The sequence below is a fragment of the Sinohyriopsis cumingii genome, chromosome 19 (assembly GCF_028554795.1).
Source record: "Sinohyriopsis cumingii isolate HCF-2022 chromosome 19, ASM2855479v2, whole genome shotgun sequence".
Lineage (NCBI taxonomy): Eukaryota > Metazoa > Mollusca > Bivalvia > Unionida > Unionidae > Sinohyriopsis > Sinohyriopsis cumingii.
Window position 1 is genome coordinate 34,214,347 of NC_142979.1, and position 72,089 is coordinate 34,286,435.

General features: G+C 33.9%; 2 protein-coding genes, 1 long non-coding RNA gene and 1 pseudogene across 4 annotated transcripts; 1 reads left to right on the plus strand and 3 right to left on the minus strand.

Annotated features, from left to right (window-relative positions):
- The first annotated feature begins 1,294 nt into the window (after positions 1-1,294).
- LOC149775416 (P2X purinoceptor 7-like) lies at positions 1,295-3,868 on the plus strand. 2 transcript variants are annotated; one of them, XM_089943561.1, is made up of 3 exons: positions 1,295-1,543; positions 2,404-2,619; positions 3,391-3,868. In XM_089943561.1, exons 1-3 carry the CDS (start codon positions 1,368-1,370, stop codon positions 3,545-3,547), a joined length of 549 nt encoding a protein of 182 aa, XP_089799687.1. In that variant the 5' UTR covers positions 1,295-1,367; the 3' UTR covers positions 3,548-3,868. The 2 variants fall into 2 exon arrangements, 1 of the variants encoding a protein (XP_089799687.1); XR_016416512.1 differs by lacking the exon at positions 1,295-1,543 and having other exon boundaries at positions 2,393-2,470; positions 3,391-3,515.
- On the minus strand, positions 3,553-5,223 carry LOC149775417 (uncharacterized). Its single transcript, XR_016416513.1, has 3 exons — positions 5,065-5,223; positions 4,326-4,477; positions 3,553-3,734 (listed from the first exon to the last, which is right to left on the minus strand). It is a non-coding gene; the product is annotated as an uncharacterized LOC149775417 (long non-coding RNA).
- Positions 5,224-5,300: 77 nt separating this feature from the next.
- Positions 5,301-34,134, minus strand: LOC149775418 (uncharacterized; annotated as a pseudogene).
- A 1,146-nt stretch (positions 34,135-35,280) lies between these two features.
- Positions 35,281-36,244, minus strand: LOC149775419 (uncharacterized). The gene is made up of 2 exons (XM_089943476.1): positions 36,047-36,244; positions 35,281-35,454 (listed from the first exon to the last, which is right to left on the minus strand). The coding sequence occupies exons 1-2, from the start codon at positions 36,242-36,244 to the stop codon at positions 35,281-35,283; spliced, it is 372 nt and encodes a 123-aa protein (XP_089799602.1).
- Positions 36,245-72,089: the final 35,845 nt, after the last annotated feature.

Here is a 72,089-nt window from a genome sequence, read left to right on the forward strand (position 1 = left end):
ATCATATTACCTGGACAAGGGATACTCATAATGCGATCGTCCTTAAATTCTGTGAAGGTTTTATGATCCGTTTGGGATTAACAAATGTAACAAGATACCCTGACTGCAATAACTCATTTGCAGGAGTGAGTCATCGTTGTCTTTGATATCACTGTCTATATTGTCTGTTTCTTTGTTCTAATTAATACTTTAAATTCTGTACGTATGCCCGTCCCATCATCTCCATGATATCCCACTTTACGCCGTCTGCATGATTTCTGTCAATATTTACCTTCCGCCATTGTTTTAAATCATAGTTCAAACTATCTGTGTTGATACGTTTTGATTGTCTGATTTTGTACCATTTTATTCAGCATTCTAGTTTTGGTTAAACGGAGCGTCCAGCTGTTTAATTGATTGTTGAAACTAATTGTGTAGACATGACCTGATTGCCACATCTCCATGTTTCTGTAAAATTAATAAGTGCTTCTTTTGTTCTTCATGATACTCTAGACCATCAATGTAAATATGCATATTCAATAATCATGTAGAATTTCAAAATAACATTGTTAATACATATAATTTAAAATGAATACAATCCAAATCGAATAAATACAATAAAAATAATAAAAACGAATCAGCCTGAAGTGCCATAAAATGATATTATGATTTCATTTGTTTGTGGAATAGGTTGAAAGTGCACATTTAAATTCAGACCTAAAATATCGTAAAGGACGTGGCTACATGAGCTTATTTTTGCACTCCATATACGTAAAAGTATAGAACCACCAGGATGTTGCTTTACCTTGCTGTATGAATTAGCAATTAACAATTGAGGTTTTACTGGCAAGGTGTAATGAGAATATGATCACTACTGGTTTCTGGAAAGTACGTAGGATCCGTCCAGTATTCAGGTACGAACCAGTAATACATTTGTTTCCACTATCTAAATCACAAGTTAATGCGTGTTCCAATTCTACATGATATTCAGTTGTCCATTGTCTACACGTTTTTGTCAATATTGTGTGTCCTAAGTTTGTATTGATAATTCAGCTTAGCTGTGTGTTCATGTCCTAGTTGTCACTGATGTACCAATGTCCAGAGTCTTCATCTTTTTCTTAAAGGAATAGGGAACGCACATGTTGGTTTTATATTATTTGATTGCCTGTAGTGCAAAATTATATTTTATCTTATTCCGGTACACCGTTCTCAGGCCCTTTAGTTAATACAAGGAAATATTTCGGTTATCCGCGCAAGTGCCTTGAAAGATAATTAGATACGTATCACGTGGCCAGTAGTGACATCATAGGATCTATTGCTACCACCCAACCGAGCTAACTACGAAGATTGCTAGCGTGATTCAGATAATTTCTTTTCCCTTTTGCGTCATGGAAAATTGCGAGAACGTCTTCCCCGACTTCTCAGTAAGCGTGGACATTTTACCGCATCAGTTTGAGCCACTTTTGAAGACTAACAAGGAAGAGGGTAGTGATGACACGTCATGTTCTTCGAATGATGAGGATACTTTGCCGAGTGAAGAAGGACGACTCGAGAACACACAGTGGTTTGTACCGATTTATAGCATGCATTTCATATTTTAAAAAATGAGCAGAACGCACGTTACATTTCATTAAAAGAAACTGGAACTTTGTCAACTCCTGTGTGTATATTTCTGTAAGTTTTGGTGGACCCAAATTTCGATAATCCTCCCTCGATTGCCTGAAACTTTTAAATTATACCGATAGTGCGAGTTATCAAAGTAGATGCTTGTAAAGCTGTATTCTAGTGTTTATGTCTTGCTAAATAAAACATTTTCGATATTAAGTAGCAAAGTTTTCATAATTTTTAAAGCAATGAAAGCCATATGTAGATTTTGTAAATTTATAATTGCTGCATTGTTTCAGAGCAGATTCTAGTGGAAATAATGACGTGCTGTACACTGTAAACAGATTTTTTTGTTGTTCATTATTTTAAGCTTCAACTACATTTACTCCTTCACACAGTGAAGTATATGTTTTCTTTTTCAAATAAAGAACAAAAGCCCACACAGAATACATGACTATGATAAAGAATGTCAGTACACACCAAAGATTAACTCCTTCTGTAATCTATAAACACTAAAATCACAAGTCAAACGATATCATAAGTTGCACTGAATATTAACCTATTAAATACAATTCGACTCATAATGTCACATTGACTTGATAATGCTTACTCTAAATTTTGAAAGGCAACATACTGAGAACTAATGTTGTTTTGTCAAACTTTATTTCAAATGCAGAATCAACATGCTATTTCTAATCTGCATCTTTCCTTTTCACTATTTCCAATCCGCATCTTTCCTTTTCAATGCTTATAAAACGTTGAAAGTGATTTTTAAACATTCTTGAATGGTCAAAATTATGTTGTGCTCTTTCCTTACAGGTGTGATTGTGGATATTGCCAAATGATGAACTCAGCAATTGAGTGCTTATGCTGTGAAGAGGTAAAGGTAATTGAGAAAAAGAAGGGTGACCTGACATGTATAACCCTCCATGAAAGTTTTATTGCAAAATGCTTAAAAAGACATGTGCTGGAAGTATCCCTGTATGAATACTTGGAACATCATGGACCTTTGGATGATAATGAACCCATGCATGAGTAATTTTTCCAATCTTATACAAATTTCTTCAAAGTTCCTGTTTAATCAGATTTTCCTACACTTGTGACAATGATTGGGACACATTTTACAAAACAAACTATTTGCAAGATTTTCTTACTTCAAAGTGTTTTCATCTTACAGCGCATGGAGGCAACATTTATTGCAGAGGAATGCATTCCATTATGATGTTCAAGCTGTGATGGTCTTGAACTTTTGAAAAGAATGCAGATTTTAAGAACAAAATGTAGCTTTCTCTTTTAAAGACTTTACCCTTTTCTCTTGTCTTTTCTTTGGAATGATATCTGAACATTTTTTACATTATACAGCCTGGATTGTGCTCATGTGCCATTAAGATTATATATATATATATATATATATATATATATATATATATATATATATATATATATATATATATGTTCGCTTGTTTTGAGAAAAGAATAGCAGGTTTTTTATAAATTCTAATAAAAATCATGACGACAACATATTTTTTGCTTATCAACTAGGTTTAATGAGTCTTCAAGAACACAGTAAACAAACAACAAATAAATAGAACAATTTTATAAGGATATGGGTCATTTCACGTGTATGATGTCTTGTATCAAATCTATATGTATTCAAAGAAGAATAATAATTTGAGAAAAAAAATAAACATATCAAACATAATTCACCTGAAGTACTAAAATTACAATTCAGCATGATTTACCAAAGAAGAAATATCTAACTCTTGTATGAATTTACTCTTACAGGCATTCTATATTTATTTTCAGAACATACAGGCATATAGCATATCGGCGTTTTGTCACATGGATTTGGCATCGACTAGGTAGACACAGCCGTAAAGTGCTTCCATCCTGTGTTGTTTCAAAAATCAGAGAAACTTTTCCCTCAGAGGAATATGTTGGCTTCAGATATGCTGCACCATAAAAATTCTAGGATTTCATAAAGCGTGATTTGTGCTTCATGATGAGTTCATCTTTTGAAAATTGTTTGTATGATGCTGTGAGTGGTGGTGGATACTGAGATGCCCCTTTCATGAACATGTATGCTTCTGTGTATGTAGGCAAGTCCTGCCTCAAGTCCAGCAATGCCTGCTTCAGGAGTACAATGTAACCTTAAAGAATAAAAATGCACCAAGATATGAAATCAATAAACTTTTTTAATTTTGAACTGTTATATTTTCCTAACGATAGAATAACCTGTGTCCCAACATAATAAACTTTAATAAAATTTATTCCATGAACTATACATGTATTTAATTATTTTATTTACATTTCAGATTTTACTAGAGATTACTTTATTTCTTCTAATTACTTGCAGTGCTGGATTGCACATTAAGCACACTAAGGGCATGCTTAAGGCACCAGCCCAACAAGGGCACCAGAAAAAATTCAAATTAAGTGTTGATGATGAAATTATTGAATTATATATGACCATTTCGATCTCCATGTATTTTGATTTACTTTTCTTTTTAGCTTTTAGTGTTTTTTTTTTTTTTTGTTTCACATTTTGTAAGCGTGGGGGTACCATCATATTTTCAGTGCTTACAACACCTTAATCCAGCACTGATTACCTGTTTACACTGGACATTACATTTATACATTAAAATTGGCTATTGTCAATCTATACACAATGGCTTTGGTGTAGAAAAGGAGGATACAGCACATAACATATATATCACCAACATATTTAGTCAAAATCTTACCAAAGGTTGGGTCTACTTTGCAGGGTTTTACAACAGCCTCCATCCCTTTCTTGCCTTTTGGATAGACAACTCTCCACCGCTCCTGGCCAGTCTTGGTCACTGCATGTGCATTGTTTGAATTTTCATTATAGTGCAGGGCAGCTAGATGTAACCTGAAGAAATAAAAGCAACACAAAAAACCCAATCAGAATTAAATGGTCAGTGATTCTTGCTACTTACTGAGCTAGTTTTACAATTAAGGTAGGCAGGTAGGGGTTTTTCAATTTAGTTTTTAAACATTATATATACAATACAATGATTAATATCTAAGCGTTTCAAAGTAGTGGCAAAACTGGCTCAATTTCATGCAATAATTAATTTCTGCAAGTTTTTTTATCACCATGGAGTAACCTAACAATCACTTAACATTTAATTGATCTAACTGCATTATCTTGAGGTAGCTCAACTTGATAAAATTTGATACAGCTATGTCATCTAAGTACAGACTATAATACAAAAGTATAATATTCTGGTAAAACATAACCAACCAACCCAATCAACATTTAGTGCTAGCTATACATAATTGAAATTTGGTAATCTAGTGGAATAACCAATGTTAAAAAGACCTTGACAATTGAGTAATTCTACTCAAAGTTAAATGCTGTCTTTCTGCCTCCCTCTTTCGTGTGCCAATTTAAAAGTTGTATACAATATAATAATGACATTCACATAACGCTCTAATGACAACCATATATTGTACCTGCACTAGCTGGATGTCAAGTACTTTCTTGGCCTCCAAATCCATCAAAGTATAAGCCCCATATTTGGCTGAAAACCCAGGGGAATCGCAACGAGCATCACCTCCACATATTATTTGCTTTCCAGTGCGCTCTTCAATTAAGGAAGCTTGTTGTTTCTTCCATACCACTTCAACTGCAGGTACAATATAAGATGTTTGTAGCTTTGCAAATGTACGTTTACTGAAACTTTGCATATTCATTCCCTCAGATAGGAGCAAAGCTTTTGCACAGTTGATACCTGAGAAGAATATTGCTCCTGCAGTAAACATATTACTCCATGGCATTCTTCCATCACAGGGCTGACTTTTCCATTCCCATTGACACAAACTGAATTTGTTGTGATCATTGTTCCTCGAGAAAATTTCACAAACGTCTGGGAAGGCAAACAACATGATCTACACACACTCGTCAATTCTGCCAAAGCAGACTCAGACACCAGAAACTGTTGCTGATCTTCTGGTTTTGCATCTTTATCAAGCTTATAGATCATGTGCATATCTTCAAAGTCACTGTTATCATCACTGTCCTCTCCATCATCAGTATCTGAATGTGGTTCATATTCTGAATCGTGGTATGTATCAGGGTCAGTGTCGTCTTCACTGCTTGGTTCAGTTTCATTATCTGAATCCACTGTTGGTTTTAGGAGCTCACAGTGAATTGCTATTGATCTTGTTGCAGTTCGAACCTGAATTCTTCGAGTCCTCCTTGTGGGATCTAATTTAGCCTGAACTTTCACACTTCGTGTTAGTTTTTGTGGTTGGGCCTGAGGACTTGGTACAAAAGCTGGTATGCTGAGTTCAGCATCATCTACCTCTACCAGAGCACATGCACTTGCAGGTGTATCAAGCACATAAGTTGCATTGTAACTTTGCATTGCTTGATGCAGAACCTGAAGGAAAAAAAACTATTATTGACAAGAAAATGCATTTGTAGTATGTATGTAGTATCTTTGAAACATTTGAGTAGTCACATGGCAACAACTGATTCATTATATTTATGGCCGCACAAAAGGGGAAAAGAAAGTGGGGGGGGGGCACAAAGAAGTTTATCCTATGTCATAGCCTAAGGCTCATATTTCTTAGGTGATAGTGAAAAACATTAAATTATGCATTCCACTATATTTTAAATACAGCTTACTGTTACTCTAACGTTAGCGTCATAAACAACTCTTTCCTATGTAAATATGTTCCAGGAATATATAGTGTACGGAATAATTCAATCTCCGCAGCACATGGGGTGTGGGTGTGGTGATAATGTTGGAGAAGCATGGGAATCTGAGATGAACAAAGCTCTATATTACGCAGATATTATTGTTTAAATACTTCAATTACATTATGGTCACGACATTGATGGAAATTAGAGTGCATACAACATATTTATTTACCTCTGCATTCCGCCGTTTGTGATAGGCTCCTCTTACTCGTTTCGGTTTGACAGTTGTGGTGCTGCTGCCACTCGGATCTGTCGGTAGATTTTCCCCAGGCCTAGGGTTAGAATAATGTCTGGTACTGCTGTCGGCTTCAGTCTTGCCCTGACATTTAAATATCCCAATTCTGCACGTCTTTCTGGATCAACTTCATATTGATCTTTTGAAAAATGAAGGCTGCAAAGTCTATGAGTTACCGGCTAAAAGTTCTCACGGCGACAGTAGTGAATCCAAGCCTTTCGTCGGATTTTGTCTTTCGGAGATCGGAAAAAATTACCAGCCGAATTGTTGTTGCATCCAAACGCTGCACAGTGAGGCATTTTGGAAGATTCTTGGAAAATAAACTCGAAAACAAACACTAATAAGCTGCCTACTCTCAAGCACAGTGGATCAACAGGATGCTGAGCAATGGCCGACAGCTGCAAAAGATCCTGTGACGTCACGTTTATTGAGCCTCGTTTCTACTCGACAAATATGCATATCGGAACGCTCGCGCAATTCATTCCCTATAATGTACTGTAAATATTTTTCAGTGTAACTGGGTCGCTCCAAACTATTATTTATCTTGGGCAACACATGAGTAATATAACCACGACTTTAATTGTATGTTCCCTATTCCTTTAATGATTGCGTACGTCCTTAGTTTATGTGCATAGTTTATTTTGTCTTTTTTGTCTATGATGTCCACAATCTCTGTTTTCGTCAACAGTCACGTGCAACTTTTGTCTGCTTGATTGTAACAAATTATTACTGCATTTTGTTTAAAGTGCTCGTTTTTGCCCTGTGCTCTAACATATTAGTAAAATATAGTGTTAATGTTCAACTATTGCAATGGTTTTTTAATAATATTGTCCAAACTAAAAACGACATGTTCTTAAAAAGTCATGTTAAATTAATATTATTTTAAACTATCATTTTGCAGATGTTGGTTTTTCATAGTTAAGACATTTGAGCTGACATTCAAAGCTGTAAGGGAAGAGACATATTTTATGACGTTAAGTCAAGTTCTCACCATATTTTATGTGCACAGCACCTCATCCACACAAGGTTTACAAAACTAGCGGTAATAACAATCTAATGAAAATAAAAACTTGATAAGAATTCATATATATTAAACGCAGTGGATGTTACCGTATAGTGATTCCCATAATTTTATAATTATTTTAAAATTTGTTTTGCCATTTGTTTATTTTTCAGCCTCTGGCATAACAAATATTCTCATGTTCTATCAAGTACAACTCAGAACAGAAGGATTTCCAGCTTTATATAAGTTGAAACACCAGTGAAAACCACACCAAACCCCATTTATCGAGATTTACCATTTGTTAGATATCATCATGAGTTTTGGAGCACAAATTATAATTGGACAGCATCATGAAGTAGACCATTCCTTAACACCGTTGTGATAGAGGATCCGAAGCTCTAACAGCAGCAACCATTTACTTATCGTGAAACATTAAGTCATGGTCTGTCGTTAATACTTTGATTATATTCACAAAATAGAGGGTCGACTTTAAGATGAAGTAGCATTCAGCCAAATGAACATGGTGAATCACTCATAAGACGTTCAAGCAACCGTGCTTAACTCAAGAGTGAGTACAATGGCTGTTTTTCTTTATCAACAAAGGAAATAAAACATGCGGGCATTTATCTATTAGAAATCGTAAAAAAAAACAGATTACGATGGCATTTTCAGGGAATATTTGACCATATTTCTTATAATTTACATATCGCTGCAATAAGAAAGACATAAATTTAATCTACTTTCAGGGGTCGTAAAACGATATATTTTCTCTACATTCGACGAATAGTTTTGGAACCTTTTGTTTCTAGTTTGATACGCATCAATACATTTATTTAATTATACACTGTATGTGTAATCATATAATCCAGTGTATAACGTTTGTGTGCTTGAATGCATTTTCAAACAATACTCTACAAGCTTTTTCTGTATTCTATTTTTGGATGGAGAAGGAATTTGTTTTCTTTTTCTCAAAGCTATTTCATAGTCATCACTAAAGCAACCCGACTTCAATATGCAGTAAAGAACCAATCACCTCCAAGCGTGTCTTTCCGCTGATTAGCGTATGAAATTATTGCATGATCTTTTAGTGTTCTGCTGGTTTCGGGTATCCAATTGCGGCACCAAAAATACAGTTTACATGATTATGATTAAGAGGCGACGGATAAGAATCGATTTTCCGAAAAGGACTGTCACGTATTCACCAAAGTAACATATTCCATAAATATTGCTTGCTAGACTAATTAAACTGAGTGTATGATCTATGATACCTAGTATATGTACGCAGTTGCTCATCATCCAAAGTACTTAGTCTATAAGTCAAAATTTGCCAATTTTGTTTACTTTTCACAAGGCTTACATTCAACGAAATCAACATTAAAATCGATGCCTTTCAAAATTTGAACAGATGGAATTGATATGATAAAATATACCAACACTGCTAAATATAGTAAAACATTGCAAACGTATTATTCAGCAGATTTCTCTTTAAAACAGTAAATGCATTATACAGTATCTCCTGCATCTTTAAAATCTTGCCATGTGTGCAATGTATTAGCCACGAATTTCTAGAGGGTATCCATGACAGCAAGGGGATTTGTTAAAGCCTATAGTGATTACACTTGACATACACGCAACATATGGACTGAAACGAAATCTAATAAATGAAGCAGAATATTAATTCACTTACGATTGCAAACTAGAAAATTATTTGTCAGAAACGTGTTTTTAACGATAAGCTATTTTACAACGCGTCGGGGTCAAGTTGTGACCAATGCTTATAACAAATGCTGTCATTTATAATTACCAAATGGAATGGGCGATATCCATTCGACTCAAGCAGCTATTTACATATTCATCAATAATTGTATATCATATTTAAATTTGGGTCATGAAATAATACATAATCAAGAAGTACAGACGGAGCAATTATAATTACTTTCCAAAGTCTTCTTTTAAACGAAATCAAGAGTTTTCAAGAACCAACATTATATAAAACGCTAATACACAATAATAGAGTAAGGATGTAGAACAGCCTCCTCTCTAAAACATTCCTGTTAACAAATTTAGTAATTTCGAAGTGAACTCTTTGTCATAGTCTCAGATTGAAATAAACATGCTTACCTCCAGATTAAATGATCTGAATACTTAATTCACAATCAGTAAAAATGGTAGATACGTATTGTGTTGTTTACAAGATAAATATCCCTGGTCAGTTATACGGTGAACTTAAATCCTTATAAAGGCAAGTACAAAATACAAATGTTCATAACATCTAATTATTAAGAAAAGTAAACAAACCAAGCAAGTTAGATACACATAACACCATCTCTAAAAAACAAACAATTATGCAACTAAAAAGGGGAGACTGTTATCACTGAATACAATAATTGGAGAAAGAATGGAACTTTTATAAACTCCAAAGTGTTACAAGGCCAGTAGCAAAGCAAAACATTCCTTCTCCATTGTGAAATAATTTATCTGCTGCTTGTTTAAAGTTTTGGAAAGTTAACACTTTAAATGATCTACACCGATTTTGTCTTCCTGAATCAGTACTCCATCAACCCAAATATCACATGCATCAACATACATTTTAAATGGTTGACTTAAATTTAGACCTGACATAACTGCTGCACTATTAAGCATGGCCGTTAACTTATCAAAACCCTACTGTTATTTTCAGAGCAGTAAAATTTGGGTTTCTTACTCAACAAATTGGTCAGATATTCAGTACGTATGAACTAATTCGAGCATAATTTCCTAGTATCTCCAATCATACCAAAACATCGCATCAGCTGCCATTTAGCGATAGGAACAAGGAATTCAGAGGTAGCCTGAACCTTAAGATCTGTTGGTTTGATATGACTGTCTCAGGATCTGATCTAGAAATGTAACACGAGCACAGAAAATTTCAATTTTACTTAAATGAATAATCCTATTTGGATCACAGAATCTATCAACAAATTTCTAGATGGTTTCTAAGCGACATTTCCCGGTGTCTTTGTAGATTATGGCGTACTAGATATCAGCATGACAATTATCTAGACCAGATGTAATTATGTTCATTAAACCTTGAAAAGTACAAGCCAAACTTTGCATCCCAAGTGTCATTACTTTATGTTGATGAAGTCCATCTGAAGTAACGATTGCCGAACATTTCTTGGTTTTTTCCGTGAGAGATATCTGCCAGAATTCCTTCGAAAAGTCAAACTTAGTGACATATTTTGTATTTCCATTCTGATAAATGCATCCATTGATTCTTGGCAATGGAAATTAATATGTTTTATTCTCTTTGTCCACTTTTCTATGCGTAGTGCGCGTGCGTAAAGTACTATCTATTTCCTGTACAATACTGTACGGTGAACTACGATCACTTTAACTTGGTCTTTGAAATCATTCTCCAGATAATACTGAATTTCTTTTTTCAAACAAATTATGTTTGAGAAGGTCTATACCAGAGGATTCACACTCGTGGCCCACCAAGCCAAATCATGTGTCCCGCAAAATCATTGGAGTCACAAGGTGTCATGAGAGATAACAAAGGTCGTGCGGCCCTTGGGCAATCGAAAATGCCCCATGCGACCCTCAGGGAAGATTAAGTTTCAGACCTCTGGTTTATACTGTACAGATGCTGTTCCGCATATGTTGAATTTGCAATTTCAACGTCATTGCAGATTTTACTGGATCGTATCGGAACATCTGGAAACATGTTTGCATATTCAGATTATAGCAGTTTTAACACGCTCGATTTTATAGTTGTAGATGTGAAGTTTCGGGTCCAGACTATTCAATATTTCTCATGTCCGAAGATTGGTTACACCAAAGTCACCACAGAATGATTCCATTCCATAGCTTAAACGCGCACGATGTATGACAGGTACAAATAAATTAACGGCACGATAGACAGGGCTATATCAATCAACATGATCCCTTAACATATTTTTATGCAACATTTTTGTTTCACTTCACAGGAGTGTTAATCACATTATTTAGGGCACTTACTGAGCCTTACTGAACTCATCCAAGGGAGTTTCATGGTATAAACAAAAATGTTCTGTCTTATAGACTTAGGAGCAAAACGTTGCAAGTTCTGTGACCACTCATCACCAGCGGGAAATTCAGGTGATCTCCATTTCCTGATAAGAACCCCATTTTTGACAAAATAATAAATAGATACATGTCACTTCAGTGTCGCTAGTAGCCCTCTTAACCTAACGGATATCAGTATCTTGTTCCTGCTCGATGACACGTGATTGCCGTTAGTCATTCTGATTAAAATAAAGAAAATGAGTATGCATCAAAACAAGAGAAAAAGAGACTTCATAAAAACTGACGAATAAATGTTTCAGCTAACGGTTTGATTTTTTGATCAACATCATTATCAAGATCTTTCTTTGACATAGCTTTTGTAACTGCAAATGGAATATATAATCGAGGATTTCATTTTCAATAGGACTGACTTTGTCATCTAAACAAGGCTTATCAGTTACAAGTGGATTAATCAGAACCTTATCTTGAGCTAGGTCATTCCAAAGTAATAAATGATTACACTCAATGGGCGAAGACGGCAACTATTCCGACTGTCAAAAATCCTATAACTAAGGCTGATGACAAATTTACACAATGGAGAATAACATTAGCAAAGCCGAAATCTACTCTATATAAAAGTATACTCATTAAAAGAAAACTTCACAGAAAAGAAAAAGGCAAAGCACCTGATAATAAAATACTCAGAGAAGCTGTTTGGTGTCTTAAACTTTTAATAATGATATAATTAGCAGAATAGCTATTAGGTGATATTCTTCTCCATTATAAAATCAGACTGGGATTAAATTGCCCAACAAATGTGCATCTTTCAATATATGACTGTTACTTTGACCTCTTAGAATTAAGAGCACCTCGAATAATTATCACTTGATGATGTTGATTATTATTCTAATTGTAGTACTCAGAAATAACGCGTCTTAGAGGTTTGCAATATGGCACATAGGAAGTGATAACAATTTCTGGTCAGTCCTGTTAGAAACTTGATTCTTTAAAGTTCTGCAACGTTGAGATTTGAAAGTGTTCTCAAGAGGCTGAAGTGGCTTCTTACCACAAAACCTGGATGAGTGTCAAATATACTGCCAAAGGCATCTTTGTGAATAAAGGAATAATCGTCAGTTGGTAGACCAAGATTTTCTTTAAAGTTTCGACCTTTTGCACATCTATAATATAATCAACAATGTTAATTTTTGAATTCACCAAACTTTCAAATTAATGTTTCTGTCTAAGAATTTTATAGAGCTCTTTATAATTCTAGTGAATCATAACGTAAATAAACCTTTCCACAAAGATGCAAAACTCAACACAGCAATAAGACTGATTCTGCTAAGGCAAGAATTAGAAATTTCCCAAGTTAACAGCATTATTAAAAACTAACACATGCAGGTCAGCCTCCTCTCTATAACACTCACGTTTATAAATTTCCAAGTGAAAACCTACCCGCTTTCTTCTAAGTAAAATAATCTGAATGTTTAATAAACAATCATGTCTGATTTTGCTTGCAAAATATGACCCAGCTAATGCCCATAATCAACCTGATTTCGGACACTGTCATGTATGCGACATAAAATCATTAGAAAAACCTATGCGTAATACAAATTAAATATACATAGCAGTGTGGATGAATTTATTTGACCATCTTACAGTAAATACGTATATGATGCATAGCAAAAGAGTAGATAGATAGATAATGGTACAAAATAAGAAGCAAAGTTTCAATCATAAAATGTAATTTTCACAATAATTTTATTGACGACACAAACATAAGACAATTTTGTTTTGAAATAACGTATTGACATGCAAAATGAAATGTAAATTGATTGATAAGGAAATATTAGAAGCTGAAAGAGGATATATACTTTCTGAAATATTAGGGCATACTGTGAAATCCTGAAACTTAATAAGGTTTTGGTATAATCGCACAAGTTGCGACTATACCTAAAATTAATTGGGATTGCGACACTTGCATGAATTGCCAAGGAAACAGACCCATGAGTACTTCAATATTAGCACAAAATCTACATAGTCTAGAAAAACCAAACCAAACAAACCAAGAAAATAGATTACCTTTTCGATAGGCATATGGTATTTGTGTTTCTCCGACTGAATAAGAAATCAACTTTATTTACGAACGAAACCGAAACCGAAGCTAGTATTACATACAAGCTACAAAATTCTTTTAATAAATGTTTACATAAATAAAGATTTGAGTACCATGCTTTCAAATGATTCCGTATTTAGCCGCTGGGAAATTCAGAACTACTAAAACACAACTTTTCCATTCAATAGTTAAAATAAAAATTTCTTTCATTTGATTGTCTGGTATTTTTTAAAAAAGTAGTTGAACCTTACTTACAATTAAAACTGAATACCTTATATAATTGGGTTCAGCAAAAGTCAGGCTAAGTTGAATAAATGATAGCGACAAATTATGCAGTTGAATGAAATGTGTATTAATGTATAGTTCACAACTATCAAGAAACATATCGAACACAAAAGAAATGGAAGGCCAATTAGAACAAATATATGATGAGATAAAAATAAAATTAGAGAATAAAGTCACTGAAGAGGCAAAATGATTGCTTGATGAAAGAAAATAAGACAACTTGAGAAAGTTATTAACAAAACGTCATACATAGATTTGCCAATTAGATACATTATTAAGGTTTATGGCCTTAAACCAAGTAATAGAAAAGAGTGAGAAGCAACATACTTTGTAAAATTCAACAAATAATTAACTTCCCTAGAATACAAATTTATAAGTGCAAATATAACCCACTGTGTTATGAAACAAATCTAGCATAATTTTATTATTTCTAGCACAGATTATAATGACAAAGTTCTGAAAACACGTTAGTGGTATTCCAAAATAAATCCGACGCTGAAATTGTTGATGTGACTGTGGTGGCCCGTGTCGTGGTGAAATGCAAACAACCTTTTGTTGCGTGACAATAATACGATCTTAGAATACATCCATATTTGTATTTCACTATAAATCCTCGTCACTATTTCCAAGAATGTTAATTTAAGCACTTGTATTTCCAGCGAGGAATAAGTTGAATTAAGTCATTTGAATAAATAAATACCAGTCCAAATTAAATGCAAGTCTGAACAATCATACAACTGATTCTTGGCTGATCACAGAGCATCAATAAAAAGACTAATTTCAAGATAAAAAATATTACATAGTCCTCTTCCTAACCTCGCGTCACAATTAGCCTTACATTAAAAAACACAACTATTATTCATTGGAATATTTCATTCCAGAAGATTTAAAATGTGTACAAGATATAATGGGTTATTAACCAAAATTATAACATGAAACGTGGCAAACCACCGATAGACCCAAGATTTAATTGGAAACATACAGTGTTCTGAATACAGTTGAATTAAGTATATTGTTTGCATTTTGCAATGTTTCGCAAGTCAATGATTTCAGTCATGAGAAAATGAACTTGATTTTAGATAAGATAAAGCCCAAACTATAATTATGCATTGCATATAATACAAATACAAACAATCCAAACCAAATATACATAACAACATAATAAAAATAAAAAGGTATCAATGTACGAAATGCTGGCAATATTCTGTATGTAGGAAAATAAACAAAAAAGAGAATGCAACTGGAAAAATAACACAGTAAAGATAATGCCAGGAAAGGGTTAAATGTTCAAGGTATCACAAGTTTTATTGAGGCGATGAGTAATTATAAAACAGTCTAAGTGAAATATTGTCATCCCGTTCTTTAAAACATTATAAACAATATAGGTAGCAAAGTATGCAAATTCAGAATTATGTTTTCATTTTAAATTGCCACACAAGGACTGTGAGTCTATAATTCATTTAGAGGACTCCGTAACTAAAGTTTACGAACATTTGCAGTCAGTTTCAGAACTGCGAATGGGGAATCATGGAAATGATATAGTACAACAATGTTATTTACGAAAGAAGACGAAGGATAGTTTAATTCGGCTAATTGTTGTTACATTTACGAAGAGAATATTAGTGCGTACGAAGAAGAAACAATATGTGACCTGAATCACTTGACGGGAACGAACAAAAGGTCCTTGATATCATGGATTTAATTTTAATTATGAATACTCAAAATATAGTGCATTGCTTGTACATAATATACCTGGATATGACTCTTACTTTTTAACCAAGAATAAAGTAGATATATACCCTAACGAAGTATCAACAAAACGAAATAATGCCGAAACATATTTTTTGTTTAGTAGGATTTCACAGTGCTCAGATTTGAAAAAGATGGAAAGGAATATATCACATTAGAAACAAAAAGATTTCTAAATAGTTATTAGTTTATGGACCAATCACTATATTAATTTTCAGAAAAATATAAACAATGCCAAATTTACAGAAACAGATACAATTGACATATTGGGGAATTTAAGAAAGAAAATGTATACAGATTTATTCCTACATATACACAATGGCTCATACAAATGGTTAAATGATACTGAAATGCCACCAATAGACAAACGCATATTCAAAACAAATCAGGTCAAGCATTAGTAAAGATGATGGCTGGTATTTTAAAGATACTATACCACACGTAAGTTGAATCTTATCATCGATCTTAAGGACTACTACAAGTGAAATAAACGCTGATGTTATGTGATGTTCTATTCTAAGCATTTTGTTCCGTGTGCATGAATATTTATTAAACTGAAAGCTTTTGAATTTCTTGAACCAGCCAAGTTAATGATATCAGTGTGAATGCGGCCTGGCAAAATTAGAATTGATTGCAATATAGAATATGTACTTTTTCACAGACTCGGGAATTAGAAGAGGAATAAGCATGATCCAAAATAAATATGACAACTCAAGTCACATGGAAAATATGTATAAGTACATACATACATACGCAAACACACACACACACACACACACACACACATGCATACATACATACATACAGACATACATACATACATACAGTATTTCCTGTATCGGAAATGTATAGATCAATCTATTGCAATCACATATAAAATGTACTAAAATCATTGCAATTACTATTTAGATTATCTCTTTACCTGTCCAAGCTGTGTATTTCCATTTATCCTTCTCATAACATGTCTGATTATTGTTTTCTTTACATTTGTAAAAATATACATTTTGACAATTGGAACGTTTTTGCCATTATCTTTTATTTTGTATCGTTTAACACTTACTTGGTTGTTTTCTTTCAGAAATATTTTGTGCAATTCTCACTTGGTTACGTTTCTAAATCTATAATTCTAACCCGCATCAAATATTCATTATTGTGATGAGGTGGCCTTAAAAATGGTGATACATGTATGTTTTCTTCTATTAAAAAATCTTTAGCTCATATGTCGGAAAAAGGTAATATATTTGCCTTTCCGTGTTTGTTAACGAAACACCTCCAAAAATGTATGGTAACTTCACTGCAATTATTAAATAACAACTCTGTATCGGTATGAAAATTTCATAGCGACGTCTAAAACGGTAATTGATCCCTAAGGTTCTTTAATTTCCGTATATTATGTTCTAAGTGAACTGTCAGCTAATGGAAATTTGGACCAAATTTTCTGGAGCTTATATTCGTTGCTGCAAGAACTAATATTCCAACCAATTATTGTTAACTAAGTCACACATACATACATACATACATACATACATACATACATATATACATACATACATACATACATACATACATACATACATACATGCATACACACACACACACACACATACATACATACATAATAAATACATCCAGTATTTCACTGTGTATGATAATTGATGAATCTATTACTATCACATATAAAATTATACTGAAAAAATTGATATAAGTGTTTAAGATCAATTCTGTTTCATTAGCAACCCGTGTTTCCACATAGGTCCTTCCTAAATATGTATGTTTATGGTTTTCTTTAAATTTACAAGATACGTTTTGCACAATTGCAACGTTTCACCATTTATCATTTTTTGTAATATTTAATACTTACCTGGGAGGGTGTATCTTCATAGAACTAATGCGCAATTATCAATTGTTACATGTGTTTTAATTTACTACGAAGCAGCATTGAATAGTTATTATTGTAATGGGGCGGCATTGAACGAAAATGCACCCATAAATACGTTATTGATTAGTACTTATATACAGACAGTCTTACCTACTTAGATTCGTGTGTGTGCATACATTTGTACACAATACTTGTTGGTAAAATACGATCTATAGATGATATGTCAGAGAAGACATGGAACATGATTACTTTCCGTGATTGTTAACGAAACACTTCAAAACAATATCTGCTAGCTTTATTGCGGAAATTAAATGACTTATCTTTATCGATTAGAACAATTCACATCAACACTTACAATACAAAATCAAAGCGAAGGGCTGTTTAAGATGCATAAATTATGTTTTCACTGAACTGTCGGCAAAGGGAATTTGGACCCACTTTATAGTACTTTTATTGGTCATTAGTACAAGCGTTGATATTCGTACCAATTTTAGTTCGTTTGAAACGAAACTATTTACTGGTTTCCTTGTTTCGAATAAGACATTACAGTCCTTATTTTGCTCTCCATTTAAGATGTAAGTCATATATGCATTGTGGTATCTACATTTTTGAGCGTGGTACGGCACAAGAACAATAAAAACGTATGGATTGGTGTCCTGTGCATGTTGGCAAAAGTTATATCTGATAACACAACATGAAAGAAAGTAAATACCGGTAATAAGGTAGGCACAAAAGATCTAGACACACATCATTTAAAGTCTTTTTTACATACGACAAAAACCTTCTCTAAGCTCGGCGTCTCACCGTTTTTCAACATTAATCGCTTGCACAACAATTTTAGCATTGGCTTGCATAAAAATATTGCGTTGCAGACAGAAGTTCACATCGAGTTGAAAACGCAATTAACATTGAATTTTCATAACCTTCAGTAATCTCTTTTACCGAAACTTTAATCGTGAGTTTTGCACAAGTTTTAACATTTTTCATAGAAACATTAAAACTGAGCTCTGCAAAATGTTCATTAACATTGAATTGCACATAAACTTTAACACTGACTTGTACAAGGTAATAATAATGAGTTGCAGAAAAACGTTGACTCGTACTGAGCCTTCAGCCTTACCTCGTACGGAAACATTTATATTTAGTCGTATGCAAACTTTACAGTGAAATGCAAGAGACCTTATCATCAGCTGAACACTTTGTTGGACAAAAATATTAACATTGGAATGCACAAAACTTTACCATTAAGTAGTGCAACAATGGTAATATTGGCTTGCACAAAACTATAATATTAGCTTGCATACGAACATTTATATTTAATTGCACAAAAACAAGCATTGTTTTATATTTATAAAAAACAATGACATTGATTTGGATAATAATTTAAAAGTGAATTATACAAAAACGTGAACATTGTCTTTCTACAAATGCTTAGCATGACATTTAACACAGGTTTGCACCTCAAATTGACATCAGCCAGCAGTATTTAACAAATATCTGGAAATGCTTCTGATGATGATGACAGAGACATCATGCTAGCATTGTCTAACCGAGACAAAAACTATATTCAAAAGAAAAATACTTCCGTTTTTATTGAGCTATTAATCTTGCTAGAACATACGTATTAAAATCATCCTTAAAATTGGGTTAATCAAGACTATGGATAGAGTTATGGACTGTCACATAGGTGGAACCTGAAGTGATCACTATATCGAAAGTCAGCCGAATAGTGATCGACATAAAGGGAAGTCAAATACCCTGGATAAGTCCTGCGTGGCCAGTACTAATATAAGTTTGTTTATGTCAAGTATCGCCTTACGGCGATATCCTTCGATCAAAATGGAATGGAGAGCTGTACTGAAGTTGGTCAACTGATGAAAACAGATCACTATAAATACTATAAAACCAGTTGGTGACAAGATTAACTTATCTACGTGATACAGGCAGCTTCTTTGCCAATTTGCTTATGCTGTTAACATTGATCTTATTCATTTGCTGGGCTTCGCTAGTAGTGGCCTAAATTGGAATGCCAATATCACAGACGTCATCACAAGAACAGGAACTGTGACTCAGTTGTCTACGAATCTACCGATCAAGCTTATATCGGTGATTAGAAAACTCCGGTTTGCTTGGCTATTTGCCCATGCACATTGTAGATATGCAACATTCCGATCGAGTTGCTATGGGTTGACTGGTTTCTAGAGTGACCTTTTTTCAAAGTATATGGTGCTATCGATTGTACAACGCGCAAGAATAACACACCAGTCATCGTATCGATTATTTTTTTTTGGGGGGGGGGGCGGGAGAGGGGACAAACAAAGATTCTAAACACCTCATTGTACAAAGTTAAAACCTTCTGACCTTGCTTGACACATCTTGGATACACGTACGCCTTATAAAAACGTTAATTTATTTAAGTTGGAAAGCACTGTTATTCCGTTCAAGACACAGTGTGTATCAGATTCTCACAATTTGTTTTACTGAAGGTGACTCCAGTTGCAGACATAATGTGGACAGAAAATATGAGTCATAAACAACACGCTGCATTACTAATTGTTTGTACAATCTGTCTCAGAATAATCGATGTGAACACTGTGCATACGTACATCTTAATGCAGCATAGCGGACATGTTATAATGCATGCAAGCCGACTTCTCTCCAGACCAATGCATGGCTTGATATCGCAAATATTTCTATTCATTCGGGACCTATACATGCCTTCATATCGGACATTTTAATACTAAAAAAGGTGTTAATAAGTTTTATAAAACATGAAGAAAGAAATAAAAATAAAAAAATTCATTAAAAAGGTGACAGTAAATGAATTCCTCCTTATAAAATAAATGTACCCTAAAAATCTTGAGAGGCTATTGCAACTTTGTATCATTGGTATTATGAACACTACATTAAAATCACATGGAAAGTTTACACCTGTTGCTAAATCCCAGGTTCTTGTAGGTCACTCGGTGCAGCTCAGTTATCTTTGTTCTCTCACTTCATATACTTCCCCGTATTATCTTTCTTATGCATGAAAGATACGTGGGGTAAACGGAGAGGATTTTGATGAAATTCTGCACCATATTTAATAGGTAGTTCCCGAAAGACGTCATAAGCATCCATATTTGTGATATGCTGGCAGATGTGCCATTGAGTTTATATACTGTTTGGAAGTTAAAATAAATTATTTGAGTCTCAGGCTACCGTTAATGATACTCACAAATGAACATTTGACAAATCATGATTTCTACAACTATCTATATTTGTAATTTATACATTGATTTTTATTCAGTATGCCTTGTTCAAAATGTACAATGTTGGTGGTCGCACATAGGATAAACTGCCTGGTTGCATACAGTACAGGTAAAATGGACATAATATCGTCTGCTAGTGACGTCAGGAAGCATCCATTTATTTAGAAGACGAGGATTTTTAATATTTATATGATTATTATATTACAACGTTAACGAGTAATCAGTTAAATTCATGACAGATATATGGAATATAGAAGGTATAGCCTACTTTTGAAATATAACCGATTGTTGAAACAATACTTATTTATGCGAACTAATGCGCAACGGACGGATCACAATTTGATATACCAATATTAGCATATCATACCAAGTCTTGAACATCCATGGTATTGTTACTGCATGTGGTGTGTATATATATATATATATATATATATATATATATATATATATATATATATATATATATTTTAGTTTTATTAATTTTTTTAAGCAATGAAGAGATATCTGCAGTATGGCCACATAGACACGTTATCAGGACACAGCGCCGACCAGTCCGAACACTAACCCCTTAATGCTGAGCGTCAAGCGAGGCAACTCCTAGTACCATTTTTCTAAGTCTTTGATATGACTCGGTCGGGGTTCAAACCGGCGACGACCTGCATCCGAGGCGGACGTTCAAACCACTTAGGCCATCGGAGCGTTAGAAATTAAGCATTCGAGTTTCAAATGAAGCTAACTTTGCGAACATTGTTGTGTCTGTTTCGAAAACTATTTTTCACACGTATAGTGTAAAATATGTTGGGTCATGAGTTTTCTTTAGGAAAGGCTTGTTTGGTCAGACCGCCAAATTCAATCATAGCTGGTGATTTCCGCGGTGCTGATATCAAAGAAACATGTGAAGGAGGAACAGGGCAGCTAGCAAAATATCAGTATGTATGCGGTGTCTAAGAGAAGAATTTAGTTTTTAAACGTTTATGGAGTAATATTGTTTTATTAACGAAAACATAAACGTTTAAATTTGTGAATTAAGACCTAAATGATTTTTTAATGAAATTCAAAATAAACAAAAATAAGAAACTAGATAAGTTAACGTACACTTTGATCTTGCTCAAACCGACTGATCGAAAACAAATGCCAATACTTAAGTTCGCTTAAAGAACAACAGACACAAAGGAACTGGACTGAAAGAAATATAGGTATCGTATATTATAGACAATGACCTTTGCAATATACAGTACCTTTGTAAACGCACATTGCTATGAGTAATGCATGTAAGCTATACCGACAATAACAACTAAGGTGCAAAACAATTTTCTAAGCCTTTGTGTTCCTATTTGTTAAATATTCCAATGTTTACAACAAGAGGAGTATGGAAGGAAACTGGCCCCAGCAATGTCTGAAGTTCAAGTTGGTGTACATGTATTAGGACCTTGTTAAAGTCACTGTCCTTCCACACAACACGTGTGGCAAGTGTTCCCATCGTAAACAAGCCTTCCTATTTTCTTCCACTTCAGGGGGCGTATAAAACTAGTTGTCAAGCCATTTTAAGCTATATAAATGCTAACGCAAATATGCAAATGTTCGTATTTGGGTCTATGTTTTGATAAATTAATTTTTCCAATATAAAGACATGGGCGTGTTGTTTCGGGTTTTAGTCACTGTAGTATATATGTTATTATTTCTCGCCCAACGTTTTTTCAATAGACATTTTAAATTTATTATATCTCCTTAGTCATTCCCCATTGATCCAACCCTACAAGGATACTGGCTCATATTAGATATCTATTTAGAGCGAATCCATGATCCAAATGGACAACATTAGAGTATGAATATAATATCTAAATGAATGAAATAAAATTTAATGTACTTTCGTCACAGTGAGCATATATTGTGTGTTTACTGATAATACTTATATCTTTTATTCGTTCTGCCTTTCAATATAGCGTTGTATGCCTCTCCTCTCTCTCTCTCTCTCTCTCTCTCCATCACACAGTTAAAATTTTTAACTTCGAAATTGCGATTAATTCATCCGTTTTTAGAAGGGTAATATAAATATGAAGAAATACCATCAGTATCTCTTAACATTTTTCATGTTTTAGAAGTTTAAATAGAACGAAGTGAGATTTTTTGACTTTATGTCTTTAAAAGATGTAATGGAATACTAATTTTACAATGTGATTCTAATGTTATATTCTTTTGTATAGAGTACAAGCAACATAAATGAGTACTAAGTGATACTCTACGTGCAACAACAAAAAGACCAGCTGGACGCATGGTACAACTAAATACAATACCAAACAAATAAATAAAGGGTAGGTGAACACGATTAAATCAAGCATTTTTTAATAGCTGAGCGAATACTATTATAGGGGAACATATACAAGTGAAAATAAGATATGCTTGTGAAAGGTTTATTTATACTCTCAGAAGAGGGGAGTTTCATAATAATTAATTGATTGAAAATAATTGATGTATGGTTCATCACTACATTAACTGATGCAATACTACCTAAAACAGAGAAAAGAAATCTACCTCGACGTAAATATTGTCTGAAATTAGGAAAAATAAAATAAAGATAATAAACATAAGGAATAATTGCAATAAAGTATCTGGATTCATATAGGGAATTGAGTGAATATAGATTTTACAGAGAAATTGCTCAATATTTTAATGACATTGTAAATGAATTAGAGCCATACCTGAAACATAGTGAAATAATATCCAGAGTTGATAAAGGCAAAACAAACTAGAGTGCAACATTTAAAACAAATAATAAGAGATCTTTCAATATCATACACTCTGTTGTATCGCCTCCTTGAGAAGACAACTATAGACCATCACCATACAATCTTGATATGTTTGAACCTGATATAACAGACGCCAATAAAGATAACGTATATTGATAAATCTGAAGAAAGTTGTTATATATGCCGGTATTAATAACATACGTGGTGAATGACGTAAACGAATTAATGAGAGAAAGTAGATAAGACTAGTTCGAAGAACAATAAAAATAAGGAGACTCTCATAATAATATGGTGATTTTATTAGAATGGAGAGACATATTCTAATAATTATTGGCATATATTTTTTGACATAACTATTGAACGATTATTGATTTGACACGATTGATATCACCTCAGTAACAAGAACGGCGTAAATGTATATTTTGTAAAATCGTTTACCTTGATTAATAAGATCAATTCACATGAAATGAAAATAAAAGGGGTCGTGTAATAAGAGACCTTATTCATATTAACATGTTGTCTTAAGAATCATATAATGTTACATCTAGAAATGACCTGGCAAGATAAACATTCCATTTTGGAATTTATTGTAAATTCAAAACTAGTATAGATCCGTTGCCCTTGGTGGTCGAATAGTCTAAAGCGCTTGCCTTTACCAATCATTACAATCTAAGCTCTGGATCGACCACTGTGAGGATGCGAGAAAGTTTTGCAGTAGTTTACAGTTGATTGGTGGATGTTGACCGGTATACTGACCACTTTGTATGGCCTATAGTGTGATGGAAAACAATATTTCACTTATAACTATAACACAATTATAAAGCCAATAAAATATTGTAAAGAAAGTAACGATAAATCGCAGAAACCAAACAAAAGCCCCACTCATTCCATAATGTTTCTTTATCCATATCAAGGCAATACACAAAGTTTATAACATATATTCTATAGTGTATATTAGAAAATCATGATGTGTAAAATTGTATGAGTATTATGAGAAACTAGACGAACACACGCTACTGAAAGAATTATTACAAGAGAAAATGTATCTTACCTTGCACTGGAACCAAAATGTCCCACATTAGTAAACAGGAAATTCCATGTGAAGAGGGGAATAATAAAGTAAGGAATTGTTATCACTGAGTTTGTAATAAGAGAGGTTCTGCACGTAATTAGTTCAATTTATTGTAAAAATATGAAACAACGCATGCGTTCAACGTTTATAATATTCCTGATTAAGGTTGCTCGTCTAATTTTTGAAACACTAACTAATGATCCTCCTACAGAAGTACAAGTAAAACCAAATTTAAAAATTAAGTTATATTTGATTTATTAAAACAAATTTTTTAGTTAATATGTTTTTAAAAAAAATGAAAATATATTGTTTACTAAATGACAACAGGATCTGTATATATCCATGTATAGTTGTTCGTTTATCAATAAGGGACAAACTTTAAATTAGAGATTGTAACTCTTTTGAAAGAAAACCGAAACTAAAGTAATTTCACAAAGAGGAGAACGAAATGGTTTCAAGGAAGAATATTTACCCATGCTGGATTATTGGTGATTTTAATGTATTACAAGAAACCAAATAACTACCACTAACATTTTTGTTATTAATATGCAACGGATCTAGTGAACATTTGAAATTAAAATCTCTTAACTACTGTTGCGTTAGAAAATATAAATTATGGTTTTGTAATATTTATAAAGCATTTTTAAATTTGTGTTTGCAACTATCATAAACTTGATCCCTTTCACTTTTACAGTTCATCAAAATTAGTTTATTACAATTTTAAAACGATTAGCTATTAATTTAATATATGTTTTATTACTATAATATGTTGTGAAGAGAGAAACTAGAACAACGCTACATAGTTATGCTAAATCCAGCAATGAACAAGTTCTGATCAAGGCAATATGGAAAATACGACAGATCCTGTTCAAGATGGCTCATTGTTTAAAATGCTAATAAACTTTTGTGAACTACATTAGTCAATGTCTGCAAGTACCAGATACTTTAGATTTAATAAATAAAGTATTCAAAGACACTTTAATGTTTTGGAAAGTTGATGCAAAAATGGATGATATTTTAAATGTAGAGTTTGAAATACTAACATGATTTTTTCAATGATTTTCCGTTAGCACCAGAAACAATAATGCCAAGAAAGAAAGATGTATCAAAGGTATAAAAAAACGGTTGATATAAGAACAAAAAGTAATATATTCAGGAGAACTCTATTTAAAGTGCACACAGGAATTTACAACAAATATGTCATTGTCATATTAATGTATGCTCATTTAATATTGAAGTTGAATAATACACATATCGTTGTATTTAGCTGATTAAACATTTAGTTACAATCATAAATTAAGTACAAGAATTCGCTTTATTTTCTAAAACTTATAAATAACTATGTATTTTGTATTTTAAAAAATGGAAAATGTTATTAGGAAGACAGCTGTAACAAATATGTTAAGACGAAAATCAAACTTACAATTGATGCAAAGTTTGTTCTTGTCACTATGACACGGTTTTAACAATCAAACAATTGCAACCTATTTCAGGAGAATTTACATTGTTATATTTATCAAAATCGCTGAGAGCCGAAGTGTACCTCACATATCTGAGAAATATTTGGTAGTGACATTTAATTCGTAAAATCTCCACATATCAGTTATGCATTCAATTTAATACGTACAGCCTTTACAACGGCACAATAAAGTAGTTTAGTGAAATATCTTACTCTTAGTAAAGACGAAATAAAGTGTTCACCTATTCAACTTCTTTGCGATTACAGAAGCAAGATGTATTCCTTAAGAACTGATAAAGATGAGCAAAATATGCAACGGAAATGAATGTGTAATCAACGCACATGTTCTGTTTGATATGCATAAGATAGTTCGCTCAATTAGATATTAATTTAGGACAACCTGGATTTACTGAGATCCTGACATATTTGACATTACCATAAACAATGTTATTTAGTCTATACATAAAATCTTTAATGCATTGTTACGATACATATCAGCAAATACAAGTAAAAGATCACGATTACCTGAGAGGTGAGTACAATTGATCTGCCCACAGTGAATTTAACTTACAATACAAATATTCAAAATATGAGCCGTTGTTGTTCGATATCATATTTGCATACCATGTACACTTCATTGTCAAAACACTTGCCAATGATGATCCTGAATAATGCATGCAAATTGTAGTGAAACAATCAGTTCCTTTAAAAAATGATTATCAAGTTGATACATTACTGAATGGATGTATGTTTGGTATTCTTATTAAAGAACAATGTATTTCTGACAGTTGCAGAATCAAGCCAAAGAGGATTGTATCTTTGACTAATTGAATAAATCAGACGATAAACCAATTTAAAACGTATAAAAACAAGTTTACATCATAACTTATAAACGATGATGTTGAATAGACGAAAATGATCTGAAATATCTTGTTATGATCTTCACAACTTTAATTTAAATGTAGAAGCAGTTAATATGTATTATTTTCGATGAATTTTGTAATGTGTGTGAACAGTTACAGACTTTTTACCGAATATGACAACGGTATACCCTGAATGATAGCTTGCAAATAGTGAACGTGACTTAGAACTATTAAGTGATTATGGCAAGATTTACGTTTAAAAGTAGCCCTGAATAATGAAAGAGATGCTGAACCGTATGATCAATGTTATGTCAATAAAACAAAATTGAATGATCATATAAAATCTGACAAATGTACTTAAAAGAAATCAATCCTGGTAACAATATAAGAATGGGTTATGTCAAGCAGTGTCTGTTAATCAGTTTGTGAGGACAAATAAAATGCAGATTAAATTACAGAGAAAAATGTAATTTAATAGAAATATGATTATAATTATGGACGTTTGCTTAAAACGCATATTCACATGCCAGAACTGTGGCATAATTATCTTTTTTGACTTCACTTGCACCCAATCTATTGTCCTTCTGGGGATGTTCTATCGAAATTACAGCAAAGAATAATTAACAAAGAAATGGGATATACAACCATAGTAACAAAAATGATGTGTACCTTGTATCATAAAACTTAGTTTATAATACTACTGGGGAAATTAAAAGTTATATATGGAGTTAAATTTAAATAGCAGGAACAAGTGAACAAATGAGGCGGAAGTGTGTGCTTGAAAATCCATTTTTATTATATATGAAAACATATTTCGTATCTGCCTAGAGCACAACCCACTATGTATTGCTTCAGCTGTAACGTTTGTGTAATGATAACTTATGTTTATTTACTGCAGAGCATCCAAAATACGTGAGGGTCTCTACAGTATTTGACTTGCTGTGTTTCTAAATATTCTCATAGTACAGATTAATATTGCCATTGAGTCGTCCTCCATACAGAAGCAATCTTTAGCAGCAGAGGTATGTGAATATTTAAAACTATTCTTTCTTTTCTTTCGTACTGTGCCATAATATATTTAATGTTTTGGAGTTTAATGTTTGAATACAAAATAGTCTCTTTCAAGTTAAACATCTTAGAAATGATCAGACAAGTTGAATCCATGTTGTGTGCATGCAAGGATGAGAAACATTATTTTATATGTCATTCTCCAATGTGATTATTCTTGTCGCAAAAATCATTCATGTTTGGTAAAGGTTATTAGAATAATAATCTCGTTCAGTCGCTTTTATGAAAGGAGAATTTCATTAATAACGAAGTCACTTCATGTTCACACATGCCATATTCATATAACTATATTCACATATAAAAATGTCTCATGTATTACACATTTCAATTATTGAAGTTTTTAGATGTTAACGGGGATCGTCCAGCTCCCTAAGGGTGTGTAATCCGAATAAAGGGGTTATTGGAAACGTTAAACCGACGGATGATACTGCCTTTTAAGAGTGAGCGACCATTGGTTCAGGACCAGCTGGTTTACTTGGTAGGGGAATTCCCAATAGACCCATAAGCAGGATGCCAGGAGCAGACCACACCACGTCATTTATTAACCATTTATTACGAGCAGATGATCGGACGTATTCGTAATGATCGCCTGAAAACCATGGAAAAGCATAATCATATTTGTTAATATGTATTGTGTTTCGCCTAGGGCATATAAATACGCATATAATCATGATTTCAATATGCATATAAGAATGGATTAAATAATATACAAATACAAATATCCTTTCTACCTCAGTGACGAATTTATACTTAATCGTTATTAATAAAACATGAACAAATGAGAACAAGTTTTATTTCCAATCTTAGAATGAATTAAACATGTTACTCTATTTCAGTTAAATCCCATTTTTCTCTGTATCTCCCTCATACCGTAAAGGACAAAGCTACGTGGAGTATGAGAGCGAATAAATTATGTAAACTGGTTCAGAAATTGTAGTGCAACAAGTAGTTTGAATAATACTCTTTACAAAATTATATATATATATATATATATATATATATATATATATATATATATATATATATATATATATAAAGTCGCAGCTGTAAAGCTGATCGGAGTCTTAGCTATAGAGCTGATCGGAGTCAACGTGGTACCCGCTGTAGAGCTAACCATAGAAGTTGACCATAGCAGCTGTAAAGCTGAACTTAACACCCGTAGAGCTGAGTTAGCAGTGTTGCTAGTCGAATAGCAGTTGATCGGACGTTGCTGACCGATTGGTGGGCGCTGATTGCTTGATTGACCAAGGAACTGAATGGTGGTCAGCGACTACCTGGAATACTAACTGTTTGATTGACCATTGTGACTTGTAGCCAAGTGTGCTGGTGACGGAATATGTAACTCCATACATGTTTGCTAATGTGTGTGTGTGTGTGTGTGTGTGTGTGTGTGTGTGTGTGTGTGTGTGTGTGTAATACCCAGTGTTTTGGGATTGGAAAGATAATCGGGATATATGTCTCTTTGTTTTCATCATTTTACTATTTGAGTAAAGTACCTTATTTTTCACTGTTGGTGTGAATACGTTTTACTATGTGAGTAAAGTACCACAACTTTTACTGTTGGAGTAAAACACATCATTTTTTTCATCGTGTGAAATAATGTGAATCATTTACCTTTGTCCAGCACAAAGGTCGTTTATTTCTATGGTCATTTGTTGCATTATTAACCTCTTTTCCGGTGAGACTAATACAACTACTTGTTCGGTAGTCTATAAGCTGTAATGGAGGACATCCCGAAAAAATGATATGATGCTGTTAATGTTAGGCTTAAATGTTAGGATACGATGCCATAAGAGCAAACGTGAGTCTATTAAAGGTAAGAATGGGATGCGGACCATGAATGGAATTAGCTCTAAACTCTGTGAGATATGCGATAAAGACCGACTGATTATTTGAGAAACCATTTGCGTTCACAATGACGTTTACGATATAGCTTGGATATAACCAGAGGGGAAGACTCAAACCCAGACTGATCACATCATCATGAAAGGTGGCAATAGGCCATGCTAGATATGAGGGCCAAAATATATGCTGATATTGAAAGTGAGAGCAACCTTGTAACCATGCTCAAGCTCAAGCTAAGGAAGGCTCGATCAGAGAACATCAGGAACAAAACACTTAGAAAATTCAATATTGGACAATTCTAACGCCTGAAAGAATTATTATTGTCCCAGCGCAATGGGTACTGTCATTTTAAATGGAGCGGAATTACAGTGATCCGTGACTAGTAAATGTTCCCTCTTTTGTACGACAAAACCACGAAGAACAATCAAATATTCTAATCTTGCTGATAAAAGGATCTGAATACTGGGGAACCACGCAAGCCATTAGCATGAAACTGGACTCAACCTACACAAACCGACTTAGAAAATACGAATTGTTTGTCCTAATATGACACGGAATGATGAACTAATCACTAGATACAACGGAGACAGCCTGCCGAAGATGCGGAGAAGGCAGCAGCCGAACGTTATCTAGAGGCGCATCTTGGAAAAAGAGACCCGACATATATATCTGGCATCGACAACAGCAGGTCAACAAAAAGCAGAGAAAAATGGTGGGTGTCTTATATGTCACTTGTGCGAATAGCGAAAACTGAAAGACATATTAATGGAAACTCGCTTACATTGACTCGAGCAGGTACATGGAGTATGCGACGTTAACTCGTATTCCAGGGATGGAAACAAGGTATAGATCGTGTCCTCTATGTGGAAAAACAAGTGATGACACATTTCAAAGACGTGTTCTACAAATTTCTCTCTTTGTCTCTCTGTCTCTCTGTGCGAAATCGTCGCAAAGCCAATGATGTTAAAACCGAGAAACAGACCGACCAACAAAAACATAAGCAAAAAGGAAGAGAGTAGATGAAAACAATTTTATCGTCAGTAGCAATAGTCAGTAAAGGATAATAATGATTCGGATAAAATGTAAGGAACTTCAAATATTGGAGTTACCTCATGTTGGTTTGTCAATTTGCTCAAATTAATACCCGTGCGTTTCAATGTACTCTCTTGAGATCAAATGGTTGCGCTGCCACTGTTTGGGACCCTGGCCTTGCCATATTTGTAGTACACTACTTTCTCCGTTTGAACAAAGTTATATCTTTCAATACTATGTCACGTTTTATTATTTAATCGATATGAATGGAATGGAAATTTAACCGCAGAAAGAAGCCCATTAATAATTTTCGAAAGGATTCTGAATAGCTAAGATTGATGTTCCACTACCCTTTTTGTAGTCACCGTGGGAAGATATGTGGAGAGATCACTTCCTCCGTCAATACACAATTAAATGGTCAATATCAAAATTCATGCGAAGAAAATTATGTTTATTTGTGTATGGTATAGATAAAACAAATTTATTCAATGTACGCTGTGCATTTGTCATACCACTTCTTGTGTAAATGTTTCATACACGGAACATCGTCAAGGCTGGATTGATTTAACTGAATATGTTATACAACTCTCTTGTGGTTTACAAACATATAGCATCTTTGCTATACTGTTTACTCACCCTTTACACTCACAAGTGGATCACTCTTTGATTTCAATCCAATGAGGCAATGCAATGAAATTAATACAGGTCACTTTACCGACATTAGTGCCAGTTTCCGTTAGGGGCTGATCAAACGGTAGTAGAGACAAATGATTATTTTATTTTGAAATGATTATACCGAGGATCAGCTTCGACGTACAATATTCAGTTTCATGAGAAGCTATTAATATAATTAATGACATGTCTGTATTTGTTTTTAAACTGCAAATGGATGTGATCACTGTAGAAGTAACTGAGAATTGAGGTCGATTTAATATGTGGATAAAATGATTTGATGTAATTATGTTCGCGAGAAATGTCATAGGGAAGTTTATGTGACGGTACTATCTTCTAATCCTCCTTGCATAGCTTATGCATACATATTAAAATTTTAGTAACCATCCGGTATTGAGATTCCCTTTCGTCGTTTCGTTCATTTTTGTTGCCTAAATACTAAATAAAGTTTGCTGTTCTTCTGATATGTTTAATATCATATCCTACTTTTGTAAAGAAAGTTGCCAGCAACAATTTTTATTAATATACTTAGCAATTGATTTCGGTGTTAATACCAATAACTACTTCACTATTTATTCATTTGTTTTGTATGAATGAAAAGTGTATTCCTATCTTCGTATCCTTTTACTTAGTATTTCATCTTACTTCTTCATAAGATGCTTGTTCTTTTAATATATCAGTAAATTCATCAAGTCGTCCGTAAATGTTTTGCTAACCGAATGTTTAACATTATCGAAGTTATTTATGACAGTTGTAAAGATCAGCTGAATATCATTAAAGCTTCTATAGTTTTATAAAACATGCAAATTGCAACAGTTATAAGTATTAGAGGAATGGTTATGCGATTGGCAAACCCAGCAATAGAGATATGTAGCTAGAGATTGTTGTGCCAAGGAAAGAATATAAACCCTATTCTCATTCTATAATGTTTATCCAATTCAAATACATATACGAATTGCATTGTAAAGTAATAAATATTGTGCTCATCAAAGTGATAACGCGATTCGACAGATAATTTTAACTTGTAATCGTTAAGTTAAAGTTTGAATACTATGTCATGTGCACCTAATTTAACTAACGAGACCTTTTACTAATTATTTTGTAGCGCTTTATCCTAGTAACGCACGAAAATACGCTTAATATCAATATCAGGTTTATTTGAATATAATTTATGTTTGAAACCTTTTAAACTGAGGTCAACATGAAAAAAATCGGACATTTGAGCCATCGTCATATCCAATGTTAAATGTAGCCTCTATTAAATAAATAAAAACTTTGGCGGACATGAATGGATCTTTTTTTTTACAGTTTTGTAAATCATGCAATTCATTATCAGTTAACCCTTCAGACAGGAACTCAAACATATTATATGTAAGCATATAGAGCTGTCAGGAGAAAATTGTCAGTATTAGTGTAAGATAAAATCAGTTTGTTGGTAGCATCTATAAATTGTAGCATTGTATAAATTAATTAGTTGTATGTACTTTCGTAGTGTCAGGGCGTAACGAGCGTGACGTTCAAAATGCATTAGGTGCAATTACGTTTCCCGTGCCGGGTGTAACTAGCATCACGTTCGAAATGCATTCGATGTGTCTACTTTCTCTGTCTCAGGTGTATCCAACATCCTGGTTAAAAAAAACAGCTGTTCTTCCTATCGCTGTGCCAGATATAACAAGCGTCATGTTTAGAATGCATTACATATGTCTTCTTTGACCATGCCAGGTATAACTGGCATCACCGGTGGAGCGCTAATATTATTCTTATCACAAAACCAGATTGTTCTGTGGTAGATTTACCCGAAATGGATCCTATACATAATTCTCAAACAAACATTACACGACCATTAGGATCACAACCTATCAACCCCTTTAGAGTTGTTGCAGATTTATAATCACTATATAACTGGCTCTGTAGGCAAAGTGCACTTGGCATTTGAGTTTTAGTTTCAGTTACATCTATAATAATAATGGTATAATAATGGTAGTGGGAATATCTTTCCTATATTCAGATGGCATGTTTTTTATTATGGTATCTCTATTCGGCCAAACTGAAAGCTGGCCAAGTTTTAAATATAAAAGATCGAGCCATGTGTAAAACACAACACTAGCTGACTGTGCAGAGCGTCCAAACCTTGTGACCAAATCTTTTAGACCAAAAATAAGCCATAGCCTACATATTTTTAAAAACAGTCCATCTTCCTCGCTAAGGCTTTTTGTATCCCTTCGTCCTGGTCTATATTTGACTGGACACTCTATAGGGGCTAGAAAGGCCAATAAAGCTAAGCATCTTATGTATTTGATTCCTGTATAGTATTTAAACAAATTTTTCAGTGTGTTTTCTTTATACTTCACAATTGCTACACTCAATGTTTGTTTCTTGGCAATTATTTTCTTCAGTTGTTGAATTTTTTTATCTTTTGATGACATTTTAAGTTGAAGCTCTTGTATCTCTCTTGAACTATTTGACAATTTAAGCCTTAGATCCTGATTCTCAGCTGCAACTGCTAACATATCCATTGCTGATATCCCTGAAAAATTAAGAAAAGTATTTCTTTTCTTCATTTCAGACAAAGTACCTGAGAGAAACTACACAAATAACTCAGGACTGCGGTAATACATCTGTAACAAGGGCTTCTCCAGTGTGTTTACCAAGTGAGTTCAAACCCCTCAAATAGAACACAAAGTGTATAAATCCATGTGACACTGAGGTACAGACAAAAATCAGGCCTTATCGGATCACTGGTTTCATGCGAGAAAAGACAGACTTACAGCATCTAATTTTGGAAATGTAATATCAAGGAAATCTAAACCCATTTAAAAAGTTTATTAACAGTTTATTTTCAAAAAATGATGTGAAATCCAAAGCTCTGCAATAAGGAAAAAGACACGAGAAAACTGCTAAAGAAAAGTATCTTGAATTGTATCCTTCTAGGCATTTCCATGAGTGTGGCTGTATGGTTAATAATGACTTTTGATTTTTGGGTGGCTCGCCTGATGGGAAAGTATCTGACAATGGCATATGTGGAATTATGGAAATTAAATGCCCCTTCTCTGGTAGAAAAATGACTATTGAAAAAGCATGCAATGATAAACCTGATCTATATTTTCAGAAGGATGAGCATGTACTATTAAAGAAAACACACAGTTACTATGCACAGATTCAAGGCCAACTTATGGTTACAGGTTTTTGAATTTTGTGAATTCATTGTGTACACACAGGAGGATATGTATGTGAAAAGAATTCAACCAGACATTCCATTTATGACTTCACTGTTACAAAAGTTAGCTGAAATTTAAAGAAATTATACAATTCCACATCTGCAATCCTCAGAATAAGTGATTAAAATACTTACACGTGTGTTCTGTTTGTGTAGACACCCCTGGCTCACAATTCATATCTGGACTGTTCAATCTGTAAGAAATAAATACTTACGCACAATGATGTTAGTCAACAAGTAGTTTCATGTTTGTTTATATATTAATTGATTGTGAAGCATAAGCAATATAATTGAAACACTTTTCAAACAGTACCAGTTCATTAACTTGCTAGCTTTGTATATTTACTTTAAGATTATTGTCTGAATTTATTCTGAAATTAAACTTGTTAAATTTCATATGTAAAACATTAATAAAGGTAGACATATTCTGTAAGTTTCTTGGCCCTTACGTAGTCATGTTTTCTTCCAAATGCAGGCATCTGCGTTTATGTTGACTGGTTTCATTTTGTTGTGAAGAAGCTGTCTTCGCTGGAAGTTTTCTTGCTGGCATAGTACGTGAACCATCAGCTTGAATGGGATCTGGGTAATTCTCAGTTGGTCCATTTCCTCCAACAAAGTGCTGAAAAATATGTATATTTACAAAACAATGCATTATATGACAATCAAAAAAGCAAAGTAAATTTGACATTTTATATTAATATCAGCAAAGAAACATTTTATATCTATATTTTAATTTAGATGCATGGACAATGTAGTCTGAAATAAAGAATTCTTATTCTTATTCATGGCCTAGTCATGACATAAATATATGCTCCATTATGCATGCACTGACAATAATCCAATGGATTATCCTGTTGTTAATTCCTTCAATACAAGATAAAAATATTAAGAGGGCTGGTTTGGGATAAATGTATACTTATAATTAAAGCACTAGTATTACAGGGTGATCTGGATGCCCGAGTGGTCAAAGACTATCACCGTTACTGGTAACTGCCATCTCATCCCCGGTTCTTCCCGGGTTTTTCTTCCACTTGATAAACCTGGCCGACATGTATAGCATATGATGTACTGAAAAAATGTAGTTAACCCATGAAAACAACAATTACATAATCCAACCTTACGAAATGTGTATTAGATATTTTTCTATTTAACATTACTTTTTAGAATACTACATATACTTATTTACCATAGTGTAATCTAAACTGAATTACCTTGGAGCAAACGGCCTTGTGTTGGTTTACTCTGGCGATATTAAGCTGTTCGTGCTGTCGACCACACGCTTTGATCCATCGTTTCACCTTTTCCAAATCATGTTTTGGAGTCGGAAAACGTATAAAACGGCCTCCTTCCAACCTTTCCGGATGTCTCTCATCTGCGTTGCATGTTCCCCATGCACATCGAAGCACCATTTTGTCAATATATCCCAAAAATCATGAAAGTCTGTAATGCAGCTGTATCTTCACCACACGTTTGTTTGTGGGTAAAACATGGCGGATGTTACCCTAGCACCGGACGCTCTTATCCGATTGGTCAATATCTGTTAATTTGATTGACAGGTCGGATCTATGCATTAGATACGCTGTTAGTTTGATTGTAACTTGTAGATTCTAATAGTCAAGACATTAGCATCCTCACCCACAAAACAAGGAAGCTGTATTTGGCTGTTATAGAAGCGATGTAAAATCAGCTGAAAGGTTAGTGGTGTTTTAAGGCAAGTGTTTGGGGTTTAAAAAGATAGTAAGCATATTTCTAGAAGAAATTTTATACGTATATACCCTGATACAGTAAAGTAGTAAAACAAAAACAATATTATCAATTTGGTATACCTTTTTAGATATTTCATTTTTCAAAATATATGAGTTTCCAATCACCAAATGTTTCATCAGCAATACCTGGCTTAGTTGTTTCATCTGCGATATTCAGCCAACTAATCCAATAATTAGTACAAGTACTAACCACTTCGTTTTTGCAATATTTATGTCTAAAATAACTGTTAATTAAATGACCACTGCTTCACAAATATTTTCCAACTAATTATATTAATAGTGTTGTTGTATCTGTCAAATATTGTTTCAATCAATTTCCTTATTTTAATATTTGTAATTGAATCGGAATAGACGCTTGAGATGTATATGTGAAATCTTAAAATTGATTATACATTGACATTCTATATATCAAATATGATGTCTCTGGTCCAGCAGTTGCCAACCAAACTGTCCGTTTAACTTTGTTTCTTAAACATTCAGATCACGTTTGAGTAAATCTTTGTTTAATGTTTCCTCGCTTTAAACAATTATACATTCTTGTGGTGAATACTGTTTAAGTGAATTGCATAATATAATTCTATAGTATAAATATTGCATCGTCCAAATGATAAATAATGTGTTCGATAGTGCAGCTGTAACATTTGCTAGATACGGATAGTTAGCTGTGTTTCCTAACGGTCTGAAACTTTTATCTACTTATACACTGAAAGGCCAATTTTCGTTTTGCTAGTCGGGATCTCATGTTTTACACTTTAGCAAGTAAATTCACTTGATATATAACTATAATTTCAATACATTTTTCAGATGTATCAATTTATTATTGATATGTGATATTGTTGTACTTTAACGTTCTTCCGTTTTGCTTTTAAACTTATTTCCATCACATTTGTCAAAAATACTTTTAAATCTTTTTTTTTTCAACGGCAATAGTCATCTTACATATATTCCACTTGTAACTAATATTGCCATCGACTTCATACACTTCATAATATAGCTCATCCATGTTTGAACTTGTTCTTATTCAATTAAGACAATGTAGATTTGGTTTTTTGGTATCTTTTTATCCATCTGAACCAAAGTAAATTTATTTTTAATGAACGTCAACATTTTGTAGTAATTCATCTGTAGGTGGATCTCCAAGAGTGCTTTAACTAATTTATGACACACAGATTAATTACGAGTTTAAGTCATACACAATGGTAGTTAACACTCATATTTATAATTTATGTGTCCTTTTGTTCGTAAAAGAAATACTTTGTTGCAGCAAATTGTTGTCTGAATGTATGTCTTTGAGAAATATGCTGAGCAACCCACCCAGCAAAATAATTATATTTTATAGTGCTGAATCAATTTATGTGTCCTTTTGCACGATATCATAAATCCTTCTGTGATTAAACAAGTGTTACGTGATGCTAAAGTCAAATATATCTGTCGCATAAATTAGTCTCTCTCTAGTGATGTAGTTGTCTGAGAAAAATTATTGCAACAAACTTTCATAAACCCACCAAGCTCCAGATAGGTAAGAATTTTTTTACTATTAGTGCTACATCGTGGCTGAAAAGGTGGCCACCCAAAATGACATCCTTTATAAAACTTGCATGGTGTATTGGGAATTTTTTTCTGGTAGCGCTGTAATTTTTATCTCATTATTAAACGCATTCTAAATTTCGTTTACGACCGATATTATTACCATTTTCCCATTTATCTGTTTTAAACGGGTTAGTAGACCCTATAATTTTCAATGTATATTTTAAAGGCCTTCTTTGATTTTCATTTCAGCATTAAACTATAAGCTTAGTTTGAGATTTACATTAGGTTTTACGATTATCCTACAATTGTATCCTGTAGCAATACATTCTCTACTAAGTAGATAACTGTACGTTGTTATAGTGAAATTGGAATAATTGACTGTATTAGCTCCTTATATTAAAAATTATTAGGTGAACCAATTCAGTTTTTAAAATCTTCTTTATAATACAACTGTAATAAATTATAATTTTTTAACTTAATTTTGTATGTTCTATTGATTACGTTTTTGTTTCAGTTGCCACATATGATTGCATTTGTTTCTACTTTTCTTTCCCTTAATAATTGTTCTTTGTATAGCAGACATATCTTAATCATATGTGGTTCAATTTACCTTACTATATGAGAGATAAAATGAATCAATATTTACACAAGACGTTCGTTTCAATATATGTATGTTTATAGGTTACTACGTTTGTATGGGAAAATATGAAAGGGTTCATATTTTCCCATAAGAACGAGCTACCGTCTTTATATATACTCATTTTGTTTTTCTACCTAAGGTTGAATATTAAGAGAATACACTACAAGAAACAAAGAAACTGCATTTATGTTGTATTCCAAAATAATTACGCGGCCATAGATTCATCAATATACAGCAATAACATATTAGACTTTATTTTTTATATTTAAAATTGAAATTTAGAGTCATATTATAAATGAATGCTCAATGCAACAACTTTTCTAGTTGCACTGCAATGGATGGATTTTGTATTTCTGTTGATCCAACTCTATTCTTCTTTTCTGTTTGTGATGGACTGTATTTATTAGCTGAGTAAATTCCGTACGATGTACATGTTATTTGAGTGGTGGGGTATCCGCCTTTAATAAATGCACATCTCTTTGTGTTCTGTTATTGATTGCTTGGAACCATAATAAGGGAAAGAAATTTATTCTTTTAGTTGAAATTATCACAAAGATGTTACTGAATATTAGATTCATTTCGTTTCGAGTGCATTAAAGGGAATATTGCTTCTATTGTAAATGTAGTCTAAATTACAGTGATTTTTGTAGCATGTATCACATTTTGAAACCCATGACGTGGGTTATTGCAGAACAAAGAAAATACATATTGAGAACATTCAATACGCAAACTCTAAGTATATGTATTGCTATTCTTATTGTTTGCTAAAGAAAAACATATATTTGTGCCCGTAACTTGCATACTCGCTGTTGGAGGTACCCAAGCTATCTACATGAACTTTAAGGCTTCTGTCTCTAGACTGCCTCCAAAACACTGCATCACAACATGTAAACGGGGGAATTTGCAAAGAAGCTACTGTGCGACAGTCCGTTATACTAGCACAAATAAGACTTTTTCGTCGTCTTGGGTTAATGACTCTGAGGGTCTTTGTTTTCTAAAAAAAACTTCAGTACCATTTGTTTCTCCAGTTTATTATTTTGACTATCTTTAAGATGGTACGTATCTGATAGATATGCACCAGCCCATGCCCTGTTTATGCTTTTCTATGCTTTTTTGATAGATACTAGAGAGCAATGATCATATTCTGAACCGTTCTATCTGCGAAAAGTTATTAACATTTCTACTAAATAACTGTTTGAACGATCTCAGTAGTATTTCAATACTGCATTTCACGTTTGTTCTGGACATGGCGATTAACATTCGTTTGCTTGCTTGAAAGTTTAATTTGTGACTCGTTGAGCTCGTAATCATCGTTAACGTTCTTTATTTACTTGAAATTGGACGAAGCAGTTTGTTTGATTCATTCACAAACTGATCTAACGAACCAAAACCTAAAATGTCTACTATATGACCGTACATGATTTGTTTACATAGTAGTTGCTAGTGCACGATCCCATTTTATTCGTACAGTACAAAGCCGCTTAGTATGTAAAGTTAAAAGGGAACAAATTGGCATATAATACAATTAGATTCCAATCCTGTATAAACGACACCAAAGACACGAGCAAAAACGGATCCGCATGTCAAATCTTATTTTGTTCACATTATATTTATACTATTTGCACCATTTCTGAAATTGAACTGGTACAGTAAGTAATTTAACTTACGATTCGTATGTTTTTATTTAGGTATAACATGTTTCAAAATGAAGACAACTGTGTTCTTTGTATTTAACAAGATTATACACATGATCAACAACTAGTAATGCACACACTTGTCACAATTAGCATTCGTTCATCTTCAGTTTGTGTTGATGTTTCATGTTTTAGATACAATTCCAACTTCGTCTTTTTTGAAGTTACCTTCTATGGCGATATTTCAATCTTCAGTGTGTCTTATTTCTCGACCTTCCTTTTCCTTTCACAATGAAAATATCAGGTGACTCCAAACAGAAGGTTTAGGATACATGTAAGAGAATATATGCTCTCCTTAATGTTAATGTTTTACTTTCTAGAAAGTGTGTGAGAGGTAGCAGTAATACATTTCTAGAACTTTAAGTCTGCAATGTTCATAACGTTATTATAAAATATAAAACCTTTTAATTTGGTTATATAATACTATATTTTGATAAAACGAAATATTCTTTTGCTTTCTTGAAACATAATTTATTTTTCTCTAAATATTTGTTATTTATTTCGAAAGCGAATTATTTTTAAACGGTATAGTATTTTGCTTTATTTCAAATAGTACATTTTATATTGTTATAATGTGAATATTTCATTATCTCGAAAAGGAAAACTCAAATGGTAATAGTTTCTATTACAGAAATATTATTTAGCCAATACTAAATATAACTTTACTTGAGCAAACAAATTATTTAGTTATTTGGAAATACACTATACTACAATATAATATTCGAATTCTTTCCTTATAGTTTTTTTGAATATGCAAACTGCTATAGATCGTTGTTTGTTTTAGTTTTCTGGGTGTGTTGTTTCCTGTGATTATGTTTTCTAACCTCGATGAAAATGTTTTTGCATGCCTGTCTTACGTCGGGAGTAATATTTGTTGATGCGTTGTCCGTTTCTATGGTCGTTTATCAGTTGGAACCTATTAATACCTATTACTAATATTCATACAGAGGTCAATCAAGGTGCTATTTAGTAGTTTTACTAAAGCCTTGATATATATATATATATATATATATATATATATATATATATATATATATATATATATATCTATATAGAGAGAGAGAGAGAGAGAGAGATATTGAATTATCTTTAATATACGTATGCTATTTTACTTATGTTACGGTATATAAGAGGAATCCAGTTCTGTCTGGATTATCTCAAAGAATATTACAAAAAAATGGAACATATCAAAGAACATAAAATGAAGTTAAAATAGTCAGAAATATTATGAACTATAACTTATTCATTCATGTTATGGAGCTAACTGTTGTAGATGAATATAACTATCTTGGTGTAAGCTTCCACTTTAAAACATGCTCCTAAGGACGTAAACCAGAACGAACCAAAAGCTTGCTTCTCATTGAAGATCAAAAATCGGTATTAGCCTCAACTACAAATAAAGCTATGTGATATTCTTCTCAACCCAATTCTAACATATGCAGAAAACAATATGGATCTGCGATAGCAATATCAATTAACAATATATGTATTTCCAATTAGAAAAAGTACCAACTCAATTTCGTAAATAATTAATTAAGTAATTATAATTTCACACAAATGATTCAAACCTCGAATTAAAATACAAGTACGGGAAAAATTATATATTTAAGCTTATTTTGCGAAAAACACATAAATAGCACAGTGAGATCTTTCGGTGTTAATCATGAACGTTTGCAGTTTTGAAATAAATAATATCAATTTCGTTTTTTCTTACCAGCAGTATCAAAACTCTAGGTATTTGAAGATCTTGCCTCTTTCCTCTTAATAGGTCATGGGCACTGATTTTGAGTTTTTGACGGTTGTGATGTTTCTGTCGTGAGGTGAGTATTATTTCAGCTATTTATGTCATGTCAAAGAATTTGATTACACCTTTAAATGACAGAACATTTTCGCTGCTCGCTGATCATTGAACAGTATAACAGCTCCAGGAAATGAATTTGACAAAATCAAAGCTAAAATATGTCGAATGTATGTTTAAACAAGACCAACCAAAAGGTGTAATCTTGTGTAAACGGTATCTGAAGTCGCATGCTACGGTGTCACAATGAAAGGGCCTCGTATCGCAAAATATTCTGCTTCTATTACTGGTAGCGATTAGAGACAATGTTCTCTTTCCTTGATCGAATTTAGTACGCGGCTGCCTTTATAACTTCATGGCAATCAATAAATTTCATTTCGAAGCTATGTGATGATAATTGAGGTCCAGATCACTGAAGAATCAGAAATGAAATGAGACTGGTTAAACTTCATAAATATGAAATTTAAAAACAAAACAATATTTTTTTCGAAACGAATAAAAACGCTTACATGGCTTTAATCTATTGAATTCGTTATAGAATTTTACAATATTATACAATATTTAACTGCATCAACTACAAACGCCAGTTAATAGTAATAATAATAACAACAACAACAACAACAACAATAATACTAATAATAATAATAATAATAATAATAATAATAATAATTTTCATGCCTAAAATGTAATACAGTTCCCTTATTCTGACCTGAGTCTTAAAATATTTGCAGTTATTGTCGACATCAAATTTCCTATCAAAAAATAAGTTTTGTGAAAAAATTTATTTAAATTTTAACTGTTGAATATATAACTACCACGTTTCTCAATGTTTGTTTAAGAAGTACTGCTCCATGCCGCGGTATTTGTTTATATTTTGTTGTTGTTGTTGTTGTTGTTGTCAATTAGGATTTTTAAATGCATTTGTAAATGCCTAGATATTAAGTTTTTAACAAATTAAAATTCGAAACAGCGAGTGTCTGTTACAATCACAAATGAAAGACTCTTACGGCTTGTGTAAATATCCATGCGATACGGAAGTGTTATTTATATTCAACGTTCTGTGATGTAATCTTTTTACCGTAAACATACAAAAAGTAAAAAGCACTTGCCAAAAAAAAAAAAAATAACATAATAACATACTTGTGTCGTTCAAATCAAATGGGAAGTCAGCAACCAACGATTTATATAATTTATGATGGAGTGCCGATAATGAAAATTATTTGTAGCAGGTCGTGGCTTAAGTCAATAATAAGAATGTTTGGGTCTTTTATCTTTATTTGCCATACAACGGCTGTATGTTGACTCAAAGATGACCCTAATTATTAATTCGTAGTAGAAAAAGAATTAAAGAGGGTAAATGAGAGAGTTTTTGTCTGTAACAAACAATATACAGTGTTACAAACATTATATGTTTTCCGCTGCATAAACTTATTCATAATATTAAACCGAAAGACTATGATAGAGAGAGATAAAGAGAGTCATACATTAGAAAGAATGAAATGAAAAGGAAGACAGAAAACATACGCACGTGCAATTAGAATGATCGATTCAAGGACAAATGTTATGACACATAACGAGTTAGTCCTTAGATAACATAAATGGATCATTTTCGACGTATGTATAAATAATTTTTAATTTATTAGCGGACGAGTTTAATAAAAAGACGTGAGCTTAATTAATCTTATTAATTACGATTATTTACATTAGTTTTAATTATTCAAACAAATTTTTTACATGAAAGTTCATTCATATGATTATATTTTAAATAGCATATACGTATGATATACCCTGCGCTAGAAAATAGCAACAAATAAAGTAAATTTATTTGATTAAATCTTTCAAAACAAAATTATGCCATTGACATCTTCAGTTACAAAAGGTTCACATCATGGTGCGGGAGATATTCAATTAAAAAGCTGTCTATGTAGTTTTCTATGCGTCGGATTACAACGTGTTCTCTTAGTTCAGTGGCATATGCATGTAAATGGACCAAAGAGCCGACACGCGTGTAAAATCGATGCACTAAAAGTTCCATATTAGTGCATCAGAACTTAACATTTGGAAACGTTCATCAAACAGATAAATTTTAAAAAAAAAAACTTCACAAATGTACGGCAAGGCAGCCTGATAAATAGATACGAAAGTATATGGGGACCTGGGGGGGGGGCACTGATTATAAGAAATTATACATGTACTAAACTTATTACTTTAATAGATTCAGTCAACTGGAGGGCAGAGATCTTCCGATCACTCGCTATAGGTGGCTAGGTATTTCCCAAATATCTAATTTGACTCACGTATTATCTTTCTCTTCAGGTGTTATAAAAGATTTTGCGGGTCTGGTGAGGCCAATATAAGTTATGAAACTTTTCCACAGTGGGGTAACCCCATAATCACGTATGGCGTGTGTGTGTTACTAGCCCAATCGGATTGTATGAATGCGTTTGATTACGAGAGTGTCAATGGCATTTATTCGTTGACCAGTAAGATCATCTAGTGTAAATTAACATTCACAGTAAGACATGATTTTACTGGGGCTGCAAAGAGCAATAGGATAAATCCTTCTTCTTTATTTTTATCTCACCTGGTCATAGAACAAAATGAACAAGTGATGGATCCATCGTTTTGGGTGGAATGTAAACAAGTATACAAGTTATCTGTGGGAGTAACCCCTGATGGAGGCCCAAGGTAAAGTCACATGCCCCTCCTGTTTAGTCAGTTGTGCATCGTCTGTCCGCGAACACTTACTTCTTACCATTCTATTTGTCCATATTTCTGATCTGATTTCATCCAGACTTGGAATAAATGGATTTATGTCATCAAATCTCAGACGAGTTCGGTAATGAGCGAGGTCCAAACATACTTTAATGTTGCACCTGATTGACTAACCTTGATAACATTCTGGAGGCCAGATTTATGATCTGAATATAATCAACCTTGGAAAATATACTTATTATCCTTCCATATGAGTTTGATAATCGGATATGTTGATATTGTTACCACTCTGAAAACTATTTTTCTAGACCAGTTGTACCTAAAATTCAAATATATGCATAATTATTTATCAGGCTCAAGTTTAAAAGAAAGTCCAAAACAATCACAAAGTCAGGACCGCTCCGTCGGTCTAGCGGTTAGAGCGTCCATCTCTCATGCGGGATGTTGTGGGTTCGATTCCCCATCCGAATCATACCAAAGACTTATAAAAATGGTATTAACAGCTGCCTTGCTTGGCGCGCAGGGTTAAGATGTTATTTTTAAGACTGGTCGACCTGGTGTCAGGAAATTGTGACTGGGTGGGACATCATGTAACATGTCTGCGGCATGATGCCCCAGCGCTAGACATCACTATAAACTAACAGGCTGCATACGTCTTAGCGATATGACTGAAAAATTGTTACAGCTACGTTAAAAATCCAAATCACAAACTCAAACACACACACACAGAGTCAAGATGATATAAAGTTTCGGATATAAATGATCATAGAACGCGTTTTTACAATAGTACTTAAGCCTGATCAGTAAAATAGTCAGCTGTAAAAGTTCTGCAAGCCAGGTACGCGATATTAGGCCCAATTGAGCCCCTTGTTTTCTGTCCATTACTTTTAGTTTCCATACAAGCGTATTTACATTATTTAAATATCCTTGTATAACCCCTTCCCACCACTCACATTATGAAAGTGTCACGTAGCATGGTAGTGGCCTATGACTATATAATTTATAGCTTTGTCACATTAACCTTTATTCTCAGGCGGTAGGGTTGAGGACTTTCCCAAGTGCATTTATCTGAGTGATATGTAGTTTCCTGATATATTTTACGATAGGGAATTATATTTCTCCTTCACCGCCATGACAAAAATTTGTGATTTGTACGGCAGGGGAGATTTCTTGTTGTGGCCTTAACACCATCTTCAGCAGACGATATGGCTATACGAGGCGGCCAATATATCTAGTGGAAGACGAACCTGGCAAAACACCCCGGGAAGTACCATCGACACACGGGAAGCTACTGGCAAGCTTTATTTACGTCGGGCATTTTTAGCCCAAGACTTGAACCCACGCAGACAGAGGTGTGAGTAATCTGCAAAGCCAGGGCCCCAAGGGGAAACTTGATGTGTTACTTCAGTCATCAAGATGTCAGAGAGTTCAGCTTTTATTCTCTTTTCCTTTTGTTTTGTTCTTGTAACACATGATTGTAAATATGAGTTGTAAGGCTAAAGGCAATGCGTATTCAAATGTTTTCAGTAGTGATGATGGTTATTTATGTTTCCCTGTATATCTTCATTATGTTGTTTATCGGTAATAACAGAACTCCCTTATCAGCACTCAAGTCTCTATTGAGTCGTTGCATTCATCATGAATATTGTGAAGGGAGAACCAAAACAAGGATAATGTTGCTGAATATGTTATGCAAAAGTAAAGATTGAACATCTTGTGATGGACATGATTAACATGTAAAGCCGTTTTTGTGAAAGTTAATGTTCCGAAAATATGTGGGGTTGTTATATTAATGTTCTTGATTGATTGTCGTTGCGTTGTGCATTTGTCACATTGCATTTTATTATAAATGTATGTGTTTTAGCTGAATTTCCTACAGTTACGAATGTAGCGCACCTGACTGCAGAATATAAACTATTAGACCTGAATCAGATAAAGTACTGAATAAGACCTAGAGAAGCCATTGATCTGAACTAGGACAAACCGTACGATCGACGGCATTGTCCTCTAGCTGAATATAGAGTATACATACGACACGAACTCGCACGATTGTCTACGTCCTTCTCCATTAATCAGTTAAAGAAATATATGGCTTCCTCGTCTTTCCTTAGAAACAGTATAACTTCTAAATGCCAATTACTATTCGTAGATCCAAACGTCTGATTAATCATGCACAAAACGTTATATTAATGCAGAGAACACGATATTGTAAAATAATTTTACGCTGGGACAGACCTTGTAAGAACTTGGATACAGATATGTTTGAAAGTGGACTTAAAAACTTGAAAAATGTCATTGAATTCATTTTATCACGTTCATCAAGTAATCCCCATATATAATTTGTACAAGTAACTAGAAGGATATTAAAGATGGATGAAAAATGGAGATGAGGATTAAAAGAAAGATAAAATATCGATCCCTTAATTTAATAGTCTATCCGACCATTCAAACACACAACCATCCAGCTTTCAATCCTTATAAACGCATGCATAGATCCTTTTTAAAATGTGTATCTTCTCAAACAAGTAGAAAATTATGTATGTATGTATGTATGTATGTATGTATGTATGTATAGATAGATAGATAGATAGATAGATGTTTACATGTATTGTAGCATGTCTTCAAAAAGCAAATTTGTCGAAACTTGTTTTCCTCACAAACGTAAACAAATCAACGTCATTTGTACGACATTTCACCGGTCAATAACTATGCACACATCACTGTTTATTGTCGCATACACGAGCGTGTTTATGTACTAGCTGATTGAGGATGTTAAGTTTTGTTGTTACAATAAGCAATCTAAAGGCTATTTTACATATATTAATAAATGACACGAACTAACAGAGCACTGAATTTAAGGGATCTAAACTCTGACACTGAACGGTCAATACAGTTCAGTGAAGAAAGGGATGTTATAAAATAAGGGTACATGAATCATTCGCGAAAAGAAATGGTGAGACTTTTCCACCATTCGAGACGTAAGAAAGCCTCTGTAGTGAACAAATTTAATCGAACTCCTTAATCTATCATTTGGAAGCATTTCACAAAAACAGATACCGGGCAGCTATAATACAAAGCCCTAATGAGATACAAAATGACCAAAACGTGTTCTCTATACAGATCTCCAATTGAAACAAGTATACATTAATTGATTTGGCTATCTACATCATTCTAAAACTACAGTAAAGGAGAGAAAGTCATTGTCTTAAAATAAAGCCCGTTTATGCTAAAGGCCAGCTTTCTAATCTCACGGAAAAATTCTTTATAATCAGAGAAGTATTACTATTACATCCTGTAGCACAAACAAATTGAAGAAGATTTAATGGGATGGCATATTGAGAGTATTTATTACGCGGAGGAATTATTTATATATGACAAGGAAGGTAATGTCTTCAAAATTGAATGTTTTCAAAGAGAAACAAAGAGAAAGGCAAAACGCGTTGGTAAAATGTATGAAATTTAATAGTGTTTAATCGGAAGCAAATATATTTTATCACTGACAAAGTCCTAGTGAAGTAGTGATAACAGAATAAAGACTCAGGTACGACGTCAAAACCAGTGAAGTAGCAATATATAAAACCTTTGACCTGTATAAATAAATCTAACGAGATGATATGTGTGTTATCAGATTGTTGAAATGTAACGTCGATATACCAATTACACACGATGCCAAGATTTTGAAAATATTATGAAACCTCCATGGTATTATGATGCATGAGAAAAGAAAGGCAGCTAGTGTAACAAAATAACTCTTAACTCTGAATATGGAAAAGCTATAGAAAGGTAATTAGTGTTCGATCAACTAAAGTAGCGGTCACGCAAATATTGCAAACGCCTCCACCCACCCACACTAAAGAAGACTAAAACATCTAGAAACAAATTTGACTGAAGGAAAACAGTACAATATAAGTATGCATATGTCAAAGAAGTTGGTTCATACAAATATACCAATATCTAAATTAGAAAATTACAACCTCCTCTATTGCGTCTTTACCAATATCTAAATTAGAAAATTACAACCTCCTCTATTGCGTCTTCTAGATGTACAGAAATAAAGATAATTTTAAATGACGCTAAAGATAACTGCTTCAGTGAATATTAGGTTTACTATTAATACACGAATACATATTGGAAGCTCGAAAATCAGCTGCCATAATATCTTTATCTTTTAAAGAAATTGATCCATACACCCGAAAAATATTAGCTAGGAAAATTAATATTTAGGTTTAGCACATGTCCAGCAAGATGTTATCGACTCAGCTGGAAAGAATATATATTACAGAGAGAGAGAGAGAGAGAGAGAGAGAGAGAGAGAGAGAGAGAGAAAGTGAGAGAGAGAGAATCATAAATATACGCAAGACATAACGGGAAGTGGAATCACTGGATTCTAATGAAAAGTGATTGATAATAGTATGCAGAATTAATATTTTAATACAAATAATGCTATCTTAAAGGTCAGAGAATTTTTAATTCCTATTATACGGAGATTTGAACCCAGGTCCCTGGGTAAACGGCACCCATTGCCTTGCTCGCACACACTAGCCCATATTCCCTGACGACTAAGCACACGTCACCAAGAAATGATGCTACTCAATCGGTGTAACGTGCACTCGTGTGTAGCAGACACACTCGCATCAAGACCTAGAAATTAATTCTCATCTATCTACACAGTCATTCCAGATTCCTATGAAAGAAATCAAGGTATATATAATTATTTATAGAGAATTATAAATATACACCAGACAGAACGGAAAGTGATATCCTGGAATTATATAGAAGAATGCCTGATAATAGTAGGCACAATCAATATTATAATAGAAAATATACTCTCATACAGGTTAGAGAAAGTTTAATTCGTTCTCTACGGAGATTCGAACCCAGGTTAGCGGGTAAATGGCATCCATCGCATATATATATATATATATATATATATATATATATATATATATATATATATATATATATATATATATGTCTGTGTGTGTGTGTGTGTGTGTGTGTGTGTGTGGTTATCTTGTTGCCTCAACCGAAATTAAGCTCTTCACATATACAAAACTGAAATGAAGTGGATCTTCCTGATTTTTCTACCACTAACAACTGTATCAAGGTTTATTCCAATTAATATGTTCAAGATCGTAAATGATCGCTCTAGTTGTTGGATAGCTTTATGTGTGCGATTAATATGTTCTATAATATTATATTTATTGAGATCTTCAAGGTAAACGTTTGAGTACTCGTTACACGTATTTAGTGAAATAAATAATATAAAAGCAACAAATCATCCGGAAATTGGAGATATACGTTGATGAAAATTTGACAATAACCTGATTTAATTATTTTGCTTGTGTCCAGAAACTCGCGATGGGTTATGGTCCGATCCATAAGTAATAATTCTTGTTTCTAATTTTGTAAAATCAGAAAAAAGTAATACAAAACAATTATCAATTTCGATACTTTACCTTTTTCAAATACAGAATAGGCACATTGCGTCTGGTATTACAAAAATAATACAGTTTGATGTATAACAGAAGACATAAAAGTAAAATACTTCCAGGTAATTTGTAAACAAGATTCCTGCTACTAAAATGTCATCCAGTAATTAATTGTTCAGCACTATCAAACATGTTTGCTAACAAGTAACAGAATATGTGGCGGAGATTATTCACAGCAGTGATATAGAGTTTTATGTTCTATTTTCTTTCACTCGCAAAATTCCCAGTCTGTGTTAATACGAATCTTTACATTATTACAAAACGTTTTAACTGCTTTAGATACATTGACTCAGAAGATAAGTATATGTGCACATACATACATACATACATACATACATACATACATACATATATACATACATATGAACATACATACATACATACATACATACATGAATACATACATACATACATACATACACGCACGCACGCACGCACACACGCACATACATACATACATACATACATACATACATACATACATACATACATACTACATACATACATACATACATGCCGAGTGGTCTAAAGCGCTCTTCGTTACGGATCACTGCCATCTCACCTCTGTGTGCGGCGGTTCGAGTCTAAGATTCAGCCAATGTGGGCATGTGAGAAAGCTTGCCAGTAGCTTCTCGTGGGTCGGTGGTTCTTTCCGGGGTTTTCCGGGTTCTTCCTCCACCATTAATACTGGCCACCATGTATAGCCTATCGTGTTGAAAAATAGCGTTAAACCCCACAACAACAACAACAACATACATACATACATACAGACAGACATAGTCATGGTTATAGTTAAAAAAGAAATATTCATCTATATTGTTGGAGGATATATATTTCGTTTCATTTGGGGAAAGCAATTTAAAATGTTGATGTTCTTTTCATTCAGATTGAAACAGAAACTTCAACACGCTAAATTAGATTGGCAGCTAGAAAACACATCAACATTTAACATGAACGACTACTAACGTAGTACACCGATAAGCAAGTTGTTAAATGTAATTACGTAAGGTGAAATCTCAGACAAAATAGATTATTAGTAGCTCATTTCTAAAAATGAATTTCGTTAAAATATATGCCTTATGAGAAATAGTTCTTTCTTTTGAAACACATTTAAACTTATTTGTAGATGTGAGGGTTAGTATAGATTATATGTGGTATCAATACAATTGCATACGAATAAGCTTTATCATAAACAACTGTGTCAAAAGTATACAAATTACGAACGTTATGTATGTCTGCATGACGACACAGACAACATTTTCTGTGCATATTACGAGCATCGCTTCTGCTGATCATGCTAGTTAGTGGTCTCTAACAGATTCTGAAATAGGACCCACACATTGTCTGTGCGCATGCCAAGACTCCTTCAAGTGATGCAAGAACTTGAGTCGTGTCACTTGAGAGAGAAAGCATATTCCCGATTCCGTAAGACATCGAAAACAAATTGTTTGTATGGGAAACAATAGCTCTATGTAACGTTGTAAACTTATGTTTTTAACTCTGTTGCTTTTTACTTCATGTACAACTTGTACATTTCACACAGATAATAGAGTTCTGATTTACTGACAGGATTTTAAACCAGGACAGCTTTTATGCATTGTTACAGACTTAATTTCAATTGTGTAGCTTTATATTAATGTGTTCAAACAACTCATAAGAATAAAATAGAAACCAGAAGTAGCAGATTAAGTTAAAGAAAGACTTGTTTTATTGGATATCAGTTCCCTAAGGAGAGATTAGTGGCTTGTTGATAGTTTACTAGGGTACACATGAAAATAACCGACTATGAAGATGATTGTTGTTTGCTTGGACAGTCCTGTGAACACTAAATAAAATCCCCCCCCCCTTTCAAACTATTGCAACGTAAGATCTGATCAGTCTCACAATTTATAGAATGAGAGGTAAGCGAGATTTTGTGGGCTTTTTTCATACTCAGAGTTTCACTAAACAATGCTTGCGGGACAGGTATTTTTCGATAGAACAAATTGTAATCAATAGTTATTATATCCTCCAACGATAAATAATTAGTGCAGATCGAAATTCCAGATCTGGGCGATGCTTCTTGTGACTGTGAAGTCAGAGACGCATTTAAGTTCAGTTTTGTTTAACATGTCCGTGAATGTTTCAATATTTCATATGCTGTTGGAAGCATGAAGATTCTACTCTGATCATGTGGCAAAACACCGTGTACATTTGCTATCCAATCTTTGTCCTTTATCAGCAGTACTTAGCAATGAAATCTAGTGCAGTTGTGAACATTAATAATGATATCAAAACTTGTTAGCTATCCTTTTGCAAATATATTTCTCAGGGAAAACTATTTTACTTCTGTTTAAATAACTCATATAGAAAAGCAAACTAAATAAAGTCGTAATAATTAAATTTCAGTAATAAGAACAAAATGACTACAAAGAATTTTAGATATTATTATGTTGGGTAAAACTATTTTTCAACAATGATGTCACCACAGAAAAATAAATACGTGGCAGGTAATATGTTATCTCAATTCAATCCACGAGAGATCTAAAAATGTAGTTTACAGATATTGTGCTATCCTTTTGGGTAATACCTCCAACCTAGTATGCTAAGAATTAAGGCCTTAAAATGCAAAACATATGTTAATTTACATCACATCTGTGAAGAAAAAAGTGACAATAACGGCGCAGTGTCCCAACTAAATGAAATAGTGTTCTCGAGGTTCACTGACCCCGACCACTAAACAGCAAAGTTTAGAGGTACAGCGAAAAAAGGAATTCAGTTTAATGATACTTATTTGCTTCTTTCGTAATGAGTCATCTTTTGATTTATATAATAGTTACAAATGAACCAGATGAGGAGTTCAAAGTCAAGGGGAACAATAGAAGACTTTTTAATTCATCAAGTATTTCATAGTTGATGCAACGAGTGGTCTAAAGCGCTCTCCGTTACGGATCACTGCCATCTCACCTCTGTCTGCGTGAGTTCGAGTCTAGGATTCGGCTAATGTGGGTATGTGAGAAAGCTTGCCAGTAGCATCTCGTGGGTCGGTGGTTCTTCCCGGGATTTTCCTGGGTTCTTCCTCCACCATTAATACTGGCCGCCATGTATAGCCTATCGTGTGCTGAAAAATGGCGTTAAACCCCACAACAACAACATAGTTGATATGTTCCTAAAAAAAGGACGAAACAGCCGTAGAAAGGATAATAAGATTCGTGGTTTTTTCTTTAATCGATCATTCTTTGGAACAGCTGGGAAACCGATTGAGAAATGAGAAGTTGACGAAATAAAATGTTCGACTGAAACTGAAAACCAATATGCTGTCAAAATACTTCATGAAAGACATTTATCCTTTTCGTATAAAAATTTAGCTTCGAAATGTATAATGAAACGCATATGCTATCAATAACATAAAAAAATAGTTAAATTTTGTACATACGAAAATATAGTTTTGAAATGCATCAATGTATCTTATCGGCCAGCAATGTATTTGTTGACAATGACAGTGTTATTCACTCTGAAACAAGAAAAATCAAATTAAAACAAAGTTCGATGGATTTATCGTGTACGAGATAACAGTATGTTTCGTGCACGACTTTAACCAGAACAAGTTAGAAACAAATACTGTTATTGAATGGGACATTTTAAGAATGAGACTGGTTTTTTTATGCAGTCATGTTGAGATATGTTGATGAATATGTTCTTTTGCGTCAGTTATTTTAATGTTCAACCATAACATATATTTTCGTTGCAAACTTGATGACTGTAACATATTTATGCTTATTATCTTCTCAGTCAAATCTGTTAAAGAAATACAATTCCTATCGATTTGCTCATTTGAACGGGCCTTCGCCAATATTTGTATAGTTTTTATGTCCTTTATCTTTTCAGTAATCTAGGTTAAATCGTTTTTTTTCTGCAATCGCACGAGATATAAGTTTTATCAATAACATTCCTTTTGAAGTAAGTCATTTTGCAATGTGTGCACCACACAAAATAACTTTTTAATCTTTGTATGAACAATGATTTGGCATGCCGGACCTTTTCTTTCTGCTTTCTTCATAGATGTTGGGTTTTTCTTGTTGTTATTTTGTCATTGTGTTTGTTTGAGTATGTTTTTGTTTTGTTTGAATTTGTTTCTGTATTCATTATGCCTGAAATTGTCTTTAATTATAATCTTGCTACTATTATTCCGTAGTTAAAGCGTCGTATTCACAATCTTCTAAATGTCGTGGGTTTGATAACTTCAGTTTGTCCTTGGGAAAAGATCTTAGCTTCCATTGCTTCTGTATAATATAACCCATTTTGCGTTAAACGGTGTCGTTAAACCGACCAAAACAAAACAATCATTATGTTACTAGCTGATAATAAATTAAAAACTTGTCAGCACGACCCCACCCAATATCATAATATCTGCCAAACTTGTATCCTGCAATGTTTTATATGTTTACGTCTTTATATATTGAATCTGCTAGATCGGATATACGACCCTTGCTGAAGTTTAGGTCACTGATAAATTAATGTCCTTCTATGTCAGCTCTGTGTTTCTTTCAGTGTATAAACATACATTAAGCCCACTAGGACACAAAGAAACTAATGCAATTTACGCCATCATTTCATAATTCATCCAATGTTCAAAATGGAATATTGTATAGTTATACCAATAAAGTATGAATTTTACATCTTCATATTTTATGCTGATAATCAGTGTATACTCCTTTGACTTTGCAGGTGCTCATAATACCCATAAACACTGCATGAAATAAAGTTGCCGTAAGAAAACATTTTAATGATTATAGACTCTAGTATACACAAAGAATAGCCATTAAAGTAACTTTGATACTGTATAATACAGGTGCGTCGAAGATGAAAATTATTTTGGACACCATTGGGCAATTTTTATTTTCTATTTCTTAAATTTATATGTGGATGAAACTAATAATGGCAGCATCATAGTGTATATCTACCCTGAAATGGATTACAATAATAATAAGGGGAAGAGGAAGAAAGAATACGATACAAGTTTGCATTGGATATTTACATTATTATGTTTATCCAAATGAGTTGACGGGGAAGAAATAAAGAGAATGAAAGTACGACTCTCTTAGTAAATGACAGGCATACGCGGAACAATGTGAACTTGATACACGTGTATGCACCTTTTTGAAAGAGATACTCTTGGTATCAGCAACATGCGTTTTCCACTTCTTATTCGCTAGACGCATTTTCTTCATGACGAAATTATTTTCAGCTCGAAAAGAAAGACAAATTATGTTTGTAAAATGAAAACAATATTTATCACTACTAGTTCTACTACAACCGCTACAATTACAACTTATACCACCAACACCACTACTACTACTAGTTCTACTTCTACTAGCACTAATACTACTACTACTACTACTACTAATAATAATAATAATAATAATAATAACAATAATGATAATAATGATAACTGAGTCTAAAAGACTCGTTGAAAACATCTAATGTGTCGGGTTTCCATACCACGAAAACATCCAGATGCTCGTAATAGGCATCTTTTTCCCATGTTAATATTTTCCTTAGGTAAGCTGGCTAGTTTGTAATTTGGTATAAATCCACTATCCTGAACAACAAATGAATGAAAATGTTTATGTGAGTTACCATGATATATTCTTCCCTGGAATGCTTTTTCCTACCTTGACAACTTTGAATTGCTGGTACAAGTGACTTTTATCTAAATTATTATAAATTGCCATTTGTTATATAATTCGGTTTTGATTGAGTTAGTTAAAGACGACACTGTATAAAAATCGAATCATTGTGATTTCTGCATCATCGTCGTCTGTGCCATGGCAAACAGATCGAATTCTGACTTGTAAGGTTCGCAAGGATGTCGGTGCTTTAGTTTGTTGTTTTGTTTATAAACTGAGTGATTATAGTCGTCCAATTATCCTACAGCTAATATTCGTCCCTTTGTTCTCTTTCTGAACGTGTTTATGAGATCCGAAGGGATTTCTACATTTCCTCCTGCTTAGTTATTGCTAGGGCGTAGATGAAAAAAATATTACTTTATTCAGAACGTGGAGCGAATCTAAACGGCGATCCAAACGGTCTTTACCAGTTTGAAGGAATACATTGTTTCGGCTATAATACAAGTTCTTTTGGACACTGCTGATGATAAGGTTTCGAAAAACTTATTACCTTGTGCCAAAGATGCGTCACATTCACCATGTAGTCAAACGACCTTTATCTTATTACGATGGAGGATACTATATAAACCATATCCTCCTGGTTGAGCAACTCCTTGGTACACAGAATATGTCAGATTTTACAATTCACTGAAGAATGGTTATAGAAAACGTAGTTTCACTGTGTCTTTTCTTTCGAGAATCACATTTTTGTCCAAGATTTTCTCTTATACTGATATTAACACTGCCAAATTGCAGTTTATTTACAGAAAGATATAAAATATATATAAATTTATGGTGAAGGTTATGCGTGTTTGCACATAAATCATAAGCAGTGATGGTAGAATCAACCTTGAAATGAACAACGTTTAGCCATGCGACTGCTGCTCTGCTTACCACGTGGTACTCGACCACATAAGGGTACACAAACAGTAAGTTCAGTTCTTCGTCCATGTTCAACAGGTTGAAAACAATATGTGTAGAGTCGTAACATTTTTGTAAACGTATTTCATAGCAGCAAAAGTAATTTATGCACCCACAAGAGACGTTAAAGTGGTACAAAATGTAATGGATATCATTTGGATGTCAGAAATATGCATTTCAAGTCTATAGTACTCTTTTAATTGTAAGTTACTTGATCAGTATAATTTTGCAAGATTTCTTCAAGGCTCTGCCAAACTGACTGTTGAAATAAATACAATCGTTCGACGAGATGCTCAGCATTAAAAGACGGCCTACGTGAATTATCACGACCTAGTACGTTAATTGATAATTGGTGTTGGATTTGGAAATAAGTGAATCATTTTTGGTCACCTGTTTGTGATGTTGCTTGTTCAAGATATCGACGATATTAGTGTTTTGATGTTCCTTGATATTGACATCCGGAGCAAGATAAATGATTTCTAGTAAAAGCTACTTCACTATGAGCTTCGTGATAAAATTTGTTTGGCTTTAGGTAGTTAGTTATTTATACTTCGATATTACTGTTTTCCAAAGAAATCACTCGATGTCAAAGGAAAGTTTTCTAACCGTTCTAAAAGATGGCTACTGATGACGTGACTGGACGAATTGTTGTGGTGACTGGCTTTAGTAGTACCCATTTGTGTTTTTAGTATGGGTAGTATATTTAACGAAAGGACTGTGAGGAAAATAACCCAAACCACTGCATAGTAATATTGTCCACAATATTGTCTTCTTGTTGCAACTTCGGATTCGCAATCGATGCTCTGACGAAACAATAAACCACAGTGATCTGGCAGAAAGGTCAGTTTAATTTTTAGGATCACCTTCTCAAGGCCACATCCATATAGACTGGTTTTGTTGTTCTTAAAGATATTAATCACTAGAAGAAGAGGTAACTGCTCACTTTGATCGTTTTATAGTCGATGACTTGTAAAGCAGCACAAGTCTTCCATCCAAGATTTTTGCCCACTTTATCAATTAAGAATGCTTTCGGTATCGCACTTGTCTTCTTTCTTGGTCACTTGTAAATCAGACAAGTAAAATGTTCCGTTTAACAGTTATCCGTGTATGTCCTCTGTTCTGATGCTGCTTTAACTGACTTTGAGTATTTCTTCCTCCATGTCGGGTTCTTCGTCTTCTAGCGCTGTTTCTAAATTGTTTTTAGCTTCAACCTCCATATATACTTCTGATTTATCTTTCAATGATTCTCAGTCAACATCTTTTATTGGGTTATTGACACACAGTATCTTTGACGGTATGAGACGCCTCTTGTGTTCAGGCATTGAAGATCTTTCCAGTCACGGACCTCATTCCAATCATAATCGTCTTCCTTCCAAGGTAATGCTTTCTAATAACTGGTGCCGTTCTTTGAATGTATCTTTGTCTTGTGTAGCTTGAATTTTAGAAATTCGTTGACACAGACGGAAAAAAATTAATTGGGATACTCGTCCTTTTAATTTTGTTTTGTGATAGACAAGTACCCCATTTAATATTTGAAACTTCAAACAAGCGATATCTACGATTAGAGATGAAACAATTTGTCACTCAGCAACGTTCCCGCCAAACTGCATTCTTTATCCTTTTGGCAACAAAGTTAGTCCCCATTACGTGGTCCAGCATATGTATGACATGAAAGTAACATCAGTTTTCCTTGGTAATAATTTGATAGGACAAGATGACACAAATCTGTTTAAGGTGATACTCTGTATTTGATCAAACCTTTCCTATGATGTACGTCAATGTGTTTTGTCAATATTTCAAGGCGATGGGTTGGTAATCGAGCTTAACTGCACAAGAAAGTTTACAGGAAAATACAGCGATGTATTGGATTTGCTAATGCTTAAGATTCGTCCATGTCGCACAGCAAGTGTGATGCATTGGTTCGATTCATTAGTTCGATATCCACCAAGTACCATTCGTACACTGTGGATCGGTTTTGAAACCTACGTCGCAATCGACAAAGGATCGATACCATAGCAATTCAGAAATACTTGTTGATATTGTCCATAACACTGTCGTAAAGTGTTCACACCAGATCAGAATTCTTTTGAACGTCGAAATGGTTGAAGGTTGAATTTGGTTCAAAACAGATAATTATTCTCGTTTTTATGTGTCCATACCATCGGGGCCGATCTCATGATCGTCAGGTAAATGTGGAAACACAACGTATTTACTAGCTTCTGTATTAACAAGTGAAAACAAACACATTAGCAATTTTTATCATTCCCCATTGTTTTAGGCATTTTAGTACAAGACACTGAAAAACATCTCATAGTATCGTTAAACTGCACTTCTCCCACTTTCATGTAAATGAGTTTAGCGATATTCATGCGGACTGGTGGGCATTTTGTGCCTTATTCTGAATATTATTTCAAAAGAAATTGACCATCGTATATTGACATGTTTGTGACATGACGGTAGTTTATCGAAGGCAGCCGGTAACACTTGAAGTCTTCTTCACTTCAAATGTCGACGGTAGGGTCTATATATAGGAAAGAATTAAAAAAAAACAGTAAGAATTTTTTTTCTCGTCCTCAAATATTTTTGCTATAATTGGGGCGGTGACACACATACGATCTTGTATACACTTTTTAAAGCACGACAAGCTACGCAACAATTAGATACGTGAAATGTCAATTCTCTTGCGTACATTCAAAGTAAAAGAAGAAAATTCCATGTTTTCTAGAAAGGCAAAGTGTGTACGCATCATTCCGAGGATAGAACAAATCTGCAGGAGGCGGATACAATAACTTGTCTTCCTCGTTCAGCCATAGGTTTTATACTCAATCTTCTCCACAATGGTAAAGCGTTGGAACGCTCGTACGCCAATATATTGAAAATAAGGCCACACAACCGCTCTTTTCAGATTGGAAGACTAATCCCATGCTCGGAATGCATTTTGCAACTCACGCTTATATCGGTGGAATATTTCGTTTCGGTTCTATACTGCGGATAAGTGTGCATTCTCCTAGCATGTGCCCCTTTCTGAAAACATCTCAAGCATGATGTGGACAAACGTAGAGTCCTCAACCATCATTTTGGGCATGCTGCTTAACCTAGATTACCCTATGTATGTAAAGGAATCGTGGGCCGTTGCTAGGATCACATACGCAGTGATACAGATGAGAAAAATGTATGTGAAAGGACAAGGGTGTCTGAATTGGGTACTAGTCTACGGACCTGACGTTAGACAAAATTTGAGAAGAAGAGTCCAGTGAAGCGATAACACTTGTGTTAACCAACACTGGTCAGAGCGATACCGATTTCTAGAAAAGACGGATGCTAATCATTTTGCCAGACATTTGTGTTTGTGTACGCATGTGGTTACGTTTATCTTTGCATTTCCCCATAAGAAGCAAACTTTAAAATCCCTTACCCATTCTTGTGATAGTATGTTTTAGAGGGTATAATAGTGTGTATATAAACAGTTTCTACCCTTGTGTGTTAGTCTTCGTACAATCGGCATAGTCATATATAAAGGATACATGGTCGAATTGCTCATTATAACAATGCATTTTTGACTATGTTTAGTTTACCAGGACCAAAATCTGCAATCACTTCAATCCTGGATAACATATCATTTTTCCGTAACGTGAGCGTTGGCATGTCTTGTTAGGATCGGAAAGTGCAATTGCTTAAATCTAGGCTATTTTTCATTGACTTCAATATCCTTTTGATGGAAGACAAGATTTGATCTATCGTAATGATAAAGCAATACTTGAAAAACTACCGCAGCCAAATCTGAGCGATATCTACCAGTTTTAACATTATCAAGTTAAATATAAGTACTTAACATTGAATTTAGGATGAGACCAAGTCCTTCGCTGCTCATAAGTTTCATTCTTTGTGCTTTTCACGCACAATAAATGGCAAACAAATAACTACGCCAGCAGGAAAAGATGCCGCAAGTAGCAAACTATCGCAATCCAATAAATTAATACACGAGACGTTCATCTGGCACCTGAATATATTTTACATTATAGCAAATAAAACGCTTAGTCCAAATATATTGGTTCTACCAGGCTGTTTGTGTGTCATTTGAAGGTAGGTGGAGTCGAAAACAGTAGAGAGAGTAAACAATCTGAGACAAAACCCGTGAAAGACATAGCATTATCCTAAGAAAGTAATGATGTTTTCAAGTACAATGATTTCAACATTTTCATGGCATACTAGCAGGTCATCATTCTTTCTATCCCATTCCGAAGAATTTCAGATTTAGCACAACAATTCCAATAGGCCTCTTACGTAATGGAAGATTCTAACCAAAGTTATCAACTTGAAACCATATGGCCGCATATACAATTCTAGATATAGAGCCGGAATTATTTACTTTCACAAGAGAATTTTATCGACTAAATAGTCAATACAACTTTCAAAAATCTCATATTGTATTCTCTCAGTATAACCTTAACGTGTGTTTCTGTCCAACAGTTTACAGAAGCCACGAAGAATTTGATTGATTGACAATAAAAGCACAGAAAATAGTAGAATTATTGTTAGCAATGCTTACACTAATAACCACTACATGGAGATCAATTTGCGAAATACCTACGATAACAGGTTGTATGGGAGTTATCTTAAATTGTTAAACGTTTAACAAGGTATTCAGTATTATATTAACGAAAACGAACGGCAGATGCTCAGAATATGGATGTTTATTTCATTTCAGATACTCGGGAAAGCATGCCAGACAGTCATAGTTTCAGCACTTAACGTATCTGAAAGTACCTCATAACTCTATGAAATATGGATTGATTGATTGCGGACACATCACATTTGCACTAAGCTACTAGAATATGATCACATAAACATTTTAGATTATATTGCTGTCACCTTCCCAACGTTTATGTTCAAGGTTGCAAAGACTTAAGATACAAAGTGGTCATCGCAAGATGTGAAGGTGGTCCTGATAGTCTCAATTGATAAGGTGGATACCTGCTTGGAGTTAATGGGCAATGATAATTGTGACAACCTAGGCGACTTAAGTAAACAAAGCAAAGGGAACAAGCAAACTTGGATTTAGTCTTAACTATTTTGGTCACGTACACTATGTGATCAATTATTTTATGTTGTCTGCTACAACCAGGGTACATCGCAAGCAATGGAAGGTGCATTTGAAGCGAACCATAGTGTTCCAGTCTAAATTAAAGGATAAATTTGTAAATACTTCAGACAGAACTAAGAAACAAAACTTTCAATGAGATTTGAATTTGAATTCCCTTGTCAATGCAGATTACGCATGTGTCAGCAAGGCACTATGCAGATGATATGACCAAAGAAAAATAAACAGTGATGCTCTATCATTTGGGTGAATACATCTCATGATTGTATGATCTGAATATATTCAGTTCCTGGCTTTGTTCCTTGTCATTGAGCAAGCACTGTTTGTACATTCTGAATCTCAAATTAGGTTTGGTCACGCTAGGTTTATTCCTTTAGAGTACAGTATTGACCTGGACCCACATAATTCTCCAATCATATTAATGTTCAACTTCCCTTTGTGTAGTCTAGGAACCTTCTTAATCAGTTAATTTAGATGGTCTCTAATGAATAAGGTCATGATGATATACTTTGTGTTATAGTAGAGGGCTTATGTTTCAACACAAATCCGGGTTTATCATTAAAAGTTCGATTCCTAATCTGCACATTTGTTTACTGTCATTCGACTCCTTAAATTTTCTATCTCTTAACAAAGCACACTGTTATTCATGAGTTTCATGGAGTTTTCTTTGAAACCATTTGTCGGAGGCGGGAGGTCGTGGGTTCGATCCCCGGCCGAGTCATACCAAAGACTTACAAAAATGGTACTAACAGCTGCCTCGCTTAGCGCTCAGCATTAAGAGGTTAGTGTTAGGGCTGGTCGGCCTGGTGTCAGGATAATGTGACTGGGTGGAACATCATGCTACATGTCTGCGGCATGATGCCTCAGTGCTAGACATCACTATAAACTGCCACATTGCAGACATCGTAGCGATATGACTGAAAAATTGTTAAAGCTACGTTAAAAATCAAAGTCACAAGACAACACATCACATCACATCACATCACATCACATCACATCACATCACATCACATCACAAAACAAACATTCTTTGATTAAGGGCTCTCAAACATATCACCATTACTGCCACATAAAGGCTAATAAATTGGCCCAAGGGCCACGTCACTGAAACCGTTTATACAGAGAAAGCAGCTCATATGAAAGATACCCAGTTGAAATATTGGGGAAAAAGAATTAAACGATGTAACAATATAAAATTTTTATCAGCACTATCTGTCTGTGAAGAAATAATATGCATTATTATATGCTCATTTATTTCTCCGTTAACTTTACATTGTCAAAATCGTGCAATATTACCCGATGCGGAACGCGCGTGCAAATACACATATTGCATTCACGTGCATAAAGGAACTACGTTCTGTTGTAAACAAACAATGGACGCAGACTCCAGCACTGTTGATTTATAAACAAATCATGTACACTCGCGTAATAGGCGCTTTATGTTGTAGTTGTTTAAATTTGTTTCTGAATGAAGTGAAGCAGATATTTCATGGACTGCCAAATACCTTCTGCTTGGGCACATTCCGCGTTAACTTTGTTGATACAATGTTTCGCATTTAGGCTCGTTATACAACAGACTCAAGACAAGGTCCTTACAAATAATATACAAGTGACAAGGCAAATACTGTTTTCTTTAGCTGATGATAAGAATGGCAAACAATATAATTACAGTTTTGCATACTGAATTTCCTCAAAATGTACTTTCTTAGTTCTGCAAATCCGAATTACATGTCATAGGTTCTCAGTGTTGAATACACATTTCGAAATTGTACTGTAATTTCGAATATAAGTGCAATGTCAGTCTCTTTACTGAAATCAAAATGAAATAAGCATTATATTCCATAGCGTCTTTTTGATAATTGCAGTTGAAAGACTTCATATTTTTCCGACATTAAGTCAACACGCATCTCCCTCGCTTACTAAATCCGATGTATTAAATGTGGAACTGTCACATATAAATCCAGTCCATAATCACGAAATTTCGTAGAATCGAAATAAACAAATGGAAAAGTTGCATCAATGTGAATTCATTCACAATATGACTCCAAATTTCAATTTTAGCTAGACACACCATTTTCTTTAGAAAGTTATGTCGAACACGCGACTAAGTTCAAATTTATCTGGGCGGAGTTTTGTGCGCAGTAATAATGTTGTTGTTGTGTAATGATGAATCTGCGCTTGTGTATTTGGTTTTGGAATACGGCATACTTTCAGTTACTTTGTTCCTTTAGTGTAGTTTGTTAATATAATTAAGCATTAGGCAGAATTAAAAAAATGACCATATAATAAAAAGGTTATTGCATTTGTATAGGACAATGTGAACTCGTTTTGTGGGATGAATATACTGCACTCCCAAGATCGTACAGTATTTCCATTCGAAACACTCGTTCATATTTTCACATACAAATGCAGTAATCTGTAATTATTATTTTACATATTCTGTGTGTCGTTGTTGCAAGCGGACAATAACTCCACGTGGCCCATTTGTGAAGCCCCTACTTTAATCCATCTAATTTGTTCATCTCTTGATCATCTGCAATTTATATTGACGTTCATCGACTCACAGTCCAAAGTAAGTGTAAGTTGTAATCGTCTTTTGCCTATGTGTATCTTTCTTTATACAATAGTAATACAGATGTCTAAATATTTGAAATTGAAATGTCTCCTTACACCTTTATTGCTTTGGTTATCGTCGTTTGATATGTTTGAATCAATAATGTGATGTGAAAAACTTCTATTTTAGTTGGACCGATGTGTCATTAAACTCGTGCATGTTAATCACTGTTGTTCTCTTGAGTGCCATATGAATCTAAAGCTTTGTAACAGCCTAGTTGACGTTTTATTTCGTTTTCTTCTTTCATTATCCTATCGGTGATGAAATCATTAAACTACGAAACATGCTCTTGTCGCTTTTACGTCTTGACCATTTTAGCCAATGTTTTAATAAATATAATTGTTAAATCAGGAAAGATAATGACTGAATAGAAGAATTTAATATTCAAACATGTACACTTAACTGGTCAGAAATCATGATTGCGTGCCTTTTGTTCGTGTGCTTAACCATAGCGAAAGTTGTACCGTTCTTTTAAATCGTGTTTACATATATCAAATAAAATCATTTTTATCTGTTAATCTGTAAACCACGGAATTGTATCTCTTGTTCATTGTTTTAATGTACTTGCAACACCCTAATAGAATGTACTTGGCTGTTTTGTAAGATATATTTTATTTACAATGCTTGCAGCAACTTTTGACATGTGCCTTGTGCATGGCTCAAGCATTTTGTGTCAGTTTCGCTTTAACATTATGTCTATGGCAAAACATTACTTTTCAATTCGCAAAACGTGACGTATGGAGTTTTAAACTGGTTCAATTTTGTTTTCAAAACTATAACTGAGCGTTGTAAGGCATTATATAAGTATAGAGTTATCAACATTATAATATAGTGCTCTGACAATGTTTGAGAAGAACAAAACCTGGATATAACTGCATGCTGCTTACCTCGACTTTCATACTGATACTAGACTAGGTGTGAATTACTATCTTTTCATCTTTCGTTTAAATAGAACACAATCCGACTGCGCATACTATACGCATTTATGGTAGATTTGCCGCCAGTGATGATATTTACTGTTATAAAGCTGTTTTGTGGAGTTTTTATCCCACATGTTTGACCACTATGAAGAACACGATGACTTATGTAATATTTGAAGTCAGAATATGGGATCCTCTATTCGGAAACTGATGACCGCCAGGCAGTGACGTCACACACGTTCGGCATTAAACGATAGCTTCTGTTTCAGCCGTGGGTAAAGGACTGTGTAAAGAAACATTCTCTGCAGGTCCCATCGTAACATAAATCGTTCCATGTCCTAAAAATTAGAATATTTACAATTAAAAGAACTTATTTAAAAAAGGTTTTATATACATAGATTTTGATCTTTAAATCTTGACATATACCCCTTAGAAACGTTATTTGTGAAAGGAAAGTTAGTTTATGGTTAGATCTAAGTCTTTCTCCGCGGTAGACATACAACAAGCGTCTAGTTAGAGGTTTGGGTCATCACTAATTCTATATTGACGGTAGCGAAGTAGGCAGCGCCTGAGGTGCTATGATTTAAGGGGCGCAAAATTAGACGGAAGTGAATATTTTAGGGGGTGGTGACTAAATTCATTGCTTGCTAGGAATGACAAAAACCCAGTGTATAAAGTATTACATTTATATTTTTTCGAACACACGTCATTCACACACTTTTCCCCATGATATCTGTAAGTCAAACTGCGCGTTGGATGGTACTTGTTCCTGTCAATAAAGTGTTCTGAACATAACACGTGAACACTATATAGGTCTCCAGTTTTTGCGACTCACGCGATCTATCAAAAACGGGTAACAACCTTTCTTTTCTTTGGAACGTCTAAAGCGTTACTTGTTTACCACTAGTCTCATTTGCGCTGTAGTTATGACAGTGTGTGCCCAATAATAACGTCTGAATGTGGCGAGTAATATCTCATTATATTTTTCTTATTGCAATCAACGTATAAACTGCCATACATCGAAGCGATATGGCTGGAAAACTGGAAAATTGTTAAAGTTAGGTTACAAATCTAAATCACACACTATATATATATATATTGTTAAAGTTAGGTTACAAATCTAAATCACACACTATATATATATATCTATATATATATATATATATATATATATATATATATATATATATATATATATATATATATATATATATATATATATATATATATATATAATACTATGATACAGGTTAGAGAATTTTTAAATCGTACTCTACGGAGATTCCAACTCATCGCATTGCCTGCACACACGAGCCCAAATTCCATCACGACAAAGCACACATCACCAAACAATGATGTTACTCAATCGGTGTTATATGCACTCGTGTGTAGTTGACACACTCGCATGCAGACCTAGTAATTAATTCTCTTTTATCTACACAATCATTCCGGATTCCTATGAAAGAAATCGAGATATATAGAACATATTTTAGAGAAATATAAATATACACAAAACAGATTCTCTAACCTGTATGATAGTATTATTTGTATTAAAATATTAATTATGCCTGCTATTATCAACCATTCTTCTATAGGAATCCAGAGATAGCACTTTCCGTTCTGTCTGGTGTGTATTTATAATTTCTCTCTCTCTCTCTCTCTCTCTCTCTCTCTCTCTCTCTCTATATATATATATATATATATATATATATACGGAGATAGAGAGAGAGAGAAAGGGAGATTGAGGGAGGGAGGAATGGAGGGAGGGAGAGAAAATTGTGTACTAAACAAACACCCTAACGCCTAATTCGAATTAACTGTTGTAAAACATAGAAAAGGAGGTTAGTTTGTATTGAGTGTTTTAACCCAAAGCACTCACGAGCCTATATTCCATCACGACTAAGCACACATCACCTACTCAGTCGGTGTTAAACAACAAACAAGCAAACATGGAACATGGAACAGAATCCTTCTCAGCCTATGAGAGCCATTTCATACATATAAGAAGAAAGACGGGACTGAAAAGCTTCAGTCAGATAAAACGTTTCAATAGAATAAAGGTATGCCTTTGTACACTGCGAATGATAAGTTCTGTTCAAATTTGCCGATTCATTCATGTACGAAATAATAGATCCATAGTCTAGATTGAATAACATGACATTTTGTATTCAAGTATATGGGCTCAAAAAGTACTATGCATTTAAAGGAATATTTTAGGGTTATAGATGGACCTGCTTGTTGCAGAGTTTATTAGTTTAACGGTTTGCGAGTGGTCCAACGCACCGGTCTAGTCACATCTCACCTGTCTGTGTGGGTTCAAGTTCCGACTCGATAAACATGCGTATGTCAGAAAGCTCGCAAATAGCTTTCCATATACGTTTCATCCGGGATCATCTCCGGTTATTCCGCCTACAAATCTACTGCCTCAAATGTTGCATTCAGTCATGTGCTGCAAAAAAGGGCGTTAAGCCCACCAAATCAAACATAACCTGTCTCTCTGAGTAACATTTTTAAGGACATAACGTCAGATGAGGTCAAATCAAACTTCTAGTGATATGATGTCATTTGGATTTTTAACGTTGCTTTAACAATTTTTCAGTCATATCGCTACGATGTCTGCTATTTGGCAATTTATAGTGATGTCTAGCACTGGGGCATCATGCCACAGACATGTATCATGATGTCCCACCGAGTCATATTATCCTGATACCAGGCCAACCAGTCCTAAGACTAACCTCTTAATGCTGAGCGCCAAGCGAGGAAGCTGTTAGTACCATTTTTGTAAGTCTTAATTAAACTTCTACACTCAAACTTCTAGACTGGGTGACAGTACTTAATTCTAAACTTGTACCGTATGTTAAAAATGAAACAGTATATATATATATATATATATATTTCATTGCAAGGATATGTGTATGTATGTACGTATGTATGTATGTATGTATGTATGTATGACAATAGGCACTTAAAGGTTAAAAGGACCGGAAAACCCCTGGAAATGGACCTGTTTTAGTAGAACATGTATATAACGAAGAGGAGCGATCAAGAATACTATGCTAAAGAAAATGCATAATAATCTTTAAAACTAAAAGGAATTATTTGTTTGACTTACAGATTTCTTTCAATTTTCACTTTCTGATACCAACCACGTGCCATCTTTGTGACTTTTAACATTTATGTATGTATGCATGTATGTATGTATGTATGTATGTGAGTGTGCCTGATCATGTATGTATGTAGGTAGGTAGGTAGGTAGGTAGGTATGTATGTATGTGTGTGTGTATGTTGGACTGTCTTTGTACCGTTTACTAGGAAACTTCCAGCAATTTGCTGGATGTATTCACTTCGATATCAAAATACGAATAGAAATTTAGTTTATTAAATAATGGCTGTCACCCGTAGTCGTACGTTTAAAACTGACCTTGAAGGTAAAATTCAACAAAGGCGTTGACTTCGCCATATACATATCCAAATGACCTAGCGCGGTGTAGTTAAAAATGCTTTGTGATATGGCAACGAAACGGAACGAAATTCAGACTAAAGGAAAATGCCCCGACATTCCTAAAGTGGGATTTGTTATGCTAGTAAGTAAATTAAACTTATTATTCGCTGTTACACCCTGTATTTTTCTTGTATTCAAGTGGCAAATTTTCTCTCCATCGTATAATATATATATAAATCATCGACAAGATTTACAAATAGTAGATATAAATAACAAGGAGCATTTAGAATTTCCTCTTCAATATGCCTCTATGTTGAGGCAATTTAATCATCACTTGATCTCATTGGAATGAAAATGGCTCTTCAGTACACTAACAAAAATTCCATATAATCCATAAAATTGCACAATCGATTTTGTCTTTATGTCTAAATCTCACGCATTGTACACGCAAGAACCAAATTTAATTTGCCTTAGGCAGGTATTTTGAACCTCATTTAGTAACTGTAAAAATAAATCTTGCAAATACTAGAAAGTTCTTTATTCATAAATCATCGGGGCCCCGAGTGGCCGAGTTGTCTAAAGCGCTCTCCGTTACGGATCACTGCCATCTCACCTCTGTCTTCGTGGGTTCGAGTCTAGGATTAGGCTAACGTGGGTATGTGAGAAAGCTCGCCAGTAGCTTCTCGTGGGTCGGTGGTTCTTCCCGGGGTTTTCCAGGGTTCTTCCTCCACCATTAATACAGGCCGCCATGCATAGCCTATCGTGTGCTGAAAAATGGCGTTAAACCCCACAACAACAACAACAATAACATAAATCATCACCAAGATCGAATAGAATGGAAACATATTCCGTGTTTGCCACCAGTTCAATACGTCCTTATCATATTCTTTCGTTTTTATTTGCATGGTAAATTCAGTGAAATCAGAGCTTCTTGACGTGGCCATTCGTTACTGTATAAGATGGTTCCAAAAACCTTCGACAAGGTATGATTTTTCGTCTCAATAACTCATGGTACCACCTGAAGACGGTTACCTTATAAAGACTCCATTTTACCGCTGAAATTACAGAGATACTCAGATCCTTGCACTACATTGAAATCTCCCCAAAAGAAAATGTTGCCATCTTCTCGGAGTCCCTTTCAAAATTAAAAGCCCTATAATACCTGAACTTTGACAACCCGTCAATATCTTCGATATTAGAGCAACTCGGTTTCCTACCTAGTCGCATTAGTATTAAGGGTAAAGAAAGGGCAGATACAACAGGATGAAAAGCTGCACTTCCGTCATTGATTTCAGTATGCAAGATTCCATATACTGACTTTAAATGTTAAATTTTGGCAAAATACGTGGGATAAAAATTCCAAACAACATCTTCAGATCAGCATCCCACATATAGAACAAATCGCGGAGATAAAATGATATTGCGTAAAAGACACAATTACCTGACCTATGCATACCTGCTCGAGGGCGAACCTTGAACAGGAGGCATACCATAAAAAGTGTATACTCACATAGGAACACATTTTTGTAGTGTTTGTCGACTTCTTCCATGGCAGACTGAAGTTCTTTAATGTAACTGTGATGAAGAAAATATGATGCTGTATCACCAGACCATTTATTGGACTTCTTAAGACAATGCAGTTGATATAACAGAGGTTTACTGTTTTAATTTTTTATTTTGTCTGGCTTTTACTTATGTAGACCATTATTCAGCAAACATATCTTATCAAAAATACCTTGGTTTACTCTTGTCAATTTTTGACTGCATTCATGTGCAGTGTCTAATCTTGCATGTATTGGAAAGTAATGTAAATATTTGGCAACATACTTCATAATTTTATCAAAGGAATGGCGAAAATTTTGTGAAATATTACAGCATAATTCATTGCTATAAAACATCGAAGGATATATTACCTCTTCGATCACATCTGCAGCAATCAGAGGGTTTAAATCATTTAGTTTAATGCCAATATCTAACATACCACTTAAATATTTTTCTTGCATGATTCGACTATCGTTTCATGTGGCAAAGCTTGACATAAGTTGAGATAAGTTGGTGTCTTGGAAATTTTGCAAGATCAACAACCTGTAAAAATAACGACCCTAGGTACAATTTCATATTTCGAACACAAGATAACAACATATATGAAATTTGGACTAAAATCTACACTTGTTACTGTACGTTTATGCAGATCGTTTAAATATGTAGCCAGGAGTGCAGTATCACTATCTTAAGTTGCATTTCCATACCTATGTGTCGAATCGATGTTCAAAATACACTATTATCTAACTAGAATAGTAGCAATTATTAATATCGTATACAAAAAGCTTTTAAAAAAAACTGGCTAAACGGTTCTCCTCGTCTCACTCCTTGGCCAATATTTAACCAGCTCGAAAAATGACCAAGCACAAGGACTTTTCTCTGCAGATTTCTATACATATTCAAAAATATCAAAAGAAACTTACCAGTTATTACCAACCTGATCTATTTAAAATGTAACCAAGAAAAACAGTGCAACACCTGAACCCGTGGTTATATGATATGGTACTAATCGTCACGGCGATAAACTTGATGCTGTAGAACGTAAACAAAATAGAAGATAATTTGTACATGTACTTAATCTCGTAGATATATTTGTTCTATTTGAGTTGGCAATGAAATTATATTCTCATTCATATATTTATGTGTAGTCCTGACTCCACAGAATAGCGACCGTCTCTTTTCAAGTACCTGCCTATCTCCATGTGTTTTAAAACTTCGAACGTTTGGTTGACCCAACAAGTCAGTAAGGCGTGTCAAATTTTTTAGTTTTCTGAGTGTAAAATATTTAATAAGGAATACAGTCATTGAACATATACGACGAATTCAGAATTATAGACAAAAAAAAAAGATTGAATATAAACAAGATGTTTTGCCCATTAATAATGAAGATTATTGAATAGGAATTAAATTATTACATATAAATTCAAAGGA

Excerpts from the sequence above, each read along its gene's own strand:
- LOC149775416 (XM_089943561.1), top strand. The coding sequence starts at position 1,368 with ATGGAAAATTGCGAGAACGTCTTCCCCGACTTCTCAGTAAGCGTGGAC. Across the intron at positions 1,544-2,403 it reads CGACTCGAGAACACACAGTG|GTGTGATTGTGGATATTGCC; the intron begins GTTTGTACCGAT and ends CTTTCCTTACAG. Across the intron at positions 2,620-3,390 it reads GATAATGAACCCATGCATGA|AACATACAGGCATATAGCAT; the intron begins GTAATTTTTCCA and ends ATTTATTTTCAG.
- LOC149775419 (XM_089943476.1), bottom strand. The coding sequence starts at position 36,244 with ATGGTGCTTCGATGTGCATGGGGAACATGCAACGCAGATGAGAGACAT. Across the intron at positions 35,455-36,046 it reads ACAAGGCCGTTTGCTCCAAG|CACTTTGTTGGAGGAAATGG; the intron begins GTAATTCAGTTT and ends CATATTTTTCAG.